Raw genomic sequence first — 72089 nt, forward strand, 5'->3', positions numbered from 1 at the left:
GTAAACTTATTATTATTGTAAATTATCTAGAGTTTATTTTTAAATGCCCTTTATGTATTTTATGAAATGAGAACGAGATTAAAACGGGATTTTTGATGTTTTAGGAATAAATGTGACAAATAAAAATATATTGTATTGATTATGAAATTGAGTAATTGGAGGCTGCAAATTGACTTGAAAAATATATATTTTCCTAGGAATGGCTTATGAGAAATGAGTATATGTGGCTATATTTTGTAAGTGCATTGGGAAATTTATGTAAGTTGTTTTTACTATGCAGGCTGGATAAATAAATAAAAGCCACGTTATATTGTCGAAATTTTATTAAAATTGGTGGGTTAGTCACTGCAGTGACGGGTTTCCGTGGACTGCCTATTAGAGGGGTACGGTAAACCCAGTTATATAGTTACTCCGGTTGTAGAGGCGAGGAGGGAAACTCCCGGGGTAGTATTAGAGCTCACTTCACGTCGAACCCCCACGTGAATGTGTAACTCGGCCAACGCCAAGGAACGACTGGTTTTAAAAATAAAAATGTGTTTCACGTGTGAATATTGTAACACCCTTGGCAGACTCGGTTAAATGCCTCGGCCAAGGTATCCCCAAGGATTAGTTTTGGCTTGAGCCTTGTTTTAATAAAAGACATAAGCCTTAACAACTGTTTTGGTAAATTACAAATATTTTATGGTTTAAGAAATAAATTAGAAACGTTATGAAATGGGTTGAAATTTGTTGTTTAAACTTGCCTCCATTTTACTCGCCTTTAGATATTTATGATAATGTCTGTTTACTCATTGAGATTTTATAATCTCACCACCCTCCTTTTCACCCATTTCAGGTTCAGTATAGACTGTACATAGCTGATCTCATCGAGGACTACCATTGGATATGCATTTTCCAAACCGTAGGTTCACAGTCCTCTTTACTTTTGTTTATTTGGGGGCCCTCTTGTTATTGTAAATTAAATTAAATATTTTGGCTTACTGTATTTCAGTATGTATAAATTTATTTAGCTTTTACGCTATAAAAAATTATTCACGTATAACTCTATAAATATTGTTTTATAAGAAAATATAATATTTTCCTTAATATTTCTTTTATTTTTTTATTATATTGAAATAATTGTAATTTCGTTTTAAATGAAGATTTTAGACTTTTAAACTCATTTTGAATATGAATTATGTGTTTTGTACTTGTATATTACGTTTTAGCCAGTTTCGAAATTTTTGAGAAAAAAATGATCAAAATACCCCTGTGTGGCGAAAATTTTATCTTGATTGTTTTTGATCTAAAATAGTATATATTCTCTAAAAACTCGATATTTAACAATGATTGCTCACAGGAAAGGAAAGAAACTGATATGTAAGCCTTGCGGGGTTCCGGTTGGCATTCCGGATAATGAGTGTCAATCGGGACGTCGCGTCGATTGTCATGGGCCTGAGGGAGGTTCCGGGTCGTGACATGTATAGTATTTGAAAATGGGGAACAAGCCTTTCAATTGTATTTATATCTCAGCATCTCATTTGTTAATGATTGATGCATGATGGATGGATTTCAAAAGTTGCATGACAAATGTTTTTCTCCTTAATGATGCCATGGTATTTATAACCTTTTATTCTAAAGTGTTGTGTGGTTTTATGTTGTCTCAACCTTTATGGATATTGATGACTGATTTCATCCCTTGATTGATTATACACTGTACATTGAATTGTTGTATTGTGGTTGATGGAGCCTATAGGTATAAGGTTTTGTAGCTAATGGCAGGAGGCACTAGCCATTGTGCACAAAGAGTGGCAGCTTGAGTTGGTTGAGAAATTCCCAAGACTCACTGGATATTGGTAGTTAACAAAGTACTACCTTTTTTATGAATAGTTGTCGGCCTAGAGCAATGGGCTATTTGGTTTAGTGTGATGATACTAGGTGGTTTGGATGTCCTAGGTTAACGCTCCATTTTGATTGATTGAATGCCTAATGTGTGGATTTAGACTAAGTTATTATTGAACTCATGATTGAATTGATGAATTGTATCATGCCTATTGTTACATGATGTTTAAATATTTTTTAATTGTCTATGGTTGATTTATAGTCTTGCTTGAGGTCCTAGTGGTTAGTTATAGGCTGAGATTTTGCTATTTGCAGCAAATCTATTGATACATAGAGCCACTCTATCGATAGATTCAACACAAATTGATGGATTTGCATTTTGCTTCAAATTTATTGATACATTGGAGTAATGTATCGATAGATAGGGCTGTGCAAATGGTTAGTTCGATTATTGAATATCCAATAATCGAACTAACCGAACTCTTATATAAAAATAATCGAAATCGAACCGAACTATATAACTAACCGAACTAATTGAAAACCGAGCTTAATAAATTTTTTTGGTTTGTATATATTTATTTATGTTGTATTTTTTTAAATAAATCAATAATAAAAAAATATTAAAAATGACCCTAAAAAATTATAATAAATAAAATGAATACTCATATAATTTGTATGATATAAATAACAATAAATAATTTAAAACATAGATAAAAACAACAATAAATAGTCTTGAGCAAATAACAACAAATCATTAATAGTATTTAACTAGATAAAAACAATAACAAATAGTCTTCAATAAATAGGTTGTACCCTTAAACCAGGCCTTGAAAAGTTTATACTAGTAGAAATAGAGGTGAGAGACACTAAACCAGCTAGAGACTGTGTAGCAGAGAGGGGTTCAGATGGAAGGAAAGATGTAGGAGACAAGGGTGGAGCAACAAAGGAAAGTGCAATGGCAGGTGCTTGGGTTGGATTTTTAGCAGCAGGCACATTACTAACATTAGCACAAAAACCACTCATTTCAAGAGTAAGAACAGCAGACCCAATTTGGCTTTTTTTTTTGTAAGATCCAAAACACCAATATATGCTCTAGCAGCACCCCCGTCTTCTCTTTTGAATGTCACAAAAATTTTAAATAAATGAATGTCACAACCTTGACCAATTAACAACTATATCTCAATCCCAAATTGTATAATATCAACTTTGCTTTACTTTTCTTTTGTTTTCTTTAGTTATGATCTAGGGACTTTTGCCAAATGAAAGTAAAAGTAGAAATAAAAGGTGAAGAAGATCACCTGAATTCATGAAGTTTTCTGGATAAATAAGAAACCAAAAGGATTAAAAGATTTTCATTAAATATATTGGAGAAACTACATATACTAGTAATAAACATTGTTTCATCAGCACAGAGTATCCAAAGATATCTGATAAGGTGCTCGAGTATTGTCTGATAGATAGCTATAACTCACTTTTTAGAATGAAACTGGTAAAGCTATGACAATTAAAGAGGCAAAAGCAAATGATCAGTTTAGGATAGGCCACAAAAAGCTAAAAGAAGGGAAAACTACATCAACAAAACATTTGTAAAGAATCAAACGATATGTTATGTAGCAGAAAGTGGGGAGACTAATAGGGATTTGCCCAACTAAATTTCATTGACCGTTTCTTTTTCAATGACGAAGAAACTGAAAAAGTAAAAACTAAAAACCAGAAAAAAACTAAAAAGAATGGTGAAGGATCAAAAGATGAAGGATGGCAGAAACCCAAAAAAACTTACCAGTTACTTGATGTGGGAAGGCACGGAAAGGTGAAGGATCAAGGACGGCAGCAACTTGGACTTGCTAAAGATGAGAGAAGGGGAAGAGAAGAGGGTGGAGAGTGGAAAGTGGAGACGAGACGGTAGTTGGAAGAAACCAAAAAGGGCAAGAGTGGAGACGGGACGATAGTCAGCAGAAACCAGAAAGGGCGATTGTGGAGACAAGACAGCAGTCGGCAGAAACCAGAAAGGGCCAAAGGGGAACCGAGATTAGGTATTTAGGTTTAGGAATTTTTTATGTAAAATCTCCAAAATACCCTTATTTGGGTTCAATTAGTTCTGTTAGTTCGGTTAGAAATTTTTTTAACTGAAACTGAACCAAAATAATTATACTAATTGAACTATCCTAACCAAACTAACCAAACCTAAAAAACCAAACTCATTTCGGTTCGGTTTGGTTTATATCTGCTCACCCCTATCGATAGATGAAGCAATCTATCGATACACGGGATCCACTTATCGATAGATCAGGCTTATTTTGAAACTATAACGTTTGCAAAGGGTTTTTTAAAGAGGAAAATGACTTTGTTTTAGAACTAAATCATTGAGAATCTCCTAAAATGACATTTTAATCAAACTTTTGATTTGATTCCCAAACTTTTAAATATTCTTTTAAAAATTTATGAACTATTTTACAAACAAGGTTTTATAAAAGGTACAATATTTTATCCACTTACTGTTTGAAAGATATCGATCGTGGAGTGAGAAAAGATGTACGTTTCTTAATATTGTTTGAAAGATAATGGACTTAGAGACTACAAGTTTGGTTGCTATATAAGCCATTTGAAAGTGTAACAACCACTCCTCGATTGCTACCGGCATCCAAGTATTGCGGGAAAACCCTCCAAGTCTCGAACAAGCCTTAATTGAAATTTTAGTTATTACTACATATTCTTGCCACCTATCTAAGAAATTACTTTGAACCGTATGGCTCTTTGTAATAAATATTTAACATAAATTGTAATAAGCCATCTTGACCTTTATTTGCCATAATGGTAAAAATACATTATAGTTTATAATTAACTAACTGTACATTTACATTGACACTATTTACCAATACATCATACTATGGACGACTTGACTTCTAGTAGCGGAGCCACTCGAAATAAGGTGCTATGAGATGCCTTTACCTATCCGCAGTAGACAAAATGTGCCGATGAACGCACGCTAGGCAGATCACTATCTGCAAAAGGGAGATAAGAGGGTGAGTCTCACAGACTCAGTGATCATCGGCTCCGTGAGCAGGGCGTAGATGGGAAACAAGTGTAAAGTAGATCATTTGAATAATAAAACTAGAATATAAAAGGATAATCTTATGAAACCAAATCACAATTAGGGTATTTGTGCCTTATAGAAATGATGCTATAAATCATAATGTAATACTTTCATTTGTAAACAATGCCTAAAATAAAGCATAGGAAAATAAATTTCAATGCTCGAAATCATCCATTTCCTTTCAAAACACAATAGTCATATAAATCAAGCACGTTCTCAAAATGTGTAGCATGTAAAGATAATCGTGTACATTTACGTATATCAACTCAAAATCAACTTATAAAGTGCTGAAAGCTCACAAGCAAATAGGGAAGCTACGAAAAACATTAACTCTCCACCATGCAAAAGAGTATGAGTTTAAAACTCTCAAGTCTCTCGAATAGGTAAACATAATAATCACTCGTGGACCCACTTCCATGTAATAACAATCCGAGAGGTCCTCCTCTACCGAATTCCCACAGCCATGGCAGTATCGAAGATGTTGGCCGACATCGGAGAAATCAGGTGGTCATAACCATGTATACAACTTGTGGCCTGGCCACATATATCAACCTGTGGCCTTGCCACGTATATATCACAAACCATGGCCCTAGCCACGACTAATAACCCGTCAGTGACCTAAAGGTTCTCTAGTTAGAGCTCACTTATGCACAAGGGTTACTCTAATCTCGATGTGAAAATAAGGTTTGATAACCTTATTTAAAACCAAATCAAGTTTTCCAAGACTTTTGCTTAAAATCATTTGAAAATAAGGTTTGATGACCTTTCAAATTGCTTTTCACATTAAAAGCATGGTGTAAACCTTTATATAAAAATCGGACTAAAATCGGCTCTCAAAAGTTTGCATTTAAACCATTTTGACTAGTACATTTAACTATGCATATCACACAAAGATACAAGGCAAGGATTTTTGATGTAAAATAGTGCAAAAAGGCTTGTTTCTCGATTTCTAAAACTCTTTACATATATGTATATATATATATATATTCTACACAAACAATTTCCAAATCAACTTGCATCCACAATCTCCTATGGTTTCTACCAGCTCATACTTTTCACAATAGCAGTGTATAAATCATTGTAAATCCATTTTAAAATCGCTTATTGAGGCTAACAACTCATGCTATCCACAATTACATTTAAAGAAAACCGACAACATTTATTAAATGTATAACAATATATAGTGTATAGATCTTTTGAAATAGGCACCTCCTTCTCACCTTACAATAGCGGGACACTTCGTTCGCTATCGGTTTGGGTGCGTCTCTAGCTAATGTTACTTGCCGGTCACCCGTTACCACCTCCGGTACACCACCACGGCAAACCTTCCTCACTTGTACACTTCCTAGTAGCAAGTTAACTCAATATATTTAGTGAATGTCACCACAAATTCATTCATATTTGCTGCTTTATGTACCACATTCTTAGTTTTATGCTTTTATACCACATCCCATTTTCTTTCTCATTCAAACTTTAATCATCATTTTAATAACTTACATCATGCTATAATCACCATTCTTTCTCACTTAACCTTTGCATATGCACATACATCTTGACATATTTTTACCAAAGGAATTCATATCTTTTTGTCAAACCCTGCTTTGTAAAATAATTATGATGTTATTCACATGCTCGATAGAATGTTTGTATATTGAGGAAGCCCGAGAAATCGACAAAAGACGGTATTGCCCCTAGAGGTGCTGTGAAGTTGATTTATACCTCAAGCTAGTTCAAATGAAAAATTTAAAAGGGATTTGAGAGTTCTGAAATCCCAAAATCTACTTGGAATGGTGATTCAGAGTTTGAGGATCAATTTGGAATCAATCAGGAAATTTGACCGGTTATGGGGTAAAATGGTCATTTTGCAATTTGAGGACAAAATGGGAATTTTTTTTTTTAAAAAAAGATTTTCTTAGACCCATTTGGCATATTTGAGTATGATATGGGTATTGAAGTACAATTGGAAGATTTAGCAGTGAAAATATATGAATTTTTGATATTTTTGGAGTATAGGGGTAAAATGGTAATTTTGCCATCCGAGGATGAAATTGAATTTTTCGAGAGAATTTAGATCAAATTTGATTACATGGAGCATGATATGAGTATAAGGAGTGAAAATTATGCATTTTGGTAATTTTCCAATTTTTGGGGCAAAAATGTAATTTTTCACTTTTACAGGGGCAAAAGTGTAATTTTTAAAAAAATTTGCTCCACCAAAACTTTGGAAAAGTCTAGAAATTTCATGGAAGACATGGATAAGTGAAAAGAATTGAGTGGTAGAAAAAGAAAGTCAAAAAGATGGCTAGAAAAAAATAAAATAATAAAATATTCAAAAGGTGAATAAAATAATAATATTTTATTAAGCCTATTAAAAGGCTTGAAAATTCCAGAATTATTCATTGGGAGGGTCAGCCAAAACCATCAGGAGAGAGAGAGAAATAAGAACAAACCCTAGAGTGAGAAAATTCAAAGAAAAAGTGTGATTTTTCAAGGAATCAAGTGTTTAAAGGTATGATTTTTCAAGCTTAGCTTAAGATTTATCATTTCCATGCATTTCTCCTTATTTTCTATGGTTAAATTATGTGTTTTGATGATGGATTCAAATCTGATCATATGGGTTTAGAGAGAGAAAGTTGTTAGATTAATTTGATTTTGAACTATGTTAGTGTTTAGTGTTAGTTTAGCATGTTTATGAGTAAAACAACAAGAAAAATATTCATTTTCTCCATGAATTTCTCTAGGCCGAATCTAGCCAATGGTGTGTGAGGATGACGTTGACTTTATTTTAAGAGAATTAGATGGAAAAATGATGAATTATGAGGTTGGAAATTAAATGGGAATTTTTGGTGTAAAAAAATTAAAATTTTTACCCACTAGGGGTAAAAGCGTAATTTGTGATCCGAACTGATAAATTGGACCACATTCATAGTCATTGAGGTATTGTGGATATAATTGGATAATTGAAATTGAAATGGATGGAATTGGAGTTGAATTGGAGATTTTAGAAATTTACACCGTGTATAGGCGAGTTAGGTCGGACACATGATTAAGCGATTGTCCAAACATTTCACACCCTATCTAGTGCATACGCATGGATAAGAGCCTGAAATAATATATATTGATTTGACACAAATTATTAAATTTTTGTGTCATGTATTGTGGATAGGTGGTGAGCTATCTGATACGGGTAAAAGACTACACCCGAGGACCGAGAATAGGAGTATATCTACTCCTAGTACAGTGAGTAAACTTACTATCGTCTTAATTATCTAGAGTAGATTTATTTAATTGTGTGATTTTATGGAAAAATGGTTTAATTGGAAAATTATTGTGTTTTATGGTAAAATGGGATTTTATAAAATAATTTTATAATATTTTTGAAAATTTAATAATGATTTCAAAAATAGAGTAATTGGAGACCTATACTATGATTGTGTTGTTTATCCATGATTTTATATTAGATGGCTTATGATAAATGTGGGTATGACTGGTTGTTTTTATGATTTAAAGAATATGTGAACTGCTTTGATTTGCCTTGAATGTGTTAAGTGAGCCATGTCATACTATTGTGATTTTATTGGTTGGTGGATTATAAAGTGGGCACTGCAGTGACGGGGGTTCCGTGGGCCAGCCTAATTAGAGGGGCACGGTTCTCAATTATTGAGCTTACCTCGATTGGAGAGGCGTGTAGGATAACTCCCGAGGTAGGATTTGAGTACACTTCACGCTAGCCACCACGTGAAAGTGGGACTCAGCCAACGCCAAGGAACGGCTGTGTTGTCAGAGGTGAAATGTGTTTGTGTGTGTGACAATAAACAGCCTTGGCGGTCTCGGTAAGATGCTTTCGCGAGGTATCCCCGAGAATGGATTTTTGGCAAAGGCCAAGTTTTTGAAAAGTGCATAAGCCATGTTGAGTAATTAGATGAAATCCAATTATTTATATGGGTTGAGATGAATTATTTTAATTGTCTCCTATTACTCGGCTTTAGATTATTTTGATGATGTCTGTCTACTCACTGGGATTTTATAATCTCACCCCTTCTTCCTATACATTTTTCAGGCTCAGAATAGGCAGTAGACTGTCAATTGCATCGAGAAGTAAATTTCGGAGTTGCATCCTAGAAAGCAAGGTTATAGACTTAAACCTTCTCAGTTATTTGGGGGCCCACGTGTCATTGTAATTTAAATTGCATACTCTAGTTTTCTATATTATAGTATGTATAAATTTATTTTATTTTATGTGCAGATAATTAATTTTTGATGTTTCAAAAATATATATATATATTGTTTTACATTAAAATAGATAATTTTAATTAATATTTTTAGTTTATTTTATTATTCAAAAAAAAAAGGAAAAAAGAGAGAGGAATGGAAAAACTGGTACAAAAGCCTTGCGAGGTCTCGAAAGGTGTTCGGGGGAAGAATGTCTATCGAGGCTTCGCGGCGGTTGTCACGGGCTCGATGGGAGTTCCGGGTCGTGACACTTTTACTTGCGTAATTGTTTATATTATATGTACCGGCAACTTAGTTATAACATGAAGTGCCCATTTCAACCTTTCCAAACAACTTTCATCCAAATCCATCTTATATTTTCATAGAATTAACCACATTTATGGCAGCAACAATCATTCCAATCTCACTCAATTATTTCCAAGTTTACATGCATCATAATTTATCTAACTTTTAATGTTTTATTTCTCAATCCTCCATCCACATTATTCCTCCTTATTTCATTCAAATAACATACCAACCAAACTTAACATTTCCAACTAGCACATGCATTTTAGATTCTTTCAACAACCATTGTTCCTCACAATGTACCTTTCAAGATTCCAACCACACAACAATAGCCATTTCTCAAAATCTCTTAACTATACTTAAAGCATTACTCATTTTTACCTTTAAGGTGGCTTGATCCCCACATGCACTCCAATGTTCCTCCGAAACTTTAATCATCAAGCTGCCAACATGATTCACAAATCATTTCTTCAAAGATTTTACCAACAGTAGGCCTTAAAACCTAGTATTATGCTTACCATCTTTCTTTCACTTTGAATTCACCATGCACCCATGGTTTTGATAGCTTGCATATCACTAAATCTTCTCCAATCAAGCCAATCTTTGCTGCACAAAACACAACCCAACATTACCAATTCGAATTTCCAAGAATACATTCAAACTAAAGCCATTCTCTTACCTTTTCCTTACTTGAATCACAAAATCGAGCCATTCATCCTCTTTCAAGTCTCAAATCTCTTTTTGGATGGTGAAATATCAAATCTAAACAAGGTGAAGGGGAAGGAAATCTTCACGGTAGGCTTAGGTTTTCTTTAAACCGAGCCTCCCCTTAACTCTCTCCTTTCTTCTCTTTCTCTTTTTTCTTTCTATTTTCTTCTTCTCGGGTAAAACTTTTCAAAGCTTTCTCTCCTTTTTTTTCTTCTCGAAATGGTCGGCTCTCAAGTTTTACCAAGGTTTAGTTCACATTTCTCTTTTACCTTTGAATTTTAGTATTTATGGCCACCCATTCAACTAATGACAATACATGCACCAATTTTCCTCTATTCTCATTTGGCCATTTTGCCAACCAATGGTTCTTCATGCACCAATTTCCTTTCCTCCACATTGGTCCATTATCTATCCTTACTTGCTTTCCCATCCGCCACCTTCACTCTCTCATTTTTTTTTCTTTCTTCATTCTTTATTCCATGCACCACCTTATTCCTCCAATCACATTTCATGCACAAGCTTCACTTTGTATTTTATTTGGTCATTTATGAAACCATTCAAGTCTCATGCATCCATATTTTTCTTTCCTCATTTGGCCATCAAATGCACCAATCTCTTTATATGCAAATTGTCACGACCCGATACTCCCCTCGAGCCCGTGACAACCGCCGCGGTGTCCCGGTAGACACTTATTGCCCGGAATGTCAACCCGAAATCCCGCAAGGCTTTACTATCAGTTTCTCTGTTCCCTTGTGAGCAACCATTGTCAAATATCGTGTTCTAAAATATTTTAAGCTGTTTCCAACTTTAAACAAATAAAATATTAATTTTTCGTCTCACAAGGGTATTTTGGTCATTTTTCTCAAAAATTTTAAAACTGGCTAAAACGTAATATACAAGTACAAAACACACAATTCATATTCAAAATGAGTTTAAAAGTCTAAAATCTTCATTTAAAATGAAATTATGGTTATTTGAATATAATAAGAAAATAAAAGAAATATTAAGTAAAATATTCTATTTTCTTATAAAACAATATTTATAGAGTTATACGTGAATAATTTTTATAACGTAAAAGTTAAATAAATTTATACATACTTAAATACAGTAAGCCAAAATATTTAATTTAATTTACAATAACAAGAGTGCCCCCGAATAAACAAAAGTAAAGAGGACTGTGAACCTACGATTTGGAAAATGCAGATCCCACTGTAGTCCTCGATGAGATCAGCTATCTACAGTCTATACTGAACCTGAAATGGGTGGAAAGGAGGGTGGTGAGATTATAAATCTCAATGAGTAAACAAACATCATCCTAAACATCTAGAGTTGAGTACATGGAGACAATAAAGTAAATCATCATAAACTGGGTTATAGCATTAGAACACATTTTGTTCAAAACACGTAAAGAGGCTTATGAATCTCATAAAAATCTAGGCTTGTGCCATAAATCCATTCTCGGGGACACCTTGGCCGAGGCATCCTACCGAGACCGCCAAGGCTATTAAAATTCACATTTCACATAAATCATGTTTTTTGTTTTGAAAACATAGCCGTTCCTTGGCGTTGGCTGAGTTCCCCCTCACGTGGTGGTTTAGCGTGAAGTGAACCCTAAACTTTACCCCAGGAGATACCCTACGCGCCTCTCCGTTCGAGGTAAGAATATAATGGGGTTTACCGTGCCCCTCTAAAAGGCTGGTCCACAGAAACCCCCTACTGCAGTGATTAATTAATATATAATCCACCATATAATAAAACTCAATAACATGATATGGCAATTTTGTAATTCGTAGTTTTTCAAGGTAACCAAACAATTCGCATTTCAATACAATTGCCAACTAGCCAATCATGCTCGATTTATCATAAGCCAGTTAATTTAAACAATCAAATTGCCACAATTAACAGTCTCCGTGTACTCTATTTTTCAAAATCACTATTAATTTCAAAACAATTTATAATTTAATTTCATTGAAACTCATTTATTCATAAAACATGAAAATTTATCTTTTTAAATTCCTTTTTCCATAGAATTCATGAAAGCATCTAAAAACCACCCTAGATAATTAAAATGACAGTAAGTTTACTCACAATGTCTAGAATGCAGACTTTCGAAGCACTCTGTCTACTGGTCCTCGGATGCAATTTCCTTGCCTTTATCGGAGGACTCACCACCTTGACACAGTACAAAATCGAGAGTTTCACCAAGTTGGTACTAAATCAAAATTAAACTAATTTAGACTACCAATGCATGATATGGAATGCAAAAATGCACTGGTAACTATCTAAACCTGGTATTGGCCTAATTCGTCTTATCACCCGATTAAATTCCTAACGGGTCCGTTTAAACTCCAATTTAATTCTTTTCAGTTTCTATACCTCAATTGCACCCAAATTAACTTAATGTCCCTCAGTGTGGTGCAAATTATCAGTCCCAACAGCAAATTACGAAAATACCCCTAGTGGGTAAAAATTCGTATTTTTGCTCCGAAAATTCCCATTATTTTTCTAGGCTCATAATTCATCATTCCTTAACCAATTCTCCTAGAATAAAATCAAACTCATCCTCACTCACTACATGGTAAATTCAGCCATTAATTGTTGGGGGAGAAAATAAATTCTTTTCTTGTTGTTTTGTTTTTAAATATGCTAAACTAACTAAAAACACTAACATAAATTAAAATCAAATAAATCCAACAACTTTGTCTCTCCTAACCCATTTTTCCAGAATTTAATTCATCATGAAAACATGTAATTTAATCATGGAAAATAAAGAGAAATGCTTGGGAATAAGAAAACTCAAGCTTAATAGAAAAAACTCACCTTTTTCACTTAATTTCCTTGAAAATTCACACTTTTTCTTTGATTTTCTCTCTCTAGGGTTTTGTTTTTGTTTTCTCTCTCTTCTTGCTGGTTTGGCCGGCCATGGGGTGGAAGATGGGCTGATTTTGTGCCTTTTAAAAAGGAAAATAATAAATTAATAAAGGCATGACACACGGCATCATGTCATTGGCCCGTTTTTAAAATTTTAAAAATTTAAACATTTTATCTCCACCACATGTTTAGTCAAGGGTCAAAGATGAAGACAAGGAAGACCATGTGCTGGAAAAAATATCCTGGTGGTGGAAAATTACAATTTTGCCTTTGAGGTGGCAAAATTACCATTTTACCCCTATACTCCAAATTATACCGAAATTAAAATTTTTCACTTCTAAACCTCAAATCATACTTCAATAAGTCAAATTATACTCTAATAAGTCAAATGGGGTCAAAAAAAATCTTTTCTAAAATTCCCATTTTGTCCCCAGGTGGCAAATGACCATTTTGCCCCTAGTTAGTGAAAATTTCGATTTGACTCCAAATTGATCCTCAAACTCCAAATTACCATTTTAAGTCATCCATGAACTGTGAAACTCTTAATCTCACCTTAAAATTCCTATTTGATCTAGTTCGAGGATTAAATAAACTTTGTTGTACCTCTAGGTACAATACCGACTTTTGTAAATTTTTTGGGACTCTCCTAGCATGCAATCATGCTATCATCACATGTATGTCATGAATAGTATTTTATAAGGTCGGGCTTTACAGCACTACCCCCCTTAAAATAAAATTTTGACCTCAAAATTTCACTTACCTGATTCGAATAAAAGATGTGGATATTGGTTTCTCATCTGGCTCTCGACTTCCCACGTCATCTCCTCCATTCGAGCATTCTTCCACAATACTTTCACCATTGGAATGCTCTTGTTCCTTAGCACTCGATCCTTTCGATCTAGAATACGTACAGGCTGCACCTCGAACTTCAAATCCTCATGCAACTCAATGGGAGGTGTCTCTAAAATGTGAGAGGGATCGGGAACATACTTTTTCAACATCGAGACATGGAAGACATTATGAATTCGATCTAACTCTGGGGGTAATTCAAGTCTGTAAGCCACTGGCCCAATCCTTTCAATGATACGAAAAGGTCCAATGTATCTTGGATTGAGCTTTCCCCTCTTCGCGAATCGAATCACACCTTTCATCATCCAATAAATACCACAAATTATCACAATAGTATAATCAAATAAGATTTAATACTTGGAAATTTCAAATTATTACCTTTCCAAGGAGAAACCTTAAGAAAAACTTTATCGTCGACTTCAAACTCCAAATCTTTCCTTCGTTTATCCAAATAATTCTTCTGCCTATCTTGAGCTGTCTTTAATCGCTCTCGGATAACTTTGACCTTATCGTTTGTCAAATCAATCAATTCCACATTCACCAATTTCCTCTCACCTACTTCATCCCAACAGAGCGGAGTTCGGCATTTCCTTCCATACAAAGCCTCGTATGGTGCCATCCCAATACTAGACTGAAAACTGTTATTATAATCAAACTCCACCAATGGCAAGTGTCTGTCCCAACTCCCGATAAAGTCAATGACACAAGCCCGTAACATATGCTCCAAGGTCTGAATAGTTCTCTCAGATTGACCATCTGTCTGTGGATGAAAGGCAGTACTAAATCTCAATTTAGTTCCAAGAGCTTCCTGAAATTTCGGCCAAAATCGAGGGTCTCGATCTGACACAATAGAAATTGGGACTCCGTGTAATCTCACAATCTCATCTATATAAAGTCTTGCCAGCCTCTCAATAGAATACGTGCTATGGATAGCCAAGAAATGGGCGGACTTAGTCAATCTATCCACAATCACCCAAATAGCATCCTTCCCACTTTGTGTCCGCGGCAAACCCAATACAAAGTCCATAGTCACATGTTCCCACTTCCATTCAGGAATCGGTAAAGGTTGAAGAGTACCTGACGGTTTTTGATGCTCCGCCTTGATCTGTTGGCATGTGATACATTTCGCTACAAACTCTGCTATGTCTCGTTTCATACCCGGCCACCAATAACTTTCTTTAATAGTCCGATACATCTTGGTGCTTCCGGGATGTAAAGCGTAGGCGGAAGAATGAGCTTCCTCCAAAATAGCTCGTCTCAATTGATCATCCTTAGGAACACAAATTCGGTCTCTAAGCATGAAAGTACCATCATCGCTGAGTCTAAACTCACTAGCTTCTCCATCTTGCAGCTTTTGAACTTCCTGTTTCAACCAATCATCAGATTTCTGCAATTCTCTTATCTGATTCAACAATGAAGGTCTCACGACGAAACTAGCAAGTAGGGTTCCATCCTCACCATTATTCAACTGGATCCCTAGAGATTTCATCTCAAGTAACATCGGAAAATAAGAACTTTGAAGTGTTGCTAACGACGATGAGGATTTACGACTTAAGGCATCCGTTACAACATTTTCTTTTCCCGGATGATAATCAATCACTAAGTCATAATCCTTAATCAACTCCAACCATCGTCTCTGTCTCAAGTTAAGCTCTTTCTGGGTGAGCAAATACTTCAAACTTTTATGATCAGAAAAAATCCGACAACGCTCACCATATAAATAATGTCTCCAAATCTTCAATGCGAATACTACTGCTGCTAACTCCAAGTCATGAGTAGGGTAATTCGTCTCGTGCTTCTTCAACTGTCGGGAAGCATAAGCTATTACTTTCTCGTCCTGCATCAACACACACCCTAATCCCAACTTAGATGCATCGCTATATACCACAAATTCTTTTCCACTAACAAGAAGTGTTAAAACGGGAGCGGAGGTTAACTGGTTCTTTAGCTCCTGAAATCGATTCTCACAAACATCATCCCACTCATACTTAACTCCTTTACGAGTCAAACGAGTCAGAGGAGCTGCTATCAAAGAAAATCCCTGAACAAATCTTCGGTAATAACCGGCTAAGCCAAGGAAACTACGAATCTCAGTTACCGTTCTCGGTTGCTCCCATTGCAAGATTGCCTCAATCTTCTTGGGATCGACATAAATTCCAGCTCCGGACACCACATGTCCCAAGAAAACCACTTCCTTCAACCAGAATTCACATTTAGAGAACTTGGCATAGAGTTGTCTCTCGCGCAAAGTTTGCAACACAATGCGCAAATGGGCAGCATGTTCATCATCATTCTTCGAATAAACCAGGATGTCATCGATGAATACTATCACAAACTTATCCAAGTATGGATGGAACAACCTGTTCATAAGATCCATAAAAACTGCCGGGGCATTAGTCAAACCAAACGGCATCACCAGAAACTCATAATGCCCATAACGCGTCCTGAAGGCAGTCTTAGGTACATCCTGCTCCTTAATCCTCAACTGATAGTACCCAGATCTCAAATCAATCTTAGAGAATACCATAGCACCTCGTAATTGATCAAAAAGATCATCTATCCGAGGTAAAGGGTATTTATTCTTGATGGTCACTCGGTTCAGCTGACGGTAATCAATACACAATCGAAGAGTGCCATCTTTCTTCTTTACAAATAGGACTGGTGCTCCCCAAGGAGAAATGCTAGGGCGAATGAAACCTTTATCCACCAAATCTTGCAACTGGGCTTTCAGTTCCTTCAACTCTGCTGGAGCCATTCTATATGGAGGAATAGAAATAGGTGCGGTACCCGGAAGTAAATCAATAGGGAACTCAAGCTCTCGATTAGGAGGTATTCCCGGTAAATCATCAGGAAATACATCAGAAAACTCACTTACTATTGGGACATCCTCTAACTTAGGTTCCCCCTTTGAAGTATCGATCACGTATGCCAAATAAGTCGGATACCCTTTTTGCACTAATTTTGAAGCTTTGATGGCCGAGATTACACAAGATGGTAATACTCGACGTTCCCCTACAAACACAATCTCTGCTCCCTCCGAATTTCGAAGAACAACTTCTTTTCGAAAACAATCCACGTTCGCCCGATGTGCAGTTAACCAGTCCATACCTAATATTAAATCAAAATCCAAGATCTCTAGAGGAATTAAGTCACCACTAAATTCTTCCTCACCTACCCTTACCCCACAGTCTCTATAACAAGTATTTCTAATCAACTGTTCTCCTAGAGGGGTATGCACTACAATTTCTTCCTCTAATGGTGACAGGTTTCTATTAGTAATTGATGCAAATGTCGTACTCACATAAGATCTATCTGAGCTAGAATCTATCAAAACATAAGCATCTTTATCAAATAAAGACATAGTACCTGTCACTGCTCCAGGTCGGACTCGTGCCTCATCTTCTGTCACAGCAAAAACTCTTGTCGCGGTACGAGTCTGTGGTCTCGAAGTTGGATGTGACGGGGTATTACTCTCCACACCAGACCGTATGGCTACTCCCTGTCTCGGTGGTAACCCAGAAGAATCTCTCCTCTGTATATCTGTGCGAGCTGGTGGAGATGATGCAGCTACAGTGGCTCGTCCTAACTGTGGGCAATTACTCCTAATGTGACCCGTCTGTCCACATTGGAAACATCTTGTTGGCCCTCTACATAGCCCACTATGATAATTCCCACAATTTCTGCATCTGTCAGAACCTCCGAGACTCTTCCCAGAACCAGTCATAGCAGATCTGCTAAACCTCGAAGGTCTCTGCTGTGATGGTGGAAATGGAGGTCGAGGAGATGTCACGGAAACAGAAGTAGTGCTCCCTGAAGTCGCTAAGTCCTTGCCTCTTTTTACTGGCTGACTAGAAGACATACCAGGATTCCTCCTTTTTGCAAACTCAGTCCGAATCCTTCTATTCTCAGTTGCGAGCTTCTCAGCCCGTAAAGCCATCTGTACCACCTCCTTATGTGGCTCCCTACCAATCACTGTCATTCGCTCTCTGATCTCATTACGGAGCCCTTCCTCGAAATAGCTGGCCTGATCCTGCTCAGATTTCACCAGATCCGGCACATATAACATCAACTCGTTAAAACGAGTCTCGTACTCCTCTAGAGTTAGATTTCCCTGTTTCAAACTCAGAAATTCTCTCTTCTTTTCTTTTTGATGGAAATAAGTGAAATATTGACCATCGAATTCCCTGAGAAAATCAGACCATGTCTGAGGAGTAGCGGAACGGGACTTCACCGAATTCCACCAAGTACGAGCCCTCTTCTCTAATAATCTCGTAGCCACCATCAGCTTCATGTCATCATCTAATCCCATATCAGAGAGAGTCTCGGACACCTGATTAATCCAGTCCTTTGCCACAGTGGCATCCAACTCACCAGTGAAAGATACACAACCCAATTGCCTAGCCTCCTTCAGCTTCTTGGAAATGGATACATCTTGTATTGGTGGTGGAACTAAATGAGTAGCTAGAGGCACTACAGGTGGAACTTGACCAGTTTGAGCTTGACCAGCCATTGCTGCAAAGAAAGCTGCCAATGCCTGTGCTGCCTCAGTAGGCATGGCGGGAATACCAGTAGATGGCTGAGGAGGTGAAGGATGTGGAGGACTATCGGCCTGCTCAGCAGCAGGTGCTGCCCGAATGGTAGATGCAGCTGATTCCTCCTCTACTGTATCTGGCTGATGACGTTGGGAACGACCTCTTCCCCTCCCAACCGATCTAGTGAGAGGTGGGCGTCCGCGTCGAGGAGCCATTATAATCTATAAAAAAAATACGAGCAAGTTTAGGTAACCTTAGGCTCTATATGCAAATGCATGCATTCTATTCAACCTAACCTAACTTAACTTAATCCAGGGCCACACTGATATTGTAAATATTTAAAACAACTTTAAAACTAAAAACTTTGATCTTGAAAACCAAAAGCTCTGATACCAATCGAATTGTCACGACCCGATACTCCCCTCGAGCCCGTGACAACCGCCGCGGTGTCCCGGTAGACACTTATTGCCCTGAATGTCAACCCAAAATCCCGCAAGGCTTTACTATCAGTTTCTCTGTTCCCTTGTGAGCAACCATTGTCAAATATCGTGTTCTAAAATATTTTAAGCTGTTTCCAACTTTAAACAAATAAAATATTAATTTTTCGTCTCACAAGTGTATTTTGGTCATTTTTCTCAAAAATTTTAAAACTGGCTAAAACGTAATATACAAGTACAAAACACACAATTCATATTCAAAATGAGTTTAAAAGTCTAAAATCTTCATTTAAAATGAAATTATGGTTATTTGAATATAATAAGAAAATAAAAGAAATATTAAGTAAAATATTCTATTTTCTTATAAAACAATATTTATAGAGTTATACGTGAATAATTTTTATAACGTAAAAGTTAAATAAATTTATACATACTTAAATACAGTAAGCCAAAATATTTAATTTAATTTACAATAACAAGAGTGCCCCCGAATAAACAAAAGTAAAGAGGACTGTGAACCTACGATTTGGAAAATGCAGATCCCACTGTAGTCCTCGATGAGATCAGCTATCTACAGTCTATACTGAACCTGAAATGGGTGGAAAGGAGGGTGGTGAGATTATAAAATCTCAATGAGTAAACAAACATCATCCTAAACATCTAGAGTTGAGTACATGGAGACAATAAAGTAAATCATCATAAACTGGGTTATAGCATTAGAACACATTTTGTTCAAAACACGTAAAGAGGCTTATGAATCTCATAAAAATCTAGGCTTGTGCCATAAATCCATTCTCGGGGACACCTTGGCCGAGGCATCCTACCGAGACCGCCAAGGCTATTAAAATTCACATTTCACATAAATCATGTTTTTTGTTTTGAAAACATAGCCGTTCCTTGGCGTTGGCTGAGTTCCCCCTCACGTGGTGGTTTAGCGTGAAGTGAACCCTAAACTTTACCCCAGGAGATACCCTACGCGCCTCTCCGTTCGAGGTAAGAATATAATGGGGTTTACCGTGCCCCTCTAAAAGGCTGGTCCACAGAAACCCCCTACTGCAGTGATTAATTAATATATAATCCACCATATAATAAAACTCAATAACATGATATGGCAATTTTGTAATTCGTAGTTTTTCAAGGTAACCAAACAATTCGCATTTCAATACAATTGCCAACTAGCCAATCATGCTCGATTTATCATAAGCCAGTTAATTTAAACAATCAAATTGCCACAATTAACAGTCTCCGTGTACTCTATTTTTCAAAATCACTATTAATTTCAAAACAATTTATAATTTAATTTCATTGAAACTCATTTATTCATAAAACATGAAAATTTATCTTTTTAAATTCCTTTTTCCATAGAATTCATGAAAGCATCTAAAAACCACCCTAGATAATTAAAATGACAGTAAGTTTACTCACAATGTCTAGAATGCAGACTTTCGAAGCACTCTGTCTACTGGTCCTCGGATGCAATTTCCTTGCCTTTATCGGAGGACTCACCACCTTGACACAGTACAAAATCGAGAGTTTCACCAAGTTGGTACTAAATCAAAATTAAACTAATTTAGACTACCAATGCATGATATGGAATGCAAAAATGCACTGGTAACTATCTAAACCTGGTATTGGCCTAATTCGTCTTATCACCCGATTAAATTCCTAACGGGTCCGTTTAAACTCCAATTTAATTCTTTTCAGTTTCTATACCTCAATTGCACCCAAATTAACTTAATGTCCCTCAGTGTGGTGCAAATTATCAGTCCCAACAGCAAATTACGAAAATACCCCTAGTGGGTAAAAATTCGTATTTTTGCTCCGAAAATTCCCATTATTTTTCTAGGCTCATAATTCATCATTCCTTAACCAATTCTCCTAGAATAAAATCAAACTCATCCTCACTCACTACATGGTAAATTCAGCCATTAATGGTTGGGGGAGAAAATAAATTCTTTTCTTGTTGTTTTGTTTTTAAATATGCTAAACTAACTAAAAACACTAACATAAATTAAAATCAAATAAATCCAACAACTTTCTCTCTCCTAACCCATTTTTCCAGAATTTAATTCATCATGAAAACATGTAATTTAATCATGGAAAATAAAGAGAAATGCTTGGGAATAAGAAAACTCAAGCTTAATAGAAAAAACTCACCTTTTTCACTTAATTTCCTTGAAAATTCACACTTTTTCTTTGATTTTCTCTCTCTAGGGTTTTGTTTTTGTTTTCTCTCTCTTCTTGCTGGTTTGGCCGGCCATGGGGTGGAAGATGGGCTGATTTTGTGCCTTTTAAAAAGGAAAATAATAAATTAATAAAGGCATGACACACGGCATCATGTCATTGGCCCGTTTTTAAAATTTTAAAAATTTAAACATTTTATCTCCACCACATGTTTAGTCAAGGGTCAAAGATGAAGACAAGGAAGACCATGTGCTGGAAAAAATATCCTGGTGGTGGAAAATTACAATTTTTCCCCTGAGGTGGCAAAATTACCATTTTACCCCTATACTCCAAATTATACCGAAATTAAAATTTTTCACTTCTAAACCTCAAATCATACTTCAATAAGTCAAATTATACTCTAATAAGTCAAATGGGGTCAAAAAAAATCTTTTCTAAAATTTCCATTTTGTCCCCAGGTGGCAAATGACCATTTTGCCCCTAGTTAGTGAAAATTTCGATTTGACTCCAAATTGATCCTCAAACTCCAAATTACCATTTTAAGTCATCCATGAACTGTGAAACTCTTAATCTCACCTTAAAATTCCTATTTGATCTAGTTCGAGGATTAAATAAACTTTGTTGTACCTCTAGGTACAATACCGACTTTTGTAAATTTTTCGGGACTCTCCTAGCATGCAATCATGCTATCATCACATGTATGTCATGAATAGTATTTTATAAGGTCGGGCTTTACACAAATAGATTTAGGTCTATCATTGTTTTTACTTCACATGGTGGGGGTCTCACATGTTCCCCACTAACTTTCTCCTTTTTACATGCTATCATTTGCATGTAATAGTGAATTTACATGCACATCTCATTATCCCACATAATCTAACTTTCCTTTGGTTAGTCAATTTCCATGTAGCTTCAAATATTATAATTTCACATAAGTCCTCAACTTTTCCTTATTTACCATTCGACCCATCCATACTTTTCATCCTTTACAATTTGGTCCTTCAATAATTTCTTTTAAATTCCAATTTCCTTCTATCTTTCTTCCTTTACACTTGTACAAATAAAATATCAAATTTACACTTCACCAAGGTGTCACCATAATATTTAAATATATACTTATCCGCTTTTACTTTATTAAATAAAGGCACACGGGCCCCACTTATGTTGTTTTTCTTTGAAATTCTTTCTTATTTCTTCTCCCCCACTTAGATTAGCTGTGTAATCCTCTTTCATGACTAATTTCGATAACAGATAAAATATTAATATTTTAATATTATTTTATTAATAAAATATTATTTTATTCCAAAATTCTCCATTTGTCTCCTTGGATTCCAAAGTGTCTCACTTGGCCTTGGTTCACTTCTAAATTGCCTTTTAACTCACTAGTTTATCCTCAATAAAAATATTATTATTTAATTATTACTTTCTCATGTGTGAAATATTTTATTTCAAAATATTCCTTTCACCCATCACCATTCTTTGGCACTTAAATTTACGTCAATTGACCTTTCATCTTATCGATAAGGTCTTATTGGCTTCTATACGAAGGTACGAGGTATTAAAATCTCCCCCACTTAAATAGAATTCGTCCTCGAATTCACGTTAGTGTCAGGCTATTAATCTCACTCCATGATCTTATTTCATTCCCTCTTTCATAGGGATTTTAATTTATCCCCCTCATTTACTTTCAATTCGACTAGAACACTTTGCTTATGTCTATTATCATTTTTGGATCAAAACAACGGTACCCTTCACAACCGTTCTCTTTGATCATTAGGATCCCAAGTATGCCTTTAGCTCCATTATTAACTTTAAATATAACTCAATCTCAATCATATCGATTTTGATCACACATCATGCTTATTTATGTATACCTAATCACCATCTCATTACTTCGTTTCTTGTCAAGTTTCTTGACATTCATCCATCTTATCCCCATACACTATTGCATAACTTATAGCATCATAAACATGCCATATTCATTCTTGTACATATTTTCAACATTAGGGGAGGTTAAGCCTTCAATTATTCCCACATACTTCATGTTTACCTTGCTTCTAGGCGATTCAAATCTTTTTAATTTCTCCATAAATTACACATTCAAAGGTTCACATTTCTACATCATTCTTAAACCAATGAGATTCACATTTCAAAATATGATATCATTATTATGACTTAAAACATTTTGATCATCATTAACAAAATTAAATTTTATCTTTCTCGATCAATTCCTCTAAATACCCACATTATAGCACTATCACCATTTGTTCTCCATCCATTTCACTATTGCCTTTTGGAGAGTCTAATATAACTATGACATAGAACTTCATTAATTCTTACATCTCAATCATATCAATCCATCTTGTATGGCTTAACCACCCTATAGATTCCATTTCTTGATATTCTTTATTTTACTATTACTTCAAAATTTCCTTATATCACATAGCTTAATTTCTGATAAGGTCTCTTATCATTGTATCATCTATACAACTCATCAAATATATTGAGTTACAAATCTCAAATCACTAAGAATAATTGTTCACTTTAGTTGCTCATATAATCATCTCCACATACATATATATACATATATTTAATCATCGACATTCATCACTATGTATAGAATCCTTGTTAACTGTGTTCAGATTAAATTCCTTTTATTCATTCCAATCCAAAGCTAAAATTCAATATCATATCCTTATAACACATGATTCCTTTTTTGCTTTTCTCAATTTCGGCATTTTTAATTTACTTTTTCACTTTATTCCCATGAGTCAAGTTTAATCCACAAACATTAGAGTATAATCAATTTTAGATCACCCTTTGAATGTTTAAGTTACCTTTTTACTTACATCCTACCCTAAGTTATCTCTTATGTAATCCATATGAATTCACATTGTGCCTATGCATAACTTCATGTAATTTACATGCTTAAACTTTTTTCTTATCATTTCCAATCATATGCATCTTACGCAATACCACAATTTCTAAAAGTCATCTTCATTTCTCAATTATCTTTCATACCTCCAACATATATATATATATATATATATATATTATATCCTTACTGCATTTCGATATTGATTAGTCACTCAGGACTTAGGCTCATTTGAGTCAGGTGCACCTCATGCATTTTCGAATTTCGAGCATAATACATTGGGAGGTTTTCATTAACCGACTTCATTATCATGGTTTTCTTCAATCATCTTCTGTACGATTTCTTTATATTAATATGTCATTATTTCCTTTTTAGCATCTACACAACTTAATGCTTGTTTTCATAAAATTCATAACAGGATTCCTCTTGAGTATTTTCTTGTAATTACCCACCTTAGTTTATGTCTCACAACATGCGACCACATAACCCGTGGTTTAACCATTAGGCTTTTTAGCAAATTCCAAACACCACATTACCTCATCATGCATATAAAATATTCCAAAGTAATATTAACCATCATTCTTGCCACATATAGTTTGGTATATCCCTTTCAAAACTTTGATGCATTTCTGGACATTTAATTACTTATTTGTTCATTAGTTCTTCACGCACATTCACTCCCAAAAGCATGCACTTATTCTTTTCTTAGCCTTTGACTAGGCTTTATCTCTTGTCTCTTTTATTTCTTAAAATTCATCTTTGGTCAACTTAATGTTCCTCTTAATTCTCCGCATTGTAGCTTATCTCAATAACTTTCCAACTTCTCTTTTACTTACATTCCAATGTATAAGGCAATAAAGAAACTTTTCAATTCATATAACATTCTCCATAACACTTAAAACTCCAAATAACAATGCTCATGCATCCTAAACATGGGGTGTTCCTAGCACTGCGGCGATGGATAGCCAGAGCTGTGGCATTGCAGCTGCTGGAAATGAGGCGGTTTCAATGCTGCAGCATTGAAGAGTTAGCGCTGCGGTGTTGTGGCTGCTAGAAATTTCTTCCACAAAAGGTTCTTCCACTTTTAAAGTTACTACATGGATCATGCTAAACCATTTGGCTTTCCTCTAAACCTATACCACAATTTTTATAACCATGTGTATCTTCTCTTTTACTTATCATATGCACTACACCAAGTCATTACTTTTAAACTCATGTTATCCCACAATTCCTTAATATTCACAACTAATTGCCTTTCTTGTCTTGCAACTCAATTAGTTTACTAACTTTCAAGTTAAAATTGCCATGAAAATAGTCCATCTTGGTCAACACCTCATGCTCACATTATTATTAATTCAAAAATTCATCTTTCACAGGTTCCATCATTTACCTCCAATGATCTATATTTGTGTCAATTATCATTCTATGATGTCATGGCACCATGTGCCTCCATTCTAACCATTTATCATTCTCCATAAGAAATAATTAAGAGATTCATATGCTTCTACTAATGGTAATCCCAATCAACAATGCATGATAATTTCAAACATTCAACAAATCATTAGATTAACTGAAATACCCCATACTTTGATATGGTGATAAATAAAGTTGATCGAATGCAAATTGAGGTCAATTAAAATGTTTAAAAGTGATAAAAGACGAAAGGAATAGTTTAGGATAAAATATTTCGCAAGTGAGAAAATAACAATAAAAGAATAATAAATTCATCAGAGGAGAAATTGTGAGATAAAAGGCAATTCGTAAGTCAAGTGAGGTATAATAAGGTATTTTGGGTACCAAGGAGACAAGATAAAATTTTTAGAATAAAATAATATTTTATTAATAAAATAATATTAAAATATTAATATTTAGCTTGATGTCGAAATCAGTCATGAAGAAGGATCATATGGTTGATCCAAGTGGGGGAGAAGATGACAAGCCCGACTCTATAAAAATATTTGTCATGACATACATGTGATGGATAGCATGTTTGCATGCTAGGAAAGTCCCAAAAAATTTACAAAAGTCGGTATTGTATCTAGAGGTACAATAAAGTTGATTTAAGCCTCGAACTAGATCAAATAAAAAATTTGAGATAAAATTAAGAATTTTAAAGTCCTAGAATGGTTTAATATGGTGATTCGGAGTTCGAGGATCAATTTGGAGTCAAACCGAAATTTTCGCTATCTAGGGGCAAAATCGTCATTTGTCGCCTGGAGAAAAATGAAAATTTTAGAAAAGATTTTTTTAGCCCCATTTGACTTATTGGAGTAGGATTTGAGGTTTAGAAGAGAAAAATTTTAATTTCGGTATAATTTAGAGTGAAAGGGTAAAATGGTAATTTTTTAGTTCAAAGAAAAAGTGAAGAAATCAAGGAAACAAGTTAGGTAAGTTAGAATTTCTTTAGTTCTCCTTGATACCTAGCTTACCCATGCTTTTGTTCTTGATTTTCATGGTTGAATATTGAGTTATTATGATGAATTCAATTTTGAAAAATGGGTTAGGAGAGAGAAAATTATTAGATTAATTTGATTTTAAGTTATGTCAGTGTTTTAAGTTAATTTAGCATATTTATAAACAAAACAACAAGAAAAGAAATTATTTTCTCCTACAACCATTAATGGTTGAATTTACCATGTGTTGAGTGAGGATGAATTTGATTTTCATTCTAGGAGAATTGGTTAAGAAATGATGAATTATGAGCCTAGAAAAATAATGAGAATTTTCGGAGCAAAAATATGAATTTTTACCCACTAAGGGTATTTTCATAATTTGCTATCGAGACTGATAAATTGAATCTCATTCACAGTCATTAAGGTAGTTTAGGTATAATTGGAGTGTAGAGAGTGAGAAGAATTGATTTGGAGTTAAATTGGAGATAATAGGCCGAATTAGGTCAGCACCGCATTTAAATGGTAGTCTGATAAGTTGTATATCATATCATGTATATATACCGAGCCTGAATTGATTTTATAATGATCAAGCATTGATGTGATGAATTATGTATTGTACATTGTGGATAGGTGGTAAGCAAAGTACACTGGTCAAAGTACAGAAATTGTGCTTGGAGACTGGGATTAGGAGTATATCGACTCCTAGAACTATAAGTGAACTTATTATCGTCTTAATTATCTAGAGTAGTTTTATACAATTGTGTGATTTTATAGAAAATGGGTTTAAATGGTAAATTGCTATGTTTTAAGAGAAATTGTGATTTTATAAAATGATTTTATAAATTTTCTGAAAAATTGAATACTGGTTTTGAAAATAGAGTAATTGGAGACTGCTTGCTTGTGTTGCAAATTTATGGTTTTGAATTGAATGGCTTATGACAATAAATGAGCATGAATGGCTAAACTAATTTTGGTGTTAGAATTATTTATATTGTGTATTCAGTCTTGAGAGGCTAGGTTGCGATAAATTGCCATGTCATGCTAGAATGAATTTTATTGATTGGTGGATTATATATTAATTATTCACTGCAGAGGGGGTTCCGTGGACCAGCCTATTAGAGGGGCACGGTAAACTCCATTATAATCTTACCTCGAACGGAGAGGCGCGTAGGGTATCTCCTGGGGTAAAGCTTAGGGTTCTTTTCACGCCAAACCACCACGTGAAGGGGAACTCAGCCAACGCCAAGGAACGACTGTATTTTTCTCAAACTAAAAATATATTTTAAGTGTATACAAAAATTTTAACAGCCTTGGCGGACTCGGTTGGATGCCCTACGCAAGGTATCACCGAGTATGAGTTTTGGCACGAGCCAAAGTTTTAAGAAATTCATAAGCCAAGTTGATTACTCGATTTTTATGGATTGATTTTATTTGGTTGAAATGAGTTGAAAGGTAATGAAATTACAGTATGATGATTTATTTTAATTGTCTCCATTTACTCGACTTTAGATAGTTTAGATGGTATCTGTTTACTCACTGGGATTTTATAATCTCACCACCCTCATTTCCTCACATTTCAGGCTCGAGGAATTCCATAGTTAGCTGACTTTGACAAGGACTTTCATTTGGACTCGAATCGGTAAATGCTGTAGGTTTCCAGCTTCCGATGCATTTTGGTTAGAGGTGGGCCCACGTGTCACTGTAAAAGAAATTTTATGCTTTGGTTATTTGCTTTATAGTATATATGAATATAATTAACTTTTACGCTATAAGAATTATGTACCGATAGTTTTATAAAAATTATTTTACAAGAAAATAGTTTATTTTATTAAATATTTTTATTATATTCAATTGGTCAAAATTTCACTTCAAATGAACGTTTTAGATACTTAATTTGTTTTTAAATCATTAAATATATATTTTCTGCTTACCTACTACATTTTTAGCAAGTTTTGAGATTTTCAAAAAAAAAAATGAAATGACGAAAATGCCCTTGTGAGCTAGAAAACAAAATGTTATGTTCTGATTTGGAAATGATTTGTAATCCCTTGAATTTTGATATTTGATAACTATTGCTCACCGGGGAAGTGCGAAAGCTGATACGAGAGCCTTGCGGGGTTTCAATCGGCATTCGGGGTGAAGAATGTTTGTCGAGGCCTCGCGACGGTTGTCACAGGCTCGATGGGGAGTTTCGGGTCGTGACAATTTAGATTGGTATCAAAGCATGGTTTAAAGATCACAGATTTTGGTTTTAAAGCTTTGGATTTTAAAGTTTTTGATTTTAAGGTTGTTTTAAGAAATCCACACTGACATTGCGTGGCCCCAAGTCCAGTTCAATTAAGATAAGTTAAGTTAGGTTAGATTGAATAGAATGTATGCATCTACATATAGAAATCTACCTATTTTTGAGATGCATAAATAATTAAACAATTACTATTTGATTACATATAGGTTTTGAGGTGCACTGGTGATATACACACCATGTCTAGAATAGGTGGTAGTCCCGATACCTTTCATAGTGCTAGCGAGGGATCTCTAGATTCTACGGTTAGAAGAAAATGGCACCCTGATACAGGTGATTCGGAAGGTGGTCCATCCCGAATTCCTAATAATAGAATTCCTCTGAACTTAGCAGAATGGGTTCATAATAAGGAAAGCTTTGAGAGTAGCCAGAATTTTGAAAGTGAGAGTAGCTCCAATATTTTGACAACTGAAATAGATTTCCTTTTGAAACAATCCGAAGAGTACCATAGAGAACATATGAGAAAGGCAATTGCAAGGGGAGATATTCGTTTTAGGAAGGGGGTGAACGTTGTACGCCATTTTCCTCTTGGATGTGGAAGAAATGCTGCACCGGTGAGTGCCGAGAAAATTAGGAGAAGACAACAAGCTTGGATTGAAAAGCAAAGAAAAAAATCTCAAGAGGAGGAAAACCCGGAAGAGGATTTTCAGGAGGACTCGGAGTAGAATCTTCCGATAAGATCAGATTAAGATGATGATCCCAAGGACATGTAATATTTTCGTAGGATTTTACAGTACCTTAACTCTAAGTAGATGTTGTGTAAAAGAGATAATAATTATCTGTACAAAAAAGTAAAAATAGTTTGGCTTTTAAAAGTATATGACTAGAATGTATTATAAAATGGCTGTTTAAGTGATGAAGGTATATAGGAATCTTTAGTATGATAGGGATAAATTGGTAATATAACTATTGAGGAAGGTTATAGAAGGAAGCAACAAGGTTATAAAGGACATTCGGAATGGATAATGTGATTAAGTTAATGATTGTAATTTAACCATGAAGGGGATTATTCAGTGATGTTATGACACTATGAGGCAATAGTTGGGCACAAATATAACCTAATGAAGTTAAATTATGGAATAGGGGGAATATAAAATTTTGATTCAGTAAGGATTGCGAGAATAAAGTGAGGAGGAAGCTGGGCTGTTTTCGTAGTTAATTATACCGAAAGTCAATAAGATTATTGGAGTATAAGACAAAGAAGATAGTTGGATAAGGATGACAATAAATTTGAGGAAAGTTGTAGATAGTAAGCAACTTATGTGTGGAGTGGTATATGTATCATAAATTTATTACACTGTATGGAAAGGATGTTTTGAGGTGGAATTTTATTAAGGTTGATAAAAGTCAAAAGATGACATGAGATGAAAGTATTAATCTGGCTTAGTGTGTATGACAAGAAAATAGAAGGTACCTATACTTATGGAACTCATGATATATATCTAGAAGGGAAACCATTGGTTGAGAATGATTAATGTGGCGACTTTGAATGCAGACAAATAGCTTTGATGAGAAAATTTCTAATAGCTACAGTACTTTAGCATTGACTGTTCAACGCTGTAATGCTTCGAATACCTCACGCCTATGTACTTTAGCATTGACTGTTCAACGCTATAATGCTCCGAATACCTCACACCTATGATGAACAAGTAAGATGGGAGTGACACGATAATGAGCTTACAAATTGAATTTTGGTTATTGGTCATTGTGTTTTGTTATCTGGGAGTTTTAAATATTCTGGAGAATGTTTACCCAAATGAATTGAAAAACTTCTTTATTGCCTTGTATATAGGCATATAATTAAAAGAAAAATTGAAAGATTCTTGAAATGACTATATTGAGATGAGATACCAAATAATGAAAGTGTGAAGGAAGAATTACGAGACTGGTATAGAAAATCAATTTATATAGAATATCATTACGAGAATTTGTAATATCTGTTTTGATATAGTAAAATGACAAGAGTTAGTAACAACATTAAGCTAATTGTGTGACACCCTAGAAATCTATGAAGATGAGTTAGGGATTGAATGGATGAGTACGTATTTATATACCTTTAAGATTAAGTGTTTTAGGAATACATAAACATCTTTGAGAAGAGATTCTAATCATACACAACAAGTATGAAACGTAAAATTTTTAAAACTTGCTGAGAAGCCTAACGGCTAAATCACAAGTTAAGGGATCACAGGCTGTGAGACATAAGTTTAAGATAGATATTCCCAAGGAAATACTCAAGAGAAGTTTTGCTCTGGATCTCGTTAAAGCAAGCACTAAGTTATGTGATTATAAAAAGGAAGCTGTAAGCTGAGAGTAATATTATTATTAATATTGAAAAATACTTGAGAAGAATCTAGTTTTAAGTTTTACAATTTCAAGTACAATTTATAAATTGGTTAAGGAAGAATGATGTTATGTTCATATGAAGAAGTGGAACAAAGGATGATAGAAGTTGACCTTGAAAATGAAGTCAGATAATGAAACTTTCCTAATATATATTACGAAAATTGGAATTCGAAAATGCTTGAGGTATACATGATTCAAATGAGTTTGAGTCTTAAGTGACAAATCAATATCGTAATGCAAGAAAGATACAAGGTAATGTAGAGGTATGAAGGATAATCAAGGAAAAAGGATGACTCTTAAGAATTGTGGTATTGCATGAGATGCAATGATCAAGTTAAGATAAATCTTTGAGGCATCAATAGGATTATAAAGCATACACGCATAATAGATTATAATTCAATGGAGATGACATTGTGATGCAATGATATATAGTACAAGGAAACTCAAACATATGGTTGGAAATGATATGACTGATATGAAGTTATACGTAAGTATAATAAGAAGGTTGACATGCATTATAAGAATTATTATATTGAAACTAGGATTGGGATACGGATGAATAAAGGGGGAATGTAGACCAAGGCATGTGAACACATGGATTCCTATACATAAAGAGAGAGGTTGACATTTGAAAATGCATGTATATATGTATATATGAAATTGATAATTTTACTAACTAAAGTGAAGAATGGTTCTCAGTAATTGGGAGATTTTGAAATAGTGTCCAGAGAAGTCAGTGAGCTAAAGTGTTAACGGACATGTAATGAACGATTAAAGTTATAAATGACTTTGCAGGTAAACCTTGGATTATTTAAGTTCTTAATGGAACTCTATTAAAGGAAGGGTATGGACCAGTATAAGATGAATGAATTAAGGTTGAGAAATTTGGTATGGAGCAAATTAATAAAATGATGAATAGGTATACATAAGTAAGTATGATATGTGATCGAAATCGGTATAATTGAGATGAAGTTATGGTTCAAATTTAATAATGGTGATAAAGGCATGCTTAGTGTCTCGATATAAGAGATCATGGTTGTGAAAAGTATTACTGATCCGGTTCCAAAGGATGATAATTGCCATAAATAAAGCATTTAATTGAACTGAAGGTGAATGAGGTAAATAAATTGAATGTCCCCATAGAAGGAACAAGGAGTAGGATCATACAAGGAGATTAATAACGCAACATCGACGGGAATTCGAGGACGAATTCTATTTAAGTGGGGGAGATTGAAATACCCCATACTTTGATATGGTGATAAATAAAGTTGATCGAATGCAAATTGAGGTCAATTAAAATGTTTAAAAGTGATAAAAGACGAAAGGAGTAGTTTAGGATAAAATATTCCGCAAGTGAGAAAATAATAATAAAATAATAATAAATTTATCGGAGGAGAATTTGTGAGATAAAAGGCGATTCGAAAGTCAAGTGAGGCATAATAAGGTATTTTGGGTACCAAGGAGACAAGATAAAATTTTTAGAATAAAATAATATTTTATTAATGAAATAATATTAAAATATTAATATTTAGCCTGATGTCGAAATCAGTCATGAAGAAGGATCATATGGTTGATCCAAGTGGGGGAGAAGATGACAAGCCCGACTCTAGAAAAATATTTGTGATGACATACATGTGATGGATAGCATGTTTGCATGCTAGGAAAGTCCCGAAAAATTTACAAAAGTCGGTATTGTACCTAGAGGTACAATAAAGTTGATTTAAGCCTCGAACTAGATCAAATAGAGAATTCACGATGAAATTAAGGATTTTAAAGTCCCAGAATGGTTTAATATGGTGATTCGGAGTTCGAGGATCAATTTGGAGTCAAACCAAAATTTTCGCTATCTAGGGGCAAAATGGTCATTTGCCACCTGGGGAAAAAATAGAAATTTTAGAAAAGATTTTTTTTGGCCCCATTTGACTTATTGGAGTAGGATTTGAGGTTTAGAAGAGAAAAATTTTAATTTCGGTATAATTTGGAGTAAAAGGGTAAAATGGTAATTTTTCCACCCCAAGGGCAAAATTGTAATTTTCCACCACCAGGACATTTTTCCAGCACATGGTCTTCCTTTATCCTCATTTTGACCATTGACTAATTGTGTGGTGGAGATAAAAAGGATCAAAATTTTAAAATTTTAAAAATGGACCAATAAGAAAATGCCATGTGTCATATCTTTATTATTTTATTGTTTCTTTATAAAAAGGCATAAAATCAGCCCATTTTTTTGATATGGCCGGCCAAGCAAGGAAGAGAGAGAAAGAGAGGAAGAACAAAGGGAAAAACAAGAAAACCTAGGTGAAAATTCAAAGAAAAAGTGAAGAAATCAAGGAAACAAGCTAGGTAAGTTAGAATTTCTTTAGTTCTCCTTGATACCTAGCTTACCCATGCTTTTGTTCTTGATTTTCATGGTTGAATATTGAATTATTATGATGAATTCAATTCTGAAAAATGGGTTAGGAGACAGAAAATTGTTAGATTAATTTGATTTTAAGTTATGTTAGTGTTTTAAGTTAGTTTAGCATATTTAGAAACAAAACAACAAGAAAAGAATTTATTTTCTCCCACAACCATTAATGGCCGAATTTATCATGTGTTGAGTGAGGATGAATTTGATTTTCATTCTAGGAGAATTTGGTTAAGAAATGATGAATTATGAGCCTAGAAAAATAATGGGAATTTTCGGAGCAAAAATATGAATTTTTACCCACTAGGGGTATTTTCGTAATTTGCTATCGAGACTGATAAATTGAATCTCATTCACAGTTATTAAGGTAATTTAGGTATAATTGGAGTGTAGAAAGTGAGAAGAATTGATTTGGAGTTAAATTGGAGATAATAGGCCGAATTAGGTCAGCACCGCATTTAAACGGTAGTCTGATAAGTTGTATATCATATCATGTATATATACCGAGCCTGAATTGATTTTATAATGATCAAGCATTGATGTGATGAATTATGTATTGTACATTGTGGATAGGTGGTGAGTAAAGTACACTGGTAAAAGTACAGAAATTGTGCTCGGAGATTGGGATTAGGAGTATGTCGAGTCTTAGAACTGTGAGTGAACTTATTATCGTCTTAATTATCTAGAGTAGTTTTATACAATTGTGTGATTTTATAGAAATGGGTTTAAATGGTAAATTGCTATGTTTAAAGAGAAATTGTGATTTTATAAAATGATTTTATAAATTTTCTGAAAAATTGAATACTGGTTTTGAAAATAGAGTAATTGGAGACTGCCTGCTTGTGTTGCAAATTTATGGTTTTGAATTGAATGGCTTATGACAATAAATGAGCATGAATGGCTAAACTAATTTTGGTGTTAGAATTATTTATATTGTGTATTCAGTCTTGAGAGGCTAGGTTGCGATAAATTACCAAGTTATGTTAGAATGAATTTTATTGATTGGTGGATTATATATTAATTATTCACTACAGAGGGGGTTCCGTGGACCAACCTATTAGAGGGGCACGGTAAACTCCATTATATTCTTACCTCGAACAGAGAGGCGTGTAGGGTATCTCCTGGGGTAAAGCTTAGGGTTCACTTCACGCCAAACCACCACGTGAAGGGGAACTCAGCCAACACCAAGGAACGACTGTATTTTTCTCAAACTAAAAATATATTTTAAGTGTATACAAAAATTTTAACAGCCTTGGCGGACTCGGTTGGATGCCCTGCGCAAGGTATCACCGAGTATGAGTTTTGGCATGAGCCAAAGTTTTAAGAAATTCATAAGCCAAGTTGATTACTCGATTTTTATGGATTGATTTTATTTGGTTGAAATGAGTTGAAAGGTAATGAAATTACAGTATGATGATTTATTTAATTGTCTAAATTTACTTGACTTTAGATAGTTTAGATGGTATCTGTTTACTCACCGGGATTTTGTAATCTCACCACCCTCATTTCCTCACATTTCAGGCTCGAGGAATTCCATAGTTAGCTGACTTTGACAAGGACTTTCATTTGGACTTGAATCGGTAAAAGCTGTAGGTTTTCAGCTTCCGATGCATTTTGGTTAGAGGTGGGCTCACGTGTCACTGTAAAAGAAATTTTATGCTTTGGTTATTTGCTTTATAGTATATATGAATATAATTAACTTTTAGGCTATAAGAATTATGTATCGATAGTTTTATGAAAATTATTTTACAAGAAAATAGTTTATTTTATTGAATATTTTTATTATATTCAATTGGTCAAATTTTCACTTCAAATGAACGTTTTAGATACTTAATTTGTTTTTAAATCATTAAATATATATATATTTTTTGCTTACCTACTACATTTTTAACAATTTTTGAGATTTTCAAAAAAAAAATGAAATGACGAAAATGCCCCTGTGAGCTAGAAAACAAAATGTTATGTTCTGATTTGAAAATGATTTGTAATCCCTTGAATTTTGATATTTGAAAACTATTGCTCACCGGGGAAGTGCGAAAGCTGATACGAGAGCCTTGCGGGGTTTCGATCGATATTTGGGGTGAAGAATGTCTGTCGAGGCCTCGCAGCGGTTGTCACGGGCTCGATGGGGAGTTCCGGGTTGTGACATTAACTACTACTTAACTTGTTCAAACCACATAAAAATCAACGACGTCTCAAATCCTCCAAACACACAAATTACAACCATAATTCAATCCAACTACATTAACATAGTCTCATAATCATACTAATTCCAAATAAACCATTTAACTTCACTAAAAACTATCATTGTCTGAGCTCGTACTCGTCGATGGATCATATCCCATATCATCCTCGGCCTCTTGAGGATCCTCCTCATCCATATCATTCTCACCTTGCTGTTCATTCACATAATCTTCCTTACCAATGGGTGCAACTCCTCTCCCACAACCAGGAGGAAATTCTCGAATAGTAGATACTTTCCTTGGACGATAGTTTTCGACAGTTACTTTTTCCACTTTCTCCTTGTCCTTTACCTTAAAATTGATTGAAGTACGAGCCATCCTTTCAAGTCTTCTCCAGCTCTGAAATACTATTTCACTTCTTGGGGGGACCCATCCAATAAAAATTCGGGTCACTTTGCTTTCTGGGCTTTCACACTCTTGCACATAACGGCTCCGAGCAGTGGATTCCATTGATCCCTCTTCAGTATTATGGAAATCTTTCCCTTTCTTCTTACTGTTGTTCATGTAGTGTCACAGAGGCACCTAAAAAACGTACCAAGTGATTCAAGGGACATATCCTAGCAGTTTTTGGTTTATATTAGCTTATTGAAGTCTTTGGCCAAGGCGATTTGGAGATTATGAAAAAAATTTCATAAGTCTATATAAGGCTAATGATCTAACTTCAAGAATGAACATGAAGATCAATAAGAGTAGACACTGTGCCATACTCTTATCATTTCTAGGATATATGATAAGGGAATGAGTTACACTGAGAGGCTGATTACTGAAAGGTTGAGTCAAACCATCTTGGTCTTCAACTTTAGATAGTTAATTTGATTAATGATAAATTTAAAGTAGTTTAAATTTATCTAATCCTAAGGTTAACTTAAGGATTATATCTTAAGTTTATTGCGAACAAGTTAGAAGCCTAATGGTCACACACTTAAAATGAATATTGAAAATAAAACTGATGATGTGATTAAGTTGGACTTAATCAAATTAGAAACTTTAAGTGTGAGACCTTGACCTCTAGAGACCCGTAACTAGAAGTAGACGCGATAACACAGACCAAGGGTAATTTTGTCATTTCTCCTGTGAGCCCCTGAAAGTAGTTTTCTAATGTTATTAAGGTCCAAGTAGGCCTAAGGAATGAATGAATGAGGGTAAGATAATGAAAAAGATAGAAATAACGATAATTTTCATAATATGGGTAAAACAGTCATTTTGCATCGCGAGTTGAAATTTTTAATTTTTCATGAACCCGAGCATTTCTAGACCCTTATGGACCTTGTCTCAGTGTCAAAGAAGTAAAAATATTGTATAAACGCAATGGAAAGACAAAATGACCTTGTTAAGGGCATTTTGGTAATTTCATGAGAAAATTGATAAACATAAAGCATTAATATCTAAGTTTCTAAGAGGTTCTTCAAATTTCCAGCACTTCTTCTTCTTCTTCTTCCTTTCCCACATTTTTGCACCCCCCATGGAAGCTTGCTTTGAAACTTCCATATATTTCCTCGAGTTAACCTCGATTTTCATGTTTTTGTGCACCCTTTCACAAAGTTCTTTGTGCTCTTTTACTTTTTCACCATAAAACCCTCAAAAACCTTTCCTTATTACACTCTCTCACTAGTTGAACATTCTAGAGAGAGAAAGTGAGATTTTCATGATAGTTTGAAAGCTTTTGGGAAAGAAATTTAATTACAAAGCTACCAAAGTGAGTAGTGAAATTGAGTTGATTTTTTTTTAAGTTGTTGAGAATGGCTAGTGGCTAGATCGGTGAGTGTTTTGTAGTTGAGGTGGGTTATTCATTGTAGTGTGACTAGAATAATAAAAATATAAAGTCACTTAATGGTAGATGGAAGCTAGTTAAAAATAACCAGCAGAACATGATTTAGTGGATAGCTTTTAGAGCTACAATTATGCAAATTGGGTTGGTTGTGATGTTGTTGTGATGATAGGTCCCAATGAGGCCCCACAGTTCCATTTGGACCATTAGTGGAGGTTAGAGTTGAGTAAAGATTCAACAAGTAACGGTGAGTGAACCTGCACTAAAATGTTTTGGGTAGAGGAACATACGTTTGAGCGAATCACTTGAACTATTTAAATTATCTTTTCTTCAAAATGCATGGGAACAAGCCTTTAGTGAAATGTTTTTGTGATATGGAACATTATTGTGATGAATCTATGTACCTCCATATGACGCTGATATGTATATAAAGATATATGGTATGTATTGTTGAGTAATTTTGTATAATTAATGTAACCGTGCATGTGTGGAGTGGGCAGTGCACACGCCGGTTGAATGACAATGTTAGGACAATTACAATTGTTCATGTACGGAGTGGGCAGTGCACATACTGGTTGAATGACAATGTTATGACAATTACAATCGTGCATGTGCGGAGTGGGAAGTGCACATGCCGACTATGATGTGCGTGTGGGGAGTGCACGTTGGTTGAGTGAGGTGGTGGTAGCCGTGTTTATATATATATATATATATACATGCGTAATAGAAGGTTTATGAATATAGTACGTGATTGTAATGTATGTGGAATCAAGCATGTTGAACATTGAAAGTTGCTAAGTATTTTCAAATTGATGTTTATTGCAGCAAGGAATTTGGTTGCAACGAAAATGGATTCTCGCTGCAGCCAGAAACTCTAGGGTGGTGGTGCAGTGCTGTCACTTTGACAGTGATTTTTAGCACTTTCCAATCAGAACTGGGCAAAGTAGTAAACATTAAAGTCGTAGTTCTCCTCTTAGCTTTCTAATGACCTAATAAGCATATCAATTGGACTTTTGTAGTGAGAGATATGCTTGAAAAACCAAAACATATGCAAACCGAGAATGCCTTTTGCTGCAGCGAGAAATGTGCTGTCACGTTGCTACCTTGCTCGGGTTCTGATATAATTTTTCTTCACTCCTTTATCTTCATGATTGAGTATGGGTCTTTGAAACACTAAGAGTTTACTAACCAATGTTAGAAACAAGGGGTTTAGGAAAGAAATTAAACTAAATTGCATTGTTTTCAAAACAAGTGCATCATGATTTTCAAATTTTCCTTATCAATTGCTTGTTCCCTTCTTATGTTCACTCACTCAGTTTATACTCATGGTTTTCAACTTCATGTTTTCAGATCAGGAGGCAGTTGGAACCTAGGTCGAGGTGTCCACGTGACTCGTCTCTTTGGTAGGTATCTTGGCATTCAATAGCTGTACCTTCGCCAAGGTCGCTCCGCTGGAAGTCGAGTGTCTTTATGCTGTATATAGATAAACGAAATGTAAATTTTTAAGATACTTGTCTTAGACAATATATATATACTTTGAATGGTAATGCCACTATGAGTTGGCAATGGTTAGCACCATTTTGGGGTAATATATATATGCGAGTATTTGATCATTGTAGCATATCAGTCAAGTACTTATAGTTGAGATCATGAAATGTGACTTTAGGAATATTCGATAGAATGATGAACAGGTTACATAAATAGGCTTGCTTGGACTTAGTGAGCTATGCTCATTGGGTCCATGCACCTGTCATGGCCCAAAAATTTGGGTCGTGACATTAAGCTTCTCAAGGACTTAATTAAATTGTTTAATTAAGTTAGACTTAATTGAATAAGAACTTATAAGCTTCTTAAGGACTTAATTGAATTGTTTAATTAGGTTGTTGGATTAATTGGCAATTATATAAAAGTTATGTAATTGACCTAATTAGGGTTTTAAAATCAATCCAAGGTATAAATACCTTGTTATAGCCTCCCACATTGGTGATGACACATTTGAAAAACTCCCTCACTTAGCCTTCCCGTGTGAAGAGAAAAACAATTTTTATTTCACTTAGTTTTTTAGAGTGTTCCGTCATAAGGTTTTGTGTGGGAATTAGAGTTTATGAAACTCATCTTTGCAGAGTTAAAAGATTTTCTAATTCATTAGTGTGGATTACTGTTAGAGGCTGCACAAGGATTTCTTGGACAGCTTTGGTTTGCAACAACTGGGCTAAGGTGGTTGAGCTTTTGAAGGCTGTTTTGGTGGTTTAACAAAGGATTCATCAACCTTTGTTATTTAGGTAATATGATCTGATTTGATTTATTAATTTATTTTTGTACTCAATTATGCGTGGAATAGATCCTATGAGGATGAGGCATAACTTTAGTCATTTCTATTTTTTGCTGCATTTTTGTATGTATTTGATGGATGACCAGCCCTCACCCAACAATGGTATCAGAGCACCTTTCATGCCATTAGAGTGCTTATTCATGTTCAATGAATGCTTGATTAACAAATAGTTATTTTGCATTTTGATTTGGTGCGATTTTGTTAAAACCAATTTTTTAAAAAATATAGTTTTTGAATTGAATTTTAATTCTATCTAACAATGTTTTTAGCCTCTTTTAATTTTATTTTAATTTATTTAAATCATGCCTAGAGACTTACCTAATTTGTGTTTTACATTGTGCAAAGGAAGCACTAGAAAAAGAACACCTAGAGGGACGCATCTGGAGGCTGTCTTTCAAGGCAGCACACATGGTTTTAGGTGCAGAATTTTGCTTCTGCTTTTGCTTAATTTCCAGCAAAGAAAACTGTGAAACCATTTCATATTAATTGTCGAAAATTGGATAGAAAATAATCATGAAAAGTTCATGATTTAAAAGACTAAAATTGAGCAAGAAAGAAGTCAAAAACGAAAACTGCGCTGTTGTGATTCAGAATGAATATGCATAATTTAGATGGAATGTTTGATTCCGTTTTATACTTAATTTCTGAAAAATAAAATATGTAATTGTTTCACATTTATTGCTCGATATTTGGGTAGTAAAATCATGAATTGTTCATGATTTAAGAGGCTGAAATTAAGCATAAAACAAAGCGAAGCCAAATCTGCCTGCTGAAGAGTCACAACATGTGTATCGGTTTTATCATTGCAGAATTGTTTTGCATTAACCCTGAAATTTTCCAGAATTAATTTCACCATGAATTGTTCATGTGTGAGGTTGGAATAAGGCTGAAAATCAGTTTCAAAGGCTGCTGAAAGGTGCTTCAATTTTGGAAGTTTTTTTACCTAGTGCCATGGCTACCAAAAAGCAAAGGTAGCTCCTAGGGCCGCCGCACATGGTGGCTTAAATTTCCATTTGCGTGCCAGCCACCAGCCCTTGGATGGAAGGTAAGTTGCCACATAAGGCAACATTCAATGGTCAACAAGGATTCTTTCCTTGGTTGATCATTGAATTGTTGTAGAATTTCTTACGTAAGTGCATGTTTTGCTAACAAATAATATATTGAAGAGTTAAGTATTGTTCCCATGAGGAATTATTACCAAAATTTGTTAATTACGGCAATTGTAACAACTTAATCTTATTCAAACACATGATTTAAATTTATGAAATAATAGTAAAATAAAACTAACAAGCAAAAGTGACAATTTGAACTTGAGAAATCTATTAGAAAAAAAAAACCTAGCACTACAATTTCCCTTAACACTTCAGTTGAATCTCTTCTACTTTCTCTTAACTTACTAAATAAACTGCATTGTTAACCTAGAATTCTAATTTAATTTTAAGTATCTTTCGATATTCTTATAAAAATATCTCCCTCAACCAATTAATTATATTCCTATGAGAATTAGATTAAAGAAAGATTCATTAGGCTTAAACTCTATATTGGTTACATATGGCATGTAAGTATATTCCTATATCACACGTAAATATGCTAGCTTTATTCTTATTTTGTCATGACAAAATTGATTAAACTTAATGAGCTTTGGAAGTGAAAGATATTTATGAAGAAAAATCTCAGAGGATTGTTAAAGCTGAACTTAATAGAAAAATACATTGAAATGCTTTAATTGTTTGAATATATTTTTAATATGGATGATCATGCTCTTATTTTTCTCAAAAGTGTCTTGTTTTCAAAATTTAATGTGCCAGCCCAAGGATCAAGTTTTCAAAAGAAATTACTTGATACTTGAATGAAAAGGAAGCAAAATATATTTCTTTGATTATAGGAAAAACTGATTCTGGAGAAAAAGAACTCAATTCTTGAACAAAGAACAATAGTGAAGAATCGATTCTCAGATAAGAAAAAGTCAGTTCTTGGAAAACAAAAGCTACAAACCTTGTGAAGAACCAACACTTTAGAGACAATATCGATTTTGGATAGACAGAAGGTAGAAGGAGAAAGCAAGGAAGAAATAGTCGATTCTCCAAAAAGAAGAAGTTGGTTATTGAAGCACCAAAAGTACAACTCACAAACTTAGTAACCAAGAAAGGTATGGCAGAGTTAGAAAAAAGTGGAGTGGCAAAATTCAAGCTTGAATTCAAATTTTTGTGCAAGTCCACAATGAAGAATCGACATTTTGAGGCAAAAGAATCGATTATCCAAATTGCAAATATGTCACCATTACGCCCAATTGTAGAAAAACCAACCCCTCGAAATAGAAGAATTGATCCCTCAGAGACAAAAAGCTATAGACTTTGTGAAGAACTGACAACTCAACTACAAAGAATTGATTCCATAAAAATGACAAAATTATGCAAGCTGGCATGAATGTACAAAAAATGGTTGAAAGCTTACTCCAACGGGCAAAAAATTTTAAAGGCTATAAATATACATCTTGAGGATGTTCAAGAAATAAAAGAAGAGGATTTTGAAAGATTTTGAATCATCCTTCAAGAGGAAAAGAGTGGAAAACAAGAGTAATAGCTATGAGTAGAAAAGTTCCTACCTTTGAGCAAGCAAAGAGCCTAAAGTTCATATCTTTACCCTTAAGCTAATCTTTCTTAAGCTTAGACCTTCCTTAATCATTCTTATGATTGTTAAAGCTCACACCTTTCTGAACCAAAACTTTATTATCTACCTTTTTAGAGGTTTTTAGTTTGTGGTTCACTTGAATTCACTGTTGTATTGGTTATACTACCAAGCAAAAGTTAGAGGGGTTTTGCTTGAACATTTAAAAGGCTTGTTTTTGTGTAAAGGTTGTACTTTTACTTGAAAAGGCAATGTTTTGGCAGAGGTTACGCATGATCTTGAAAGGCAAGTCGTAAAGTTACACCTGATCTTGCAAAAGGCATGTTGTAAAGGTTATCCCTGACCCTGTTGAAAAGGCAACCTGATAGTGGATTCAAACTCCTTGTGCTATCAAGGGAAAATATGTAGGCATTGAAAGGCTGAACCTTTATAAAAATCTTGCTGAGTCCTTTTTTACATTGCTGCTCTTTACTTATTCAATTCATCCTTTGTTTTATTATTTTAATCTTTCATGGTTGAACTAATTGTTGGTATATGCCCTGGAGTCAATTAGATTGATCAAGGGATATATTGTCAATGCATACTTAATCGCACAACATTATGTGATAGAGGTTTTCCTTTGAGTTACTACACTAATAAGGAGTTATTAAGTACTAATTGGATGAAGCCCATGAAACATAAAGACCTTGCAAGAGAATTGTAAAGTTGTTACAATTATGAGTTCTCTATGCATCAAAGCCATATTCCTAAAATAGTTTATGGTCATTGTATTATCAAGACAGAGCATTAATAATGCTTAAAGACTAATACATGTTAATTTTGCTTACTTCGGAAGTAAGCAATCGATCTTATAGATTGAAGTATGTGGGATACTTGAGGATAACATGTGGGTGCTTGTTAAAGAACAAGTTCACTGAACATGACCCGTTAAGAGAACTCCATTTGGTATTTCACTTAAGTGTCTATGGAATAAGGTTTCATGTGATAGTCATGTACCTATTCCTCAAACTTGAGACACCAGATCATCTTGTATGGGGAATGACATATTTTTTATTTCACCTCTATGGGTCTAGAGGCGATCAGATGCCTAACTAGGGTGTTTTTGGGTATGCCATGAAGCATGCGAAGGTGGATAAGTGGTCAAGAGAGGATTGATCACCCCAAGTGATATGAGGGGATGTATCTCACTTATTTTCAATTCTTGATTAACTTGTATAAAGTCTTTTGCCAAAGCATGGTGAATTTGAGGAAAGTTAGTTTCCTGAATTCATAAAGTTAGTCATAAATTATGAGAACTAATATGGAATGTCATAAGTAGACATCGAGACTTCCTCTATAACATATCCAAAATATTTGATGAAAGGACCATATTACACTGAGAGGCTTATCACTAAACTTTGTCAAATTCTTTGGTTGACTCTCTAACATTAAGGTGGTCATGATGTATTACTAGATGCCGCTCATGATCTATAAATATAAATCAATTATCCAATTGATATTTGATTATGATTTATATTTATTGCCAACATGTTATAAGCTTAAAAGGTCACACACATTAAGTGACATGATTGAGATCAAATAATGATAATTAATTAAGTTGGACTTAATTGAAATATACCAAAATAAAGTTGAAAAATTAATTAAGTTCACAAGGACGTAATTGAATAAAAATACAAATGTTCTATCTAGGGTTACAACTTAGTTTAGCTATATAAATATGTTGTGTTAACCAACTAAAACTCTAAGCCTCCAACCACTTCTTAGCTATTTCATAACAATAAGAAAAGAAAAGTAGCTTTCTTTGTCTGATAAAAATAAAATTTGGCAAGAACTTTTGATCTTTTTGTTTTTGAAATAAAACTTGCTAGCACAAGTAAAATCCGACCTTTGAAAAGGTCTTATTCAGTTACTATGTGAATTATTGTTAGAGGCCAATCACTTTGGTGGCTAAAGATTTGATAGATCTTAAAGTTGAAATAGCAAAGATTTCAATTGTAGGATTTTAGATCATTTTATTCTTTTTAAGGTTACTTGCTTCATCAAAAGCATTTTTTCATTTAATTGGCTCTTATTACGATATTTAGAATAAGGTATGTAACTCTTAAACTTATGAATGTTCATAATTAATTTGAAAGTTACATGAAAAAACACAAACATTAATCCTATGGGATTCGGTTGTTTCTTTGATTAAATGTACATTTTATTTTTCCGCTACGTTATATTTTAATTTCTTGATTATTTTCATGTTTAAACATGAGGTTGAATCCTAACATTAATTTTCTTAAAAAGGGAGAATTTTTACTTAACAAACAATTCACCCCCCTCTTAGTAGTTTTACTTTAAGCTTATCTTTTCTAGCAATTGGTATCAGAGAAGGTTTTCAAGTTCTTTGCAAGTTTACCCACCTTTGAAAGATTCTAAACAAAAAGCTTAAAGTAACAACTATGGCATCATCATCCTCAAGCTTTATTAGTGAAGGACATTCTATGATGAGGTTTTCTTGTTCAAAGGGGAAAACTACCCATTCTGGAAAATGAGGTTTGAAAATTTTATTCAATCTATTGATTTAGATCTTTGAGATATTATTGTTGATGGACCTCACATTCCTACCAAAACTATGGATGGTGTAAAACGTGTTAAAACTAGAGCTGAATGGGATGATAAAGACAAAAAGTTGTTACAATTGAATCACAAAGTTGTAACAACTATCTTACGTGCTCTTAGTGAAGATGAATTTAATAGAATAGTAATGTGTTCCTTAGTAAAAGAAATTTGGGACACATTAAAAAACTATTATGAAGGAACCAGTCAAGTAAAGGAATAAAATATTAGTATGTTAACACTTGACTATGAGTTTTTCAAGATGAAATATGAGGAATCTATCAAAGAAATGTTTTAAAGATTCACCAAAATAATAAGAGGACTAAAAGCTCTTGGAACAAAGCTCCCAAATGCACAACTAGTGAAGAAAATCCTTCATGTCTTCTCAAATCATGGAGACCTAAGGTCACTGCCATAGAAAAAGCCAAAGACTTAAATGTACTTAAGTTAGATGAGCTTCTAGGTTATTTGCTTACTTATGAAATGACCCTTAGGCATGAGAAAAAAAGAGATGAAGCAATAAGAGGAAACTCAAAAAAAAAAAGATATTGCTCTCAAGGTTGTAAAACAGAATGGTGAAAAGTCACTTGAAACTGACAATGAAAATGAGGATGATGACAAGATAGCACTATTGACCAAAAAGTTCAATAAATTTTTTAGGAGCAAACAAGGAAGCAGAAAACCTTTCAGTAGAGAAAAACAGAGAAGAAATCTTAAAAGAGATATTTCAAAGGTTAATCATGGAAATGATCATATTATTTGCTATGAATGCAAAAAGCTTGGTCATACTAGATATAAATTTCTAGAACTTAAAAAGAATCTATCACGACTCGGTACTCCCCTCGAGCCCGTGACAGCCGTCGCGGTGTCCAGGTAGACACTCATTGCCCGGAATGTCAACCTGAAACCTCGCAAGGCTTTTTAATCTGTTTCTCATTTCCCTTGTGAGCAACCATTGTCAAATATCGTGTTCTAAAAGATTTTAAACTGTTTCCAACTTAAAACAAATAAAATATTAATTTTCGTCTCACAGGGGTATTTTGGTCATTTTTCTAAAAAATTTCGAAACTGGCTAAAATGTAATATACAAGTACAAAACACATAATTCATATTCAAAAGGAGTTTAAAAGTCTAAAATCTTCATTTAAAACGAAATTATGGTTATTTGAATATAATAAAAAAATAAAAGAAATATTAAGTAAAATATTTTATTTTCTTATAAAACAATATTTATAGAGTTATACGTGAATAATTTTTATAGCGTAAAAGCTAAATAAATTTATACATACTGTAATACAGTAAACCAAAATATTTAATTTAATTTACAATAACAAGAGGGCCCTCAAATAAACAAAAGTAAAGAGGACTGTGAACCTATGATTTGGAAAATGCAGATCCAACGGTAGTACTCGATGAGGTCAGCTATCTACAGTTTATACTGAACTTGAAATGGATGGAAAGGAGGGTGGTGAGATTATAAAATCTCAATGAGTAAACAGACATCATCATAAACATCTAGAGTTGAGTACATGGAGACAATAAAGTAAATCATCGTAAACTGGGTCACAGCATTAGAATACATTTCATTTAAAATACGTAAAGAGGCTTATGAATCTCATAAAAACTAGGCTTATGCCATAAATCCATTCTCAGGGACACCTTGGTCGAGGCATCCTACCGAGACCGCCAAGGCTATTAAAATTCACATTTCACATAAATCATGTTTTTGTTTTGAAAACATAGCCATTCCTTGGCGTTGGCTGAGTTTCTCCTCACGTGGTGGTTTGGCGTGAAGTGAACCCTAAGCTTTACCCCAGGAGATACCCTGCGAGCCTCTCCGTTCGATGTAAGAATATAATGGGGTTTACCGTGCTCCTCTAAAAGGTTGGTCCACAGAAACACCCAATTGCAGTGATTAATTAATATATAATCCACCATACAATAAAACTCAATAACATGATATGGTAATTTTGTAATTCGCAGTCTTTCAAGATAACCAAACAATTCGTATTTCAATACAATTGCCAACTAGCCAATCATGCCCGATTTATCATAAGCCAATCAATTTAAACAATCAAATTGCCACTATTAACAGTCTCCGAGTACTCTATTTTTCAAAGTCACTATTAATTTCAAAACAATTTATAATTTAATTTCATTGGAACACCTTTATTTATAAAACATGAAAATTTACCTTTTTAAATCCATTTTTCCATAGAATTAATGAAATCATCTAAAAATCACCCTAGATAATTAAAATGATAGTAAGTTTACTCACAATGTCTAGAGTGCCGATTCTCAAAATACTCAAACTGCTGGTCCTCGGATGCAATTCCCTTACCTTTATCGGAGGACTCGCCACCTTGACACAGTACAAAATTGAGAAACTCACTACATTGGTACTAAATTGAAATTAAACTAATTTAGACTCTTAATGCATAATATGGAATGCAAAAATGCACTGGTAACTATCTAAACTCGGTATTGGCCTAATTCGTCTTATCATCCGATTAAATTACTAACGCGTCCAATTTAATCCCAAATTACTCCAAATTGTTCCAATTCTTTTCCAATATCTTAATTCACCAAATTCAAATCAAATAACCTAAAATTTGGCAAAACTATCTTCACTTTTCTTCTTAAAATTTTCAGCCAATAATGGTGCATTAACATCGTGATTTTTCCTATTACTTTTCCACACCATAATTCATCATTTCTTAACCAATTCTCCTAGAATAAAAATCAAACTCATCCTCACTCAATACATGGTAAATTCGGCCATTAATGGTTGTGGGAGAAAATAAATTCTTTTCTTGTTGTTTTGTTTCTAAATATGCTAAACTAACTAAAAACACTAACATAACTTAAAATCAAATCAATCCAACAACTTTCTCTCTACTAACGCATTTTGATCAGCCAACAATTCATCATAAAAACATGTAATTTAAGCATGGAAAATAAGGAGAAATGCTTAAGGAAAATAGATTTCAAGCTTAAGTTAAAAAAATCCTACCTTTTTCACTTGAAATTCCTCACCTAGGGTTTGTTCTTCCTTTCTTTCCCTCTCTTCCTTGCTTGGCCGAATATTTGGAGAGTAATGGGCTGATTTATGCTGATTTTTAAGTTAAATAACAAATTATCCTAAGCTTGACACATGGCATTTTCTTATTGGTCCATTTTTAAAATTTTAAAAATTTAAACATTTTATCTCCACCACATGATTAGTCAAAGGTCAAAAATGAGGATAAATGAAGACCATGTGCTGGAAAAATGTCCTGGTGGTGGAAAATTACAATTTTACCCCTAAGGTGGCAAAATTACCATTTTACCCCTATACTCCAAATTATACCGAAATTAAAATTTTCCACTTCTAAACCTCAAATCATACTCCAATAAGTCAAATGGGGCCAAATAAATCTTTTCTAAAAATTATCATTTTGTCCTCAAGTGGCAAATGACCATTTTGCCCCTAGATAGTGAAAATTTCGATTTGACTCCAAATTGATCCTCAAACTTCGAATTACCATTTTGAGTCATCCTTGGACTATGACGATCTTAATCTCACCTTAAAATTCCTATTTGATCTAGTTCGAGGATTAAATCAACTTTGTTGTACCTCTAGGTATAATACTGACTTTTGTAAATTTTTCGGGACTCTTCTAGCATGTAATTATGCTATCATCACATATATGTCATGACTAGTATTTTATAAGGTCGGGCTTTACAAAATCATTAAAGAAAGAGAAAAGTTATGGTAGTTGCATGGAAAGATAGTGATGAATCCCAAGATGCGTAAGAAAAGGAAACTACAAATTTGTGTTTCATGGGAGTTGAAAACTCCAAGGTATGTTCTTCAAACATTGTTTCTTGTTCTTATGATTATAATGATGATGCATATACTTTTGATGAGCTTCAACATGCATATGATGAGTTAGCATTTGAATTTGAGAACATGACATTGAAATACAAAAAGATCATTTCTAAGCTTAAGATAGAAAATGATTGCATGATTAACATTAAGTTTGAACTAGAAAACAAAATAAACATTTTAAAAAATGAAGTGAATGTCTTGAAGAAAAGAAATTAACTAAATCATATTCAAAATGAAACATGAGCTCATAGAAACTTAATGAAACGCTTGAAACTCAAAAAGCCTTCTTTGACATAAATGGCTTGGGATATGATAGAAGAAAGGCAAAAATTTTTTTTGAAAAAGAAAATGAAAAGCATGGTGCATCACATGTTTGTGTTTGTTGTCACAAGAAGGGACATTCTATATATTTCTGCCCTATTAGAAAACAACCCCTAAAAAAAATATTGTCCAAAAGGTAAGGGTCCCAAAAGGAACCAAATCCACATGGGGAAGAATTGTAGAAATTTTTGAGATACTAAGTAAAAAACTCGGAAAACCTAACTCTCATGGACCCAAGAAACCTTGGGTACCAAAGTAAAAACTTATCTTTGTTTTGTAGAAAAAGATCAAGGCAAGAATGCATGGTTTGAGCTTACTATAAAATCAGGTGATATGTATTCCATGAATGGTTATCTATAGAAGATAATTTGTTGATTGTTTGTTGCCTTTTGATTGGTTGATTATTGTTGAAATAAAGATTAGTTTCTTGAGTTCATGATTTGAATGAATGTTGTTTTGATAATCTTACTTGCATAACAATTGTTGCAATAAAATTTGCATATCATTTCATAGACATGCATCATTCAAAACCAAGAATCCTATCCACTGAACTTGATTCTACTTGTAAGATCTTTTGTATTTGATTTGATTAAAAAATCCATTATTTTTCAAGTTCACAGAGGTAAAGCATCGACTTCTGATTTCCAAAGAATCAATTTTTCAAGTAAAAAGAGTTTTCCAAAATGCTTTAAAAATCCAAAGAATCGACATCTTAAGTTTCAAGAATCAAAGCTCATAAAGAATTTCAAAAGTCTTCAAAAATTAGGGCATAAAGAATCAATTCTTATCTTTTAAGAACTGACTTTTGAGCCTTAAGTCAAGAAACTACTTAAGTTTTAAAAATCAAATCTTTTAGTTTTTAAAGCTCTTCAAAAGCAAAAATCTCACAATTCCGTCTATTTTAAGAAATTTTCTCTTTACTAAAGGCAAAGTTTCCTTTTAAAAGACTAAAACTTTCCCCCCAAAAGCTTTTTGATTTCAAATCTATTTAAATTTCAATTGATCCATTTGCTAGTACAAGTTATTCTAGAGTAGAATCGATTATTTGCATGAAAGAATCAACACCCCTTTTCTCAAAACCTCGATTCTTCACTCAAACCTTCCTAGAAGATGACTCCAAAGAGGTTAAAAGGAGAAAAAGGAAACGCTCTTGCCACTTCATCAAAGAAATAGAGAAAAGAGAAAATCGATGCTTTCGACTTACACTTTTCTACTCCAACTAAAAGGAAATTGTTCGATGATCATTATGCTATAAAGAAAGTATTTGATGGAAGGATTACTGATTTATAATGGTTGAAAAATGAGTTTGGATTCCCTTATATTCAGAATTTGAGAGAAATGGGTTGGTACGATTATCTCAACCTAAGAAAAGGCATTTATGAAGGTTTGGTAAGAATATTCTATTCAAATGGGACAACAAACTATGAAAGAGAAGATGATGATGATGATATTGTAAGTCATGATAACTCATTGCTAACTTCATTGGCTAAAGGATCATACATCATTGCACCTTCACTACTTCTTAAGATATTAAGGCTGAAACCCATAAGTAGAAATGCAATAACCTTTATAGGTGAAGGAAATGTTATATCTGAAGAGGAGCTGAATGCAAAATTTTTTGTAGGGCCAATAACATCAGCAAAATTTTCCAATAGTGTTTTAAAGTTGAGTCTAAATGATAGAATTTTACATCTAATTGTTACTTACAACATAAAACTTTTTGGAACAAAGACTTGGTAAATGACTCAAGAGGATATGTGGTTTATGTACCACATCAAAATGAAGACCACATTGATCTTGGTCAGTTCATTTTCAAAGACATGAGATATTTGGTTCAAAGAGCTAGAAACAATTTGTTTATGGTATGGCTATTAGTGAAATAATTGATAAGCTGAAGATAGACACCAGCAACGATAAGCTTAAAATGTAGAAAAAGATTAAGTTCATGTATAAAAATACCCTTGGGAGAATATGAGTACCGCACTAAACAAAATGGTTGGATTAAAAAGGATGGAGCTCAAGAAAAAAAGCAACAAGCACTAGGAACTCCACTTGCTCCAACCACTGTTGCCACTCAATCAACAGTCACTTTGCATGCTCTAAGGCCATCCAATTAACCTAGCATAATGCACATGGGTAGAGGTGAATATGAATATTTAAGTGCAAAGGTTGACAACCAAGGGAGGATGGTTGAAAAAAATCTAGAGAAATTGAGCATAGGATTGAGGGTGCAATTGCAAAATTTGTTCCTTAATTCCAAAATGTCTTTCATCACTGTTGTCACTCAATTAAAATGTTGCAAACAACAATAAGCAAGCTAGAAAACGAAATGAAGCAACTAGTGCAAAATCAAATTGATATGACCTACAACAAAGAAAGACTCCATGATAGGATCAACAAAACAAAATCACCCATAATTCTTAATCTTGATAGTTCAAAATCGGATACTATTTCTAACTAGTAGGCATATGCATTAACATTTGCATACATTTTGCTTTATGCCAACATGATTGTATTCCTAATGATCTTTTGTATATGCATTGACTTAACGAAATATCATTTTTGCTTATATCTCCCTTGTTATTGTTCTCTATGATTACTGATAATTGATTAAGCTATCCTACTATGAATGTCTATTTGTTTAACTCTTAAATGTTATTTAACCTTCATACATAACTTGAGCTACTAATGATCTATCTTTGTATGAGTTTTTCCTCTTTTTTTCCTACAATCTATTTTCTAAACCTTTTTCATATAACAAAAAAGGTGAGAAATATTATGAGTAAATTTGCATTTAACTTTTCATTCATGTGGCTAGATTTGCCAAAATAGTTTTTCAAAAGTGTTTTCAAACTTAAATGCAAATCTTTTTAGAAAAGCACAAATTCAAGGGGAACATTACTTGAGAAAAATACTTTGAAATATTGAGTATATTTTTAAGGGGAGTTTTTTTCAATGAGCGAATTTAACTCTTAATTTTGTCATATCAAAAAGAGGGAGATTGTTAGCTTTATTCTTGTTTTGATAAGACAAAATTGATTGAACTTAATGAGCTTTAAAAGTGAAAGATATTTTTAAGTATGAAGAAAAACCGCAAAAGATTATTAAAGTTGAACTTAATAGAAAAATATATTGAAATGCTTTAATTGTTTAAACATATTTTTAATATGGATGATCATGCTCTTATTTTTCTCAAAAGTCTCTTATTTTCAAAATTAAATGTGCCAACCCAAGGATCAAGTTTTCAAAGAAATGACATGATTCTTGAATGGAAATGAAGCAAAATATATTTCTTTGATTACAGGAAGAATCGATTTTGGAGAAGAAGAAGTTAGTTCTCAAACAAAAAACTATAGTGAATAATCGATTCTAAGACAAGAAGTCAATTCGTGGAAGACAAAAGATACGGACCTTGTGAAGAACCGACACCTCAGAGACAACAAATCAATTTTGGAGAGATAGAATGTCAAGTCCTACTCTATTATATACTTGTCATGTCATTCATGTGCTTGATAGAATGTTTGCATAAATGAATGTATCAAAAAATCGTTAAAAGTTGGTATTGTACCTAGTGGTACAATTAAGTTGATTAAAGCCTCGAACTAGGCCAAATAAAGATTTTACGATGTATTTAAGAGTTATTGAATCTTAGAATGTCTTAATATGATGATTCAAAATTCGAGGATTGATTTAGAGTTAATTCAAAAATTTTCATAACGTAGGGGCAAAGTGGTCATTTTGCCACCCAAGGGTAAAATTGGAATGTTGGATGATATTTTGACTAAATTTGATTAATTAGAGCATTATTTGAATTTGAGAAGTGAAAATTTTCAATTTCGACATTTTTCCGAACATAGAGGCAAAACGGTCATTTTACGTGTCCACGGGGACGTAATTGGAATTTTTGGAATTTTACACCACCATGACACTTGTCAAACCCATGAATTTCACCCATTATTTTTTTAAGTGAGAGATTATATGTGGTGGGAATGAAATGCTTAATTATTAAGTTTTAAGCATGGACCAATTACATGGTGACACGTGGCAAATTTTAATCCTTTTATAATTCTCTTTAAAAAACCAGCACACACTCCTCCCAAATCACTCTTATGGCCGGCCAAGCAAGAGAACAAAGAGAAAAAGAGAAGAACAAACCCTAGGAAGGAAAAATTCAAGAGAAATTGTTGGATTTCAAGGAATCAAGCAAGTAAATGTAAGATTTTTTAATTTTAGCTTGTGATCTACCTTTCCCATGCATTCTTTTTTTCTCCATGGCTGAAATTCAAGTTTTTAAGAGGGAACCTTTGCTGGCCAAACCTAGAGAGAGAAGTTTTGGTGATGAATTTTGCTAGATTTCATAATATCCTAGTGTTTTTAGCCATTTTGTGATGTTTGGAAGGAAAAATAAGCCAGAAAATCACATGTTCTTCAACCACCCTCATTTGGCCGAATTTTCTATAGGGCATGTTGATGATGGATTTGGTTGTGATTCATGTTATTTAGCTAGGAATTGACGAATTATGATGTTGGATATCGAAATCGGAATGAATTTCGGTTACAGTGATTTAAGTCACAATTAAGCTCATTGAGGTATTTTAGTGTATTTGGAATATTGGAAGTGTAATGAAGATATTTGAAGTTGAATTGGATGTCTTGGCTAATTAAACAAGGCATAGTGCGAGTTAGGTCGAATGCTAATTCAGTCCGATCATAATCGAACCCACGTAGAACACCATCTTTAAGTGATTATTCGAATAATTCTCATTCAATGTCATGCATTCATATAGAGCCTGAAATAGTTTTATAATAGTTTGGCACAAATATATTGAATTACGTGTCATGTATTATGTATAGGTAGTGAGCCCTCTGATAAGGGTAAAGATATTGTGCCCGAGGACCAAGAATAAGAGTACTCCTACCACTCCAAACTCCCGCTATTGTGAGTAATCAGATGTTCATCTTAATTATCTAAAGTGGTTTATACTTATTTTAAGATTTTAAAGAATAAGGCACTTAATTTTCAAATTATTATGTTTTACATTTTAAATGTTGGTTAAATGAATGAGATTTATAAATTATTTTGAAACTAAATGTTGATTTTCGAAATAGAGTAAGTGGAGGCTATACATTCGTATTATATATATATACATGATTTGAGTTGATGGCTTATGAAATTGTGGTAGCATGAATGGCTGAAATTGTGGTTTTGTGAATTATATAAATTGTTTTGTCTTTCATTGACAGGTTGGATAGTACTATAGTAGCCATGTTATGCTGCCGAAATTTTATTGATTTGGTGGGTTATGCATTTAGTTTACTGCAGTGGGCGAGTTTTCGTGGACCAGCCTATTAGAAGGGCACGGTAAACCCCGTTATATTCTACCTTAGTATGAGAGGCGCGGAGGGTATCTCCTAAGGTAAGTTTAGAGTTCACTTCACGCCGAACCACCCCGTGAGGATGAAACTCAGCCAACGCTAAGGAATGGCTATATTTTAAAAGTAAAAACATGTTTTATGGGTATATGTCATTTTAACATCCTTGGCGGACTCGATTGGATGCCCAGGCCAAGGTGTTACTGAGTACGAGTTTTGGCACAAGCCAAGTTTTTAAGAGAATCATAAGCCTTGTTGATTGTTTTGATGAAATGTAATTGTTTTATAAGAATTGAAATGAGTTTTGAATGTTATAAACTATTTTATGATGGGATGATTTAACTGTCTCCATTTACTCTACTTTAGATGTTATAGATGAATTTTTCTTACTCACTGGGTTTGTAAAAACTCATCCCTTTTTTTATCCATTTCAGGCTCAGAACAGTCTCTAGACAGCTGATTTTGTCGAGGATTGCTTTTGGATTTGCATCCTTAGAAATCGAAGGTCTACAGTCTTGCATATTTTCGGTTATATCGAGGCCCACATGTCATTGTAGGATATTTTGTATACCTGGCTGCGTGTGCCACTGTATGTATGAATTTATTTTGCTTTTACGCTACAAAAATTATTTACGCAGAGTTCTATAAATATTGTTTTATAAGAAAATAGAATATTTTATTTAATATTTTTATTTAGTTTGATTAGCCAAAATTTTATATTAAATGGATGATTTAGATTATTGAAATTAATTTTAGATAAAAAATGTATATTTTTCAATCGTATGTTGTATTTTCACTAGGTTTCAAAATTTTCGAGTAAAAATGACCAAAATACCCTTGTGTGGCAAAAATTACTTTTGTTTGTTTTTTATTTAAAAATAGTTTATATTCCCTTAAAACATGATATTTAGTAACTGTTGCTCACAGGAGAGACATAAAATTAATGCAAAAGCCTTGCGACATTTCGGTTGACATTCCGGGTAATGAATATCTATCGAGACATCCCAGCGGTTGTCACGGGCTCGAAAGGGGTACCGGGTCGTGACACAGAAGGCAAAAGGAGAAAAGTAAGGAAGAAAAAATCGATCTTACAAAGAGAAGAATTCGGTTCTTGAAGCACCAAAAGCACAACTCAAAAATTTGGTGACCAAGAAAAGCATGGCACAATTTTGCAAAACATAGCGGCAAAATTCAAGCTTGAGTTCAAATTTTACCACCAATTCATAGTGAAGAATCGACACCTTGAGGCAAAAGAATCGATTCTTCAAGATTGTAAAGATGTCACCTTTACGCCCAATTGTAAAAGAACCAACCTTGAGAAATAGAAAATCGATTCTTTAGAGACAAAAAGCTATAAACTTTGCGAAGAACTAACAACTTAACTACGAAGAATCGATTCTACAAAAGCGACAAAATTGTGCAAGTTGATGTGAACATACAAGAAATGATTTAAAACTTACTCCAACAAGTAGAAAATTTCAGATGCTATACATATACATCTTGAATAAGCTAAAGAAATGAGAGAATAAGATTTTAAAAAACCTAGGATTACAATATCCCTCACACTTATCTAAACCTTAACTCTCTCTCTCTTAACTTAATTCAATGGATTTGATTGCTAATCTAAAGTCCTCAATTATTTATAAGGCTCTCCCGAAACTCTTATAAAAATATCTATTTTAATCAAAACACTATATTCTTATGTGAATTGATATTAAAACAGACTCATTAAATTCATACTTCAATTCCTGACTACATATGACATATAGGTATATTTCTATCATATACACAAATCAATTTATTCATTCAAGTAAATAAATATGATTAATTTATTTCAATCTTAGCCTACACTAAACTCCCTTTCCCAAGTTATGTTTAGGTTTCCAGATCAATTTAATTGGTAGCGAAGCAATTAAAGGCATTAAGAACAAATTGAAATAAACAATCCACTACCATTGAAAATAAATCAAAAAAAGATTAAAAAATTAAACTACATGTGAGTTCAATTGTAATCCTAGAGAAAAGAAATTAGCTACTCATAATTGCAATGATAAAAAAACACATCTAAAGTTTAATTGTCACGACTCGAAACTCCCCTGGAGCTCGTGACAACCGCCGCGATACCCCGATCGACACTCATTATCTGGAATGTTAATCGAAACCCTGCAAGGCTTTAATATTAACTTCTCATTTCCCCTGTGAGTAACCGTTACCGAATATCACGTTTTAAAAGATTTTAAGCAATTTCCAACTTAAAACAAATAAAATAATAATTTTCGTCTCACAGGGGTATTTTGGTTATTTTTTCCAAAAATCTCAAAATCAGTTAAAAATGTAGTATGCAAGTGGAAAACACATATTTCATAATCAAAAATAATTTTGGATGTCTAAAACATTCGTTTAAAATGAAATTATGACTATTAGTATAAAATAAAAATATTGAATAAAATATTCAATTTTCTCATAAAACAATATTTTAAGAACACTGCATAAATAATTTTTACAATGTAAAAGTAAAATAAATTCCTACATACTGTAATACAGATAACCAAAGTATAAAATTTAAATTACAATGACACATGGGCCCACGAATGACTAAAAGTATCAAAAGAAATGAACCTACAGTGTTTGGATGTGGCAAGTCCAACTGTAGTCCTCGTCGATATCAGTTATCTACAATCTATTCCGAGCCTGAAATGGGTGGTAAGGAGGGTGGTGAGATTATAAAATCCCAGTGAGTAAACAAATATCATTTAAAATATCTAAAGGCGAATAAAAAGAGACTATTAAAACATTTCATCAAACTGAAATTTATCATCTTTCGACTTATTTCAACCAAATGAAATCAATTTATTTAAATCAAGTAATCAGTATGGCTTATGAACTTCTTAAAACTTTGGCTCGTGCCAAAATCATTATCATACTCAGTTATCAGGGATACCTTGATCGAGGGTTATCCCAACCGAGTCCGCTAAGGCTGTTAAAAAGCTATGAACACATAAATCATGTTTTTATTTTGAAAATATAGTCATTCCTTGGCGTTGGCCGAGTTTCCCCTCACGTGGTGGTTTGGCGTGAAGTGAACTCTAAAAGTTATACCTCGGGAGTTACCCTACTCACCTTTCCAACCGAGGTAAAATATAACGGGGTTTATCGTGCCCTTCTAATAGGTTAGTCCACGAAAACCCGCCTACTATAGTAAGCTAAACCCACCATACAATAAAATTTTGACAGCATGACAGGGCTAATATATTACTACCCAGCCTACAAGGGTAAAATAAAACAATTCATACAATTCATAAAACACAGCCCAACCAGTAATGCCAACACATTAACATAAGCCATCAATTCCAATCATAAATCTACAACATACCAGTGGTCTCCAATTACTCTATTTTTCAAAATCGTTATTTCGTTTCAAGACAATTTATAAAATTATTTTATTTAAACATATTTTATTTGTAAAACCAAAAATTAACCATTTAAACTCATTTTCATAAAATTCCACCAAAACCGATTAAAATCATACTTTAGATAATTAAAATGATGATAAGGTTACTCACAGTACTAGGAGTTCGATATACTCATATTCTCGGTCTTCGGGCATAATCTCTTTACTCTTGTTAGAGGGCTCACCACCTATACATCATACGTGACACGAATTTCAATAAATTGTGTCAATTTATCATAAACTATTTCAGGCTCTATAAATCTATATGAATGCACGAAATGTGATGCAAAATGTCCGAATAACCATTTAAATACGGTATTCAACCTAATTCGCACTATTCTCGATGTAATTGTCTAAAATCTCCAATTTAACTCCAAATCAATTCTTCTCACTTTCTACACTCCAATTATACCTAAATTACCCCAGTGACTGTGAATGAGATTCAATTTATCAGTCCCGGGTCAATAATCACACATGTTTATACGTTGAGCAAAAATTCATATTTTCACACCAAAATTTCCCATTTAATTTCTAGCCTCACCAAACATCAATTATCACCCAAATATCATGAAATATCATCAATTTCAGCCACAATATCCTCCCTAGAAAATTCGGCCAATGATGGTGATGGGGGAAAATGAATTATTTTCTTGTTGTTTTGTTTCTAAATATGCTAAACTAACTAAAAACACTAATATAACTTAAAATCAAATCAATCCAACATTTTTCTCTCTCCATACCCATTTTGACCAGCCATGAATTCATCATGAAAACATGTAATTTAACCATGAAAAATAAGGAGAAATGCATGGGAAAGGTAGATCACAAGTCAAAACCAAGAAATTTTACCTTTGATTGCTTGATTACTTGAAATCCACCAATTTTCCCTTGAATTTTCCCACCTAGGGTTCTTGTTTTTCTTTTCTCCCTTTGTTCTTCCTTTGCTTTTGGTTTGGCCGGCCATATGAAGAAAATGGGCTGATTTTTGTGCTAAATTTAAAGTTAAATAATAAATGGTTATAAACTTGACACATGTCACTTTATTATTGGTCCACATGTCATTTCTTAACTATTAAGCTTTCTCTCTCCACCACACATTATTTAAGGGTAAAAAATGATGATGAGTGAAGACCTTGTGCTGGAAAAATGCTTTGGGGGTGCAAAATTATTGATTTGCCCCCGGAGTGGCAAAATTACCATTTCGCCCCTGTACTTTAATTTATACCGAAATTAAAATTTTCACTTCTAAACCTCCAATCATACTCCAATACTCAAATCATACTCCAATAAGTCAAATGGGGCCAAAAATCTTTTCTAAAAATTCCCATTTTGTCCCTAAGTGGGAATTGACCATTTTACCCCTAGATAGTGAAAATTTCGGTTTGACTCCAAATTAATCCTCAAACTCCGGATTACCATTTTAAATCATTCTGGGACTTTAAAATTTTCATTTTCACCTTAAAATCTCTCTTTGATCTAGTTCGAGGCTTAAATTATCTTTGTTGTACCTCTAGGTACAATACTGACTTTTGTAAATTCTTCGAGACTCTCCTAGCATGCAAACATGTTATCCATCACATGTATGTCATGACAAGTATTTTATAGAGTCAAGCTTTACATTAATCATCAAAAGTTACAAAAATAATAAAAAAAATAAGAAAGAATAAACTAAAGACTGTTATCCTCCACTTCGATGCTTGCTTCTCGAATCTCTTAATGTTGGATGACCAATTTTTCTTGAGAAAACCCCAGTTTAATTGTTGCCTTGAAGTGCTCTAAAAAGGCCTTTAAATAGGCCTTAGAAAGACTTAATTCTGACTAACTTCGAATATAAAAATTATCGGGATATTGCACCAATGCCTAGGCCCTCATTTCGAGCATCTAGGCACTTAATCACACTTAGATTTTTTTTTTTTTTGAGTTCTTTTTCCAACGCCAGTGTAAAATCCCACCTTGAGTAAGAGGATAAGTTAGGAAATCCTTAGGTGAGCACATAGATTACATGTTTTAAACATCAAAGTTAATTTTAACCTTCAAAAGAATTCATTGACACTTTTGGTTATCTGTCACTTTTAAAACAAAAAATTTTCTAAGTCTAGAAGTGGTCAAACTATGTGATTTTTATAAAATAATTTTTTGGAATTAAAAAATGGCAATAATGATTCTCTTGATTTTTAAATGACCAAAAAAGAATTTTTAATAATTTTTGGATACGTTAGGTGTAGTAAATGGGAGCTGCAAATTTAATTTCAATCAAACTTTTTCGATTTTGTTCTTGAAACCAAAATTTAGATTTTGATTCTTTTCGATTTTTATTTTTTTATATTTTATTGAATCCAAATGAGGGATTGTTTGCTTATTTACATTAAATATCTTAAGTAAATGGAGAGTAAAAAGGAAAAAAGTAAAAATGAAGACATTTACTTAAATGAATCGATACATGTTCATGATGTATCCATACATATGGTCATGTATCGATACATGTTCATAATGTACCGATACAATTTTTTCAAAACTTAATGTATTGATACATGTCCAAATGTATCGATACATTTCGTTGATTTAAAGACAATAAAAAGGGTAGAACTATATTTTCACACTGAAAACTATAAATACCTCACATTTTTCAAGGGTTTTCAACCCTCAACTGTTTTTCTAAGGTATTTCTCTCAAGTCAAACCCTTTCAACTCATTTTTAGCTCAAATCTTCATTTTTAATAATTAAATGATATAGTCTTGAGTTGTTATGAAAAATGGGACATTTTTAAGCTTTGGAAATTTTAAATCTTAATTTCTAGTTTCTGAAAATATGATTTTATTGCCCAAATTTTCTATTAGTGATTAAAGCTTAAAGGTTTTGTGATTTTCTTAAGCATTTAAGCCCACTAAGTCAAGAATGAAAGATTTATAGGTTTTTAAGCATGGGTTTTAGCTAGAAAATTAGTTTAGCTAAAAGCGAGTAGTTTCGAAAGTACCACAATCAATGTAGCAACCTTTGCTCCATTTCCTACTATTAAGACCACTTCTCCCTTCGTTAATCCTCTACTTGTTTCTAGCACCTTCATGTCATTACATAAGCGTGACCCACATCCAATATCTAATACCCATGATGACGGATCAATGGTAAACAGATTTACTTCAATCATATACATGGTCAAAGATGAAACTTCTACAAGTTTCTCATTCTTCGACCTAGTCAAGAAAGCAAGGATATCTTCCTTAATGACATAATATTTGAGAACGTTTCTCAACTTGATATACCAATCCAAACATTTTGGCTCGAATTTCATGATGGCATCAAGTATGCCACACAAAGTAATGTGTATTCACGTTCTAACAAACCTAGACATTTAAAGAACATTTATAAGTAATCATGTATTATAATTAATTAAGATGAGATAGTAAATCTTAAATTGATTGCTACCACTATTTTCTTCAAAACGATAACCCTTCATATCACCTCAAGAGATCTCTACAAGGATTCTCTTAGTGGGCTAAGATCCCTATCCATTCTAATCATGACCTTGAGTGTGCTCAACAAACCATGATTGGTGGATTAGGTAGGTAACTGAGCTTACCAATTGTATCTCTATACAACTCCTAGATCAGCTAGGTGACAACACATTACCTAAACGTATCATATATGTTTCGCCTAGCCATTGCCTCTAGTTTTCATAATAATTAAGTTTCCAAGGATCCGGATTTTTTGAAACTAGTTGAGTAAGAGCCACCAATAGCTCAAACATACTCATGTAAAAGTGTTACATTGAGTTTGCTCAACAAGTCTCCGATTAAAAGAGCAATCAAGTTATCTTGCTATATGGTGGAAGGCAACTTAATCACGCGTGGCATGTGACTCAATATTTATCAAGGGATTTTTCCTATTTTTGATTTAATTAACACTTCATTTTTGCATGCATAGTATTAATTAATTACATAAAACAAATCTGTCTCAAGCATGCTACTTTGTATCACATAGTATTTTTTAAATGGCATAAAATAAATCAATCACACGCATTCTACCTGGATGATTATGGACTTTATCTATACTAATATCTTTTAACCATTGAAAGAAATTAGCTTGGTCCAACCTAAGGGATAACATACAACATATTGTAATCTTCCTCCTTGTATCTTCATCGCACCTTTAGGTCTTCAACTTCGAATTGTAAAATAACTCCTAAACTAATCCTAATTCCACACTTACATCTAACTAATTACATTTTAGCAAAGAAATGTCATGGTACATCCAAGGGGAGTTAAGTGAGGAGAGAATTTTACAATCCCTGAAAATCAAGAAAACGGTAAGGTGCGCAGACCCTATTTAATAAATAAATACTATGATAAAATTTAACCATACATCCATAATCATATTGGGCCTAGTCCATAATCATCCGCATTCATCCATCCACATGAACATAAAATTAGAACAATGTATTATTCTAATTCTTAATCATATGAGGCATTTGAAATTAGTGTGCAACTAATTTTGAGTTCATTTTTAATTCTATTTATGGAAACAATTTTCCATATATGGAAAGTCTTTACTAATCAGTATTAGTAATATTATTCATTCCTAATCCTATTAGGATTAGAATTAAAATATTTTTAATTCGCAAGCTTTAAACATTTTAGTAACTTTTACTAATATCTTTAAATTAAATATTTTTGCTCCATTTGGTTAATATTGATCAATATTAGTGTTATTTGAGGTTGAAAAGTAGAAATAATGTGATTCCGGTACATTTCGGAGTATAGGGGTAAAATCATAATTTTTTCGTCTCGGGGGTAAATCGGTAAATTTTTCACCCCAGCACTTGTCAAGACCAAGGGATTTTAATTGTGGTAGGATTGGATAAGTACCAGAATATTTGTGGTGGAAAATTAAGAAGAAAAGTCAAAAAGTTAAAAAAATTAGGCCAATAAGCATGTGACACGTGGCATGCTTGATTATTTTATTATTTTCTATAGAAATCAGCCCATTAAATCCCCAATTCTCTCACCATATTCTGCCTAGGCAACCAGCAACAAGAACAAAGGAAGAACAAAGGGAAAAACAAGAAAACCTAGGTGGAAATTCAAAGAAAAAGTGAAGAAATGAAGGAAACAAGCTAAGTAAGTTAGAATTTCTTTAATTCTCCTTGATACCTAGCTTACCCATGCTTTTGTTCTTGATTTCCATGGTTGAATATTGAGTTATCATGATGAATTCAATTCTAAAAAATGGGTATGGAAGAGGAATTGCTGTTGGAATAATTTGATTTTAGACTATGTTAGTGTTTAGGGATAGTTAAGCATGGTTATGAACAAAAACACAAAAGAAATATTCAATTTCTCTAGGGTTCCTTGTTGGTCGAACCATGAGGGCTGAATATCAATGGGGGATTGTTTTCATTTCAAGGAAAATGGCTTGAAAAATGATGAATTAAGGTGAAACGGTTATGTAGAAAAAATTTCGGTGCTAGTGCACCAAATGACCGAACTTTTCTATAAGGAACTGTGAGGGTTCTAATGTTGAATTTGGCTTTATTTAAATGGTATGTGGTAAATTAAGGTATTAGAGGAGAAATTGATTAATTTAGAGGTGATTTGGACACAATCGCCAATTAATCAGGTGATCGGTCGAATTTAATCAATACCGCGATTAAGCGGTAATCAGACATATTTTTGCATTTACATATCAAGCATTAGTAATTTAAATTAGTTTATATCAATTTAGGGACAATATAGTAAATTCCTCGACTTTGTTATTTGACAAGGTAATGAGACGTTCGGAAAAGGTAAAAGAATTGCGCTTGAGGACTATTAGTCCGAGTGCACCCGAAATCTGGATTTTCGACACTTGTGAGTGAATTTGCATTTCAAAATTTATTTGGGAATTCTAATTAAGTTGAAATGAAATGCGTGAATGATTATATCTAATTCCCATTTAAAAATGAATCTCGGGAACAAGCCTTTAGTGAAAATATTTCTGTGATGTTAAATATGATTGCGATGCATCTGTGTATATCTGTATGATGCTTACATGTATTATTGAGAAATTGTGTGAAATTAAGTGTACTGAATCTGTGTACCCTTGTATTATGCTTATATGCATTATTAATAAATTATGGTGAAATTGATGCAACCGTGCATGTACGGAGTGGGAAGTGCAATGCCAGTTGAATGACAAGGGATGTGATAATTACGACTGTGCATGTGCAGAATGGGAAGTGCAATGCTGGTTTAATGATAAAGGTTGTGGGGACGGCGATACGTAACGCCCACAATTTCTTAGAAATTTAGAGGTGTGCAAAGAGGGATACTGAGTGATACCTCTTATCGAGTACTTCGATAGTTATTTCTTTGTACCACCAAGAATAGTGAAGACTTGGCGATGTATATAATTGCTCATATCTTTGTGTATATATGTTTGATTGTGTGGTATGTGAAACTCTTGTTTTTTATGGTTTGTGATAAACCGTTAATTTTGCTATCTTGCTTGATAGAACAATTGGTGAATGAAATTGTACGGGATACATATGCATATATGAATCGTACGGGTTGTGAAACCCTTATTGTGTGACGATTTGTAAATAATCGTCAGTTTTACTACTTTGCTAGAAGGATTGGTGTAAATTCAAGGATGTTGAATCCTTGAATGCGTAATAAATTTCTAGGTAAGGGAAAAAGGGTTTGGAATAGTAGTTAGATGAAAATGGCTTTATTTTCAACCGGTGCATCATGATTGTCAAATTTCCTGGTTGAGATTGCTTGTTCCCTTCTAATATTCACTCACTGAGTATTGTACTCACGTTTTATAAAAATTCATGTTTTCAGATCAGGTGACTGTTGGACCCTAGATCAAGGAGTCCCCGTAATGCATCTCCTGGGTATGTGTCTGGCATTCGATAGTAATCTCTTTTATTGTAAATGTCTCCGCTGGAAGTCATGGGTCCTTTTGTATTGTGAATACAATCTAAAATTGTGAATATGTGTATGCAATGTAAATTGCTAAACACATGACTGGTGTAGTACATGTATATTATTTTCGATAATGCCATTGTGTTTTGGCTATGTTCACACTCGAGAAAAGGTGTATGTGTATGCATGATATGATAAATTTGTTAAGCAAAGGTAAATTGATAGGCTTGCTTGGGCTTAGTGAGCTATGCTCATTGAGCTCATGCGCTAGTCATGGCTCAGAAAATTAGGTCGTGACACTAATCTCATTAGATAATTTAAATCTAATGTTTAAGACAACATTATCTTTAATTATATTTAAGTGTCCTATTCGAACTTCCTTTCTAAAAAGAAGGAAATTAATTCATGATATTTATCTTGCCCGTATTTATCACACTTCCATATTTGTAGGAATCAAATTCCCTAATTTAAATATATCAAACTTTATCTTTCTGGAACTTTTCCATAAGATATTGTATAGTGAATTAGTGTTTTTAATTGCACCAATTTAGGCTGCAAATATAGACATTAAAATCCCAAAAACCATGACTTTACAAAATTCTGGTAGCACTAAATCAGTCAGAGTTTTGTGGCTTGATGCGGCACCAAACCAGGGAATTTAATTCCCAAATTTTAACCATGGTTAGCTAACATATGGAACCTTTCCATATTAAAATTTCTTAATCTTTGGACTTGATTTAGCTAGCCACAACCCCAAGAAACCGTAGCCTATGTCTTTTGTACATAGCTCTAGTTTTGGGGTTGCATATGTGGCATTGTGGTGGCATAAGTCAAGGGATTAAATCCCTTAATTTTAGTAATCTTTCCAGAAATCATTTGAACATATTAAAACTTCAAAATTTATCTAAAAAGGTACAACAATTGCATAATTTAAGGACTCTTTGAAGATGACTTTCTCAGCCAAAACCATTACCTAAAATTGCTATTGCCAACAATGGTTTTAACCATGATTTCATGGCCTTTCCTTCACCGTTTGTAGCTGGTAAGCAATCATATTGAAACACTTTCAATGTAGATTACTTTTAAATCTTTTTAGAATTTTTAAAGGCTTTCAAACTTCTATTAAAAATTGAAAATCTAACCTATGCAAATCTGGACAAAATCAAATTCTGTCACCAAACCACATCTTCTTTCCCATGAATTCAAATCCTTTTCTTGCCAAACTCTTTTATGCATCTCATTCACACATTTTTTTGCAAAATTAAGACACTTAAGCAAGATTAGTTGATGAAACAAATAAGTATTAAAAATAAAAAATAAAATTTGTGGTAAACTGTTAGGAATTTTAAGACTATGATGCCCTAAAAAGCAAGTATATTCTCATGTTTAATTTTATTTAATTTATCTGTAATGAAAGTACATTTTGATAATAAGACGAAGAGTTTGTTTTAAGTAAGCATTCATTATCTAGTTATTAAGGTTCCATGATTCTACTGAGATATTAAATTACATTTGTATGAAGAGTCATACATGGGAGACATGTATTTAAATTGAATCTAAAAATTATTCACAACCATATAATAAATCTGGTCACTTTATTGTGTTAAGGTTGTAGCGTCTAGTTTACTTCTAATGAAATGAATGTGATTCACTTCAAGGGAATGATGAGTCTCAAATCATTGAAATGGTTGACTTTGAGCAATGACATTATAACATGAACTAGAATCATGTGAGAATCAAATTTAAGTTTAACTGTTACTTAAATCTTGATCTCACACTAATGCATGTCCTTATAGTAGAACCAAAATCTTGATGGATAGTGGACTAGTGTTTAATCTCCTTATAATCTTTGATATACTATGAGCATGATCATCATAAAGTGTTGATCTAGACACCGTATGTTGGGATTATAATCGAGATGAACATTTGGGAACATATATCCAAATAATGGAGTTCATAGCATTAACATCACTTCTAGTGATTTCAGGAAGATTGGTGATTAATCTGAGCCTAGTGGATTAATGAATTAGCTACTCATCACATCTAGATACTCAAAAGACTAGATCTAGAGTATTGAATCACTAATTGGATGAAACTTGAGATTAGGGGATAAAATTGACATAAAGGGTAAAACTGTACATTCATCTTTTAAAATTAGATGATTATGAGAGTTCACAATATAAGGTTTACAATTGGGCAACTAATAATTAATATCAAGTATTCAATTATTTCTTGTAATTATAGTTAATCCAAAAGTGCAACCATGAATCTATGGTGGAGTGATTTCATAGTCAATAAGCTTGAATTATTTTTGATGAGATTATGAATAATTCAAAGTTTATTAGAGCTTGGAATATCTATGTCCAAATAGATTCCCCACTTAGCTTCGTAGAATTCAACTTGGTTAAGTTGAAATGCAAGTTTTATTTTATTAATTAAACTGTGTAAAAAAATGACAATTTAACATGTTTGTCTTAATTTATACATAAAACCATTGCATGTCTTAATTTAGACAAAAAAAATGTGTGTCTTAATTTAGACAAGAAATCATGTTTGGTCTTAATTTAGACAAGAAAATATGTCTGTCTTAATTTAAGATAAGAAAAATATTTTTTGTCTTAATCTAGATAACAAAACATATTTGTCTCAATTTAGACAAGATAAAATATTTTTGCCTTAATTTAAGACAAGTCTTAATTAAAGACAAAAGTTGTCTTAAACTAAGATAATGCTAGGAGGATTCTTGTAAAATGAATCTAGACATTCATGTTGATAAAAGGAGACTCTGTGTTTGACTATCACTCTTTTATTTATTATTAATTTTTTTAAAATAAAGATGGATAATAATAAAATAAGAGTTATTATTCAACAAGGAGTTTTATTTTATCAAGAACTCTAAATGATAATTAAAGAATTAAATTATTTATTCTTTAATTTTAGTTTTGATAATTATGGAGCATGTTTGATGCTTCCATAACTCTAAATGGATGGTCAAGATTGATTCAAAAGTATTTCATATTGATTAAACCTTTAAGGAAAGAGTTTTAATAAAAAAAAAGATTGGAAGGAAAGAGATGTACGTACGTTTCTTGAAAAAGTTTTAGCCGTCACTTTTCTCCTCCTCTTAACTTTGCCATATCTCTGTTCCTCTCTCCCATTCTTGGCTAAATTTTTTGAAAGAAAAATAGCCATTAATTTCGTGGAAGAAAAGAAAGACAAAATCGATTGTCATCTTGTAGTCTAGCATTCTACACCTTGTCCACTCAAGGTTCAAGTTGAAAGCATTCTTGAAGAACAAGTGAAAAACTTGTTTGGTCGAAAAATCAATCATTGGTGTGGTGGTGTCCGAAAATAAGAATCTAAAAAAAAGTATATTTTTTTCTTACTTAATAGATTCTTATTTTTAGGATGTGATTATGTTACTTGCAATCAGAATAATGTGTGTTTCTGCTTGTGTAATTGGATTGCTTGCTTCTTTTGTAAGAGAAATTTTTTGAAATTCATGCTTTACACAATCATATCAATCCACTTGATCTAACTCCATCATAAATTACTTTAAAACATAATCGAAATTTAAAACTTATTGATCTCTTCCAAACACCTCACATCCAATTAGAATTGGAATTAAACAATAACAAGACATATCTTTGCATTAAAATGAGTCAAGGGAGGCTCTGATACCAGTGCTAGGAATAGCATGATTAGATCATCAACACAACAAATTAACAAAATTGAAACAAAATAAAAACCATGCCTCTTACCTTTGGATCTCCTTGGTTATTTAATGCAAAGTTAAACACCATAGAAAATTCGAAAAAAGTTTTTACCTTTCCAAATGATATTGTAATCAAATGGACTCTTTTTGGTGCTAAAAAACGTGAACTCCTTTTTATGTGAAAGAATCCCTGCCACTCAAACGCATGACTTCCAATGTTGCACACACGATTGCAATAAATCCTTCTCAAGAAGAGATCTTTATGCCACGAGCTTGTGTTACCAAGTGGACAATGATATTTCATCTTTTCTTCTTTGATTTCTAACGAAGAATCGATGGGAAAGTTATCTAAAAAACACCCTCACAAGATTGGTAGCACTCCAAAGAAAAACTATTAGTTTTTTCATTTTTTTGCCTCAGAAAAAAATGGCTATAATGTGATATTTATATCTAGGTTTAATTTTATCATTAGACTTATTATAATTTGCAAAATAAGTCCTTAATATTATAACAATTATAATATTTAACTAATGCCTAATTAAACTCTTTTAATTAGGTCTTTAGTAGTTAAAACCTAGAATTTGATTTAAGTCTAACTAAAATCATCACACTCTCAATTTAATCCAAATTGTAACCTTTATGTGTGAGCCATGAGGTTCCTAACATGTTGATAATAGAATTGAATTATAATTTTACTAATTAATTAATTTAAATGAATCATTTTCAATTTTAAATTAACTAATTCAATTCCATAAACCAAGATTGGCATCTAGCAATGCATTATGGCCACCCAATTGTTAAGAGAGCCAAAGGATTCTTTGACAACCTTTTAGTGTAAATTTTATTAGTGTAATTCATTCCCTCATCATATATCTTGGAGATAATAAAAGCTTAGTGCAGTGCCTACTCTTATTAACCTCCATATTTGTTCCTGCAATTATATCATTAGCTTTGTGGAGACTTATGAAACTCATTTAATAATCTCCTAATCACCTTGGTCAAGGATTTGGTTAAGCTAATGTCAATTAAGAACTAATGAGATATTTCACCTTGCATCACTTAGTGTGATGATTCCCATCTTGACCACTCATTTGCCTTCATATGCTTCATACTATACCTAAAAATATCATGTTTTGACATCTTTGGTTAAGCACTCGTAGATATGAAATCAAAGCATAGTACTCCACATACAAGACAAATTGGTGTCTCAAGACTAGGGAGCAGTTACACAACTAACACATGAGAAGTATTGCTTAGACACTTGAGTGACGTGCCAATGCACTTCTCATGGTTGGTCATGTTCAGTGAACTCGCTCTCCCATGGCAAGCATCCACATGCTAGTTCCAATTATCTCTATGCTTCAACCTATAAGAGTGGTTACTTACTTCACAAAAAAGGAATATAACATGTGTCCATCTTTGAACATTATTGATGCCCTGTCTCAATAATACAATGATCAAGAACTTTTAGAAACAATGCTTTGAGGCAGAAGGAACTCATAATAGCATCCCAATACAATTCCTTTGCAAGGCATATATAGTTCCATGGGCTTTATTTACGTAAGTACAAAAGTAATTAAATCACAAACTTATGGATAAAGAACTACCTCATAATTGTTATAAATTAATAAAATGTCATACACAAATAGCTTAAAATTTAATTCCCATACGACCAGAGATTGGCTTGCAAGGCTCATGCTAACAAATTTAAGTTAGACTTATATCATATATTAGGTTTTTTCTACTAGAAACCTAATTAAAATAGTTTGATTAAGAACTAGTTAAATATTATAAAAATTATAATATGAAGGGCTTATTTTATTATTTTAATAAGTCTAAAAACCTAGATATAAAAGTCACTTGATAACCGCTTTTTTTATAAGTGTGTTAGTTTTTAGAGAAAAACTAATAGCTTTCTTTGAGTGCCACCAACCTTGAGAGAAATTGAGAGTGACTTCTCTCGTGATTCTTGGCTGGAAATCCAAGAAAAAGAGTAAAACAAACCGTTTTCCACTTGCTAGCACAATCCCATCGTTGAAAGCTTTCTCTTTGAATAAGGTTTCGTTGCAATTGTGTGTGCAACATTGGAGGCGTGATTGATTGGCTAGGATTCTTTCAAGCTTGAAAGTGCGCATGGTTTTTTAACACCAAAAATGAGCCATTTGATTTCAATATCAAGTCCCAAGGTAATATCATTCTTTGATTTTACATGGTGCTTTTACTTTGCATTAAAACACCAAGGCGATCCAAGGTAAGAGGCATGGTTTCGATTTGTTTTAATTTTTGTTTATTCCACTGCATTGGTACTCTAACCATGCTATTTCTAGAAAATTTTAGAATTTTTTTGATTCTCTCTTGAGGTGAAATCTCAAGCAATACTTAGTTAAAAAGATGAATTAGGCCATATTTGGACCGTTTGAGTCTTTTGAGACTACCTTGATTTATTTTTATCCCTAGTATACCCCATTGAGCCTAATTTTACCTTTTCTTTGTCAAAGACATATTTACCCTAGCCTATAATTATTTTCCAATTTTGCATTCCTCAATCCTAAGTATGTTAATCATTTTAGGAAGATATATTGAGCTATATGATGAATTGAAGTAAAAAGGGTGGAGTTGATAAAAAAAATCAATTGTGCTTAGTATACACCCTACTATCCAAAATAGAAAGAAATAAGTTTTTGGGTGTAGAATTATGTTAAAAAAAAGAATAAAGTGGTGAAAAAAAAAAAGATGAAGTCAAGTATGGGTTTTGGGTTGTTACTTGGAATATGAATTAAGCTCTACAACGGTCTTAGAATAATTAATGTGCTTAAGGTGATTTGAGTCACATTAATATCCTTTATCCTACCTTGACCCTAGCCTTTCATTAAAGCTTAATAAAGTCCTAATGATCCATGATTAAGTGTTAGTCTACATTAGTGGAGAGAGAGAGATCAATAACAAACGTAATGGAATCTAGAACTAATTCAAATTTCTATGAGCATAAATTAATCTGGATTGCATGCTATTCTTTGTAAAAGATTACACACACACATAAGAAACCCGTTTGAGAATGAGCTTTCATTTGAATTAAATGATGAACTTGGATAAATTCTATGTTTACCTTATGTCATGATTTTGAGATAACTCATGAGGAAATTTGAAAATCATTAGTTGGTGCAACTCATCTCTAGCTAATTATTTTCATTATATTTAAGTTGTTTTCACCATTTACATTGTTTATATTTTTGTTTAGTTTAGTTTTCTTTTTTGTTTTTCTCGAGGACTAGCAAAATCTAAAGTTTGGAGATGTCATAACTCTATTTCATAAAGTTATTTTGTTACATTTTGAGTACTAAATTGGCTAAATTCTTGAGATATAGGTTTGGAATTAAGTGTTTTTAGTTGTTTTTCTTAGTTTAGTTGAAATCATGTTGAGTTGTTTTACTTTAGTTTTTTGTTAAATTTCTTTTAGTTTAGTTAGTATTGATTTAGTTATATGTGTTTATACGTGTACAAATAAAAAGGCTTCAATTGGTGAAGAAAAGTGCATGAATGGCCAAT

The 72089-nt window shown here is 33.3% G+C and overlaps 2 long non-coding RNA genes across 2 annotated transcripts; one reads left to right on the forward strand and one right to left on the reverse strand.

Moving 5' to 3' along the window:
* The first annotated feature begins 7340 nt into the window (after positions 1 to 7340).
* LOC108661320 (uncharacterized) lies at positions 7341 to 9084 on the forward strand. The gene is made up of 3 exons (XR_001927078.2): positions 7341 to 7424; positions 8082 to 8155; positions 8976 to 9084. It is a non-coding gene; the product is annotated as an uncharacterized LOC108661320 (long non-coding RNA).
* Positions 9085 to 19319: 10235 nt separating this feature from the next.
* LOC148760871 (uncharacterized) lies at positions 19320 to 21088 on the reverse strand. The gene is made up of 3 exons (XR_016028654.1): positions 20988 to 21088; positions 20256 to 20339; positions 19320 to 19419 (listed from the first exon to the last, which is right to left on the reverse strand). It is a non-coding gene; the product is annotated as an uncharacterized LOC148760871 (long non-coding RNA).
* Positions 21089 to 72089: the final 51001 nt, after the last annotated feature.

This window comes from Theobroma cacao, chromosome 9 (genome assembly GCF_053813885.1).
Source record: "Theobroma cacao isolate CCN51 chromosome 9, ASM5381388v1, whole genome shotgun sequence".
Taxonomy (NCBI): domain Eukaryota; kingdom Viridiplantae; phylum Streptophyta; class Magnoliopsida; order Malvales; family Malvaceae; genus Theobroma; species Theobroma cacao.